The sequence below is a fragment of the Gossypium hirsutum genome, chromosome D06 (assembly GCF_007990345.1).
Source record: "Gossypium hirsutum isolate 1008001.06 chromosome D06, Gossypium_hirsutum_v2.1, whole genome shotgun sequence".
Lineage (NCBI taxonomy): Eukaryota > Viridiplantae > Streptophyta > Magnoliopsida > Malvales > Malvaceae > Gossypium > Gossypium hirsutum.
Window position 1 is genome coordinate 58,531,033 of NC_053442.1, and position 71,162 is coordinate 58,602,194.

The 71,162-nt window shown below is 33.5% G+C and overlaps 5 protein-coding genes and 1 long non-coding RNA gene across 15 annotated transcripts; 5 read left to right on the forward strand and 1 right to left on the reverse strand.

Moving 5' to 3' along the window:
* The first annotated feature begins 851 nt into the window (after positions 1–851).
* On the forward strand, positions 852–6,896 carry LOC107900557 (C2 and GRAM domain-containing protein At1g03370). 3 transcript variants are annotated; one of them, XR_001684965.2, is made up of 10 exons: positions 852–1,892; positions 2,146–3,387; positions 3,499–3,681; positions 3,884–4,167; positions 4,268–4,384; positions 4,502–4,764; positions 5,408–5,576; positions 5,807–6,079; positions 6,179–6,544; positions 6,642–6,896. XR_001684965.2 is itself a non-coding variant. In XM_016826185.2 (9 exons), exons 1-9 carry the CDS (start codon positions 1,544–1,546, stop codon positions 6,368–6,370), a joined length of 3,072 nt encoding a protein of 1,023 aa, XP_016681674.2. In that variant the 5' UTR covers positions 852–1,543; the 3' UTR covers positions 6,371–6,896. The 3 variants fall into 3 exon arrangements, 1 of the variants encoding a protein (XP_016681674.2); XR_001684966.2 differs by having other exon boundaries at positions 6,179–6,450; XM_016826185.2 differs by having other exon boundaries at positions 6,179–6,896.
* An 11,880-nt stretch (positions 6,897–18,776) lies between these two features.
* On the forward strand, positions 18,777–20,120 carry LOC107900223 (uncharacterized). Of its 2 annotated transcripts, none has more exons than XR_001684835.2 (4): positions 18,777–19,142; positions 19,268–19,510; positions 19,587–19,680; positions 19,767–20,120. It is a non-coding gene; the product is annotated as an uncharacterized lncRNA (long non-coding RNA). The 2 variants fall into 2 exon arrangements; XR_001684836.2 differs by having other exon boundaries at positions 18,790–19,142; positions 19,268–19,357.
* Positions 20,121–20,217: 97 nt separating this feature from the next.
* Positions 20,218–23,147, forward strand: LOC107899845 (protein MAIN-LIKE 2-like). The gene is made up of 5 exons (XM_016825591.2): positions 20,218–20,341; positions 21,821–21,882; positions 22,030–22,703; positions 22,790–22,871; positions 23,091–23,147. The coding sequence occupies exons 1-5, from the start codon at positions 20,218–20,220 to the stop codon at positions 23,145–23,147; spliced, it is 999 nt and encodes a 332-aa protein (XP_016681080.2).
* Positions 23,148–31,614: 8,467 nt separating this feature from the next.
* On the forward strand, positions 31,615–34,848 carry LOC107900558 (DNA-directed RNA polymerases IV and V subunit 4). 4 transcript variants are annotated; one of them, XM_016826189.2, is made up of 11 exons: positions 31,615–31,801; positions 31,919–32,016; positions 32,386–32,445; positions 32,555–32,620; positions 32,733–32,816; positions 33,669–33,780; positions 33,856–33,933; positions 34,060–34,093; positions 34,167–34,235; positions 34,350–34,444; positions 34,528–34,848. In XM_016826189.2, exons 2-10 carry the CDS (start codon positions 31,941–31,943, stop codon positions 34,422–34,424), a joined length of 654 nt encoding a protein of 217 aa, XP_016681678.1. In that variant the 5' UTR covers positions 31,615–31,801; positions 31,919–31,940; the 3' UTR covers positions 34,425–34,444; positions 34,528–34,848. The 4 variants fall into 4 exon arrangements, with proteins under 4 accessions (XP_016681678.1, XP_016681677.1, XP_016681679.1 ...); XM_016826188.2 differs by having other exon boundaries at positions 34,537–34,848; XM_016826190.2 differs by having other exon boundaries at positions 34,559–34,848.
* Positions 34,849–36,633: 1,785 nt separating this feature from the next.
* On the forward strand, positions 36,634–41,152 carry LOC107900559 (probable galacturonosyltransferase 4). 2 transcript variants are annotated; one of them, XM_016826192.2, is made up of 9 exons: positions 36,634–36,993; positions 37,086–37,120; positions 37,206–37,247; positions 37,349–37,406; positions 37,503–37,657; positions 38,310–38,569; positions 38,720–39,077; positions 39,342–39,917; positions 40,647–41,152. In XM_016826192.2, exons 1-9 carry the CDS (start codon positions 36,891–36,893, stop codon positions 40,920–40,922), a joined length of 1,863 nt encoding a protein of 620 aa, XP_016681681.1. In that variant the 5' UTR covers positions 36,634–36,890; the 3' UTR covers positions 40,923–41,152. The 2 variants fall into 2 exon arrangements, with proteins under 2 accessions (XP_016681681.1, XP_040951903.1); XM_041095969.1 differs by having other exon boundaries at positions 36,638–36,993; positions 38,361–38,569.
* A 99-nt stretch (positions 41,153–41,251) lies between these two features.
* Positions 41,252–45,233, reverse strand: LOC107900560 (ent-kaurenoic acid oxidase 1). 3 transcript variants are annotated; one of them, XM_016826196.2, is made up of 9 exons: positions 45,086–45,233; positions 44,622–44,879; positions 42,730–43,207; positions 42,370–42,633; positions 42,208–42,297; positions 42,040–42,118; positions 41,852–41,958; positions 41,611–41,732; positions 41,252–41,521 (listed from the first exon to the last, which is right to left on the reverse strand). In XM_016826196.2, the coding sequence occupies exons 2-9, from the start codon at positions 44,873–44,875 to the stop codon at positions 41,416–41,418; spliced, it is 1,500 nt and encodes a 499-aa protein (XP_016681685.2). In that variant the 5' UTR covers positions 44,876–44,879; positions 45,086–45,233; the 3' UTR covers positions 41,252–41,415. The 3 variants fall into 3 exon arrangements, with proteins under 3 accessions (XP_016681685.2, XP_016681683.2, XP_016681682.2); XM_016826194.2 differs by having other exon boundaries at positions 45,077–45,233; XM_016826193.2 differs by having other exon boundaries at positions 44,622–45,233.
* Between the last annotated feature and the right edge of the window lie 25,929 nt (positions 45,234–71,162).

The following is a 71,162-nucleotide window of genomic DNA, read 5'->3' on the forward strand; positions in this document are numbered from 1 at the left end:
GTTTACGAAAAAAAAAAGTGCGACATTGAGTTTGTAGTCAGCAAAAAAAAAACCAACAACAAGGGCGGCCAAAACCATAATAGTAAAACAGTCTTTTCAATTAAATTATTTAAATTACATAAATGTAATAATCTGAATAAATTAATATTTATTTAGTTTCGATTGGGTGGTGAGATCCTAACCTATTACAATTATAATATTTATTAGGTTATCATTGCTATTTGACAATTTACTTATTTTTTATGGGTAAATTACACTAATATCACTAAACTATTAATAAATTTATATTTTAGTCACTTAATTTAAAACTAAACTATTCCGAAGTTTTCATTTAAGTTATTGGGCTATTAAAATCGTTGATGTATAGCCTTCTTTGCTCACACTACCTACACCAATCAAAATCTCGCGTTCTCATTCTCTTCTACAATTAGATTTGTTCATGAAATAGTTTTAAAAATCACGAATCTACGTACCAAAAGTCAAATAATTTTCTTTTTCGATCTCAAACACTGACTATCTGATCAACTTGGATATAAGGAATGTTCTTCTAATCGTCGATAAGTATTGATCAACTTGGAGCTCGCTAGCCGGACTTTGAAAAAAATTCGAATAGTTCAATGACTTAAATGAAAACTTTCAAATAGTTCATGACCGATTTGTAGCTTTTTAAAGTTGAGTGACCAAAATGTAAACTTTCTACTAGTTTAGCAACTTGAGAGTAACTTACCCTTTTATTTATTTGTGTTCGCCGCAACGAGTGGATCGTACATAGAAAAATAATTTTGTTGGGATGGATGATAATTGCAGTTTGTCCTTAAACAAAATTGGTCAAGGAAAAACAGTGGAAACAGAAACGCGGACTTGAAAAAACAAACAATAGTTGCCAACGTTGAAATAAAAGTAGGCTTTCGTTCTATTTACTCAACTCCCCTCCTACCTTCTAAAAATCAAGCATCACCTCTCTCTTCTTTTCCCTTTTCAACTTTGTTAGCTGCAAATCCTGCGAAATTAATTTTTTCCCCAAATTTTGGATAACTTTTTCCAAATTTTGGATACTTTACATATTATATAATATATAAAAACAAAAACAAAAAACTGAGTAATTTGTTTTTCTTGTAAAATTATTAGTCTGGGTGAGTTCGGGAGGTGTATTGTATTTGTATTTATACAATTATAGCCAACTAAAGAATAGGCTGCAGTATTTGTTCTTTATCTTTGGTAAATAGTTGAGTTTGATTGATTTTTGCTTCTTCTTTTTTAGGAAAAAAAAAAGATTTTTGCTTGGGAAGTTTGAGTTTATATTTCTGTGTTTCTCCTAGAAATTTAAGAAATAGATATATATACTTGGAATGGAAGGAAAGAAATACTACTGAACATTTTTTTTCCCTTGAGGTCTTCTTGATTATAGCATTGAAAAAGACAATATTGACTGCGTGTCGGTGGGTGGGTTCTGCATAAAATTGAACATTATCAATCAAGGCCAAAATTTGGACCCTTTTTGTTAGGTTAAGATTGGATTGAGGGAATCTAGAGAAATAGAAAAATGAAGCTCATTGTGGGCGTAATTGAAGCAAGGAACATACCAGCCATGGATGTAAACGGCTTCAGTGATCCCTACGTCAAGCTTCAGCTTGGGAAACAGAGGCACAAAACCAAAGTGGTGAAGAAGACGTTGAACCCAAGTTGGGGAGAGGAATTTAGTTTCAAGGTCGAGGATTTGAATGAGGAGCTTCTTATCACCGTCTTGGATGAGGATAAGTATTTCAATGATGACTTTGTGGGTCAGCTTAAAGTCTCCGTTTCCCAGGTTTTCGATGCTCATAATAAATCTCTTGGCACTGTTTGGTATTCCCTTCACCCTAGGAATAAGAAGTTGAAGAACAAGGAGTGTGGTATGTTCTGTTTTTAGCTTTCTATTATTTGCATCTTTCATTTCTCAATCTCTGCATATTTGGAGTTGCCTGATCATTACTCATGTGCTGTTTGCATCTCCTTTTTACTTGGAATATTCAACTAGGATTTTTGTGCCTTTTAGGCCTCAAAAAGGAGCTTATTTAAGTAGTTTGGATCTAGGATTCAAAGATTCCAGCCTTTGACTACATGCTTCTAAATATCTATCTGCTTTTCTTTCAACCTTGGCTACAGGTGAAATACTTCTAAATATCTATTTTTCCCAAAACAATTCATACTTGGACACGACTTATAATGGTGATCATGCATCAGCATTGAGGAAGCATGAAGACATGGATGTTAAGGATATTTCTAGGTCTTTTAGTGGTTCATCAAGCTCCTCTTCTCCGCCGAGACAAGATGATAATGTGTGTTCCAAGGAAGAGAAATCAAGTGCACAAAAATCCCTAGCAGGTCGAATCACTCAAATGTTTAATAGAAATTTTGACATTGGTCCTACTACATCCACTAGGGGCACTGATTTGATGGAGATACCTGAAATTTCAAGAGCTGATGTTTTTGATAACAAGTCTGATGATCAGTCATCTTCTTTTGAGGAAGCGATGGAAGCATTGTGTTCCCGAGATCAGGGAAGTGAAATTCCGAGTAACTTACCTGGAGGAGTGCTTCTAGATCAATTATATGTGATTGCGCCAAAAGAACTAAACTTTCTACTTTTTTCACCTGATTCAAGTTTTCCTAGGTCATTAGCAGAGGTGCAGGGATCTACAGACCCACAAATTGGGCCTTGGAAATTTGAGAATGGTGGTGAGAGTTTGAAAAGAATTTATTCTTACATCAGGGCTCCAACCAAATTAATTAGGGCTGTGAAAGCCACTGAGGAGCAGACATATATAAAAGCTGATGGGAAGACTTTTGCCGTTTTAGCGTCTGTGAGCACTCCGGATGTTATGTATGGGAGCACTTTCAAAGTCGAAGTGCTGTACTGCATTAGTCCTGGACCTGAGCTCCCATCTGGAGAAGAATCTTCCCATTTGGTGATTTCATGGCGGATGAACTTCTTGCAGAGCACAATGATGAAAAGTATGATAGAAAATGGAGCCCGGCAGGGTCTGAAGGAAAGCTTTGAGCAATTCACTACTCTACTAGAGCAGACTATTAAGCCAGTTGATTCAAAGGATTTTGGGTTGAACAAAGAACAGATTTTGGGATCATTGCAGGCTGAACCCCAGTCAGATTGGAAGTTGGCAGTCCAGTACTTTGCTAATTTTACTATGGTTTCTACAGTTTTTATGAGCTTATATGTAATAGTCCATATCTGCCTAGCTGCACCCAGTACAATTCAAGGACTAGAGTTTTTAGGGCTTGATTTGCCTGATTCAATTGGTGAATTTATTGTGTGTGGTATTTTGGTTCTTCAAGGTGAAAGGGTGTTGCAGTTAATCTCCCGCTTCATGCGTGCCAGAGTGCAGAAAGGTAATATTTATATTTAATAACAATTCTGCTCGGCTAGTGAGAAGAATTGCCATGTCTTGTTTCTTGTGTCTCAGCCTTTGATTTCCTTTTCTTATGTCTCTCTAACAATAGGGAGTGATCATGGAGTGAAAGCACAAGGGGATGGATGGTTACTAACAGTTGCCTTGATTGAGGGAAGTAATTTAGCTGCTGTAGATTCAAGTGGTTACTGTGATCCATATGTTGTGTTCACTTGCAACGGGAAAACTAGAACCAGCTCAATCAAGTACCAGAAATCTGCTCCCCAGTGGAATGGTGAATTCAACATTATGCTTTGTCTATGTCTGGATTCATTGTACATGTTTGGTGTTGCACTAGCATCGTCTTGAATAATGAATCTTACTTAGAATCGTATAGCTTTTCTAGTTCAGAAAAGGAATCCTATAATTTGTCAACTTTTTTGAAAAAAAATTCTAAACTTTAATAAATTCTTCCAAAAACTGTGTTCTTTTTGCAGAAATATTTGAATTTGATGCAATGAAAGAGCCTCCTTCCGTACTGGATTTAGAAGTTTTTGATTTTGATGGGCCTTTTGATGAAGCTACATCTTTGGGACATGCTGAGGTTAATTTTGTAAGATCTAATATATCAGATCTAGCTGATGTGTGGGTTCCTCTGCACGGTAAGTTGGCTCAGGCATGCCAGTCTAAGCTGCACTTGAGAATTTTTGTGGAAAATACAAGAGGTGGAAATGTGGTTACAGAGTACTTAAGAAAGATGGAGAAAGAAGTGGGGAAGAAGGTAAATATATAGTTAATTTTATTTTAGTTCCAATTGGCCAGGAATAAAATAATGTTGCCCATTCTTGTTATTTACTTATGACCTAATGATCTATTTGCAGATAAATGTGAGGTCCCCTCAAACGAATTCAGCCTTTCAAAAACTCTTTGGGCTTCCACCAGAGGAATTTCTCATAAATGACTTTACCTGTCACTTGAAACGGAAAATGCCTCTGCAGGTTCTGATTGTCTGGTCATATAATATTATGTAAAGCTCACTTTTGTGATGTTTTACTCCGAGTAATTAATATGCACTATTTTCCCCTTTTTGTTAATTTGATGTTGCATCTATGCAGGGTCGCCTGTTTTTATCACCAAGAATAATTGGGTTTCATGCCAATTTATTTGGCCACAAGACAAAATTCTTCTTCCTTTGGGAAGACATTGAAGATATTCAAGTTCTTCCACCTACTTTGGCATCAATGGGCAGTCCAGTTATTGTTGTGACTCTCCGTCCAGGAAGAGGGATGGATGCTAGACATGGTGCAAAGACTCGAGATGAGGAAGGCAGGCTGAAGTTCCATTATCAGTCTTTTGTATCTTTCAATGTAGCTTATCGGTAAAAGAGCAATCTATCTTCTGTGACTTCTGTTTTTTATTTTATTTATACTTTTTTTTATCTTTTGATATGTTCATTACTTTTGTTTAATGTTGAAAGCATGTCTAACCCAGCTCTTTTTTGGAATATTTAAAAATGAATGCTAGCATTATGACTTCCGTTATGTTTTTCCATATGACCATTAAAAGTGTGATGATGTTCTTTAAGTGGCAAATGCACTTGCTTTTAAAATACATTAAATAACTTATATGCTTAGATCACTTTTGCATTTGCACCTGTAATCTGACATACTATTGTTTTTCTAATTATCGAAAGATCTTGCTTTAGTTATACTTTAATTTTGAGATATACCTGAAAATCATAGATTTTACGATTACTGGTATCACGACTCTTTTTACTTTTGTTCAAATTTTTTCTGCTGTCTAAACTCTATCGTTTAAGCTTCATGCTTGTTTGTATGTATCAACTGTTGCTCTTTGGCAATCAAATGATGAAACTAGTCCTATGTATTAAGAATCTGTGATGATAGAAATGAGGGTAGATAAATCCTTGGTGTGTATGTTCCTGAAAGTAAGAATGTCCTGAAAGGAGCAATAATGGTAAAATGTCATATCTTGATCTTCATTTTTTTTTTTTTGACTAGAACAATCATGGCTCTGTGGAAAGCCAGAGCCTTGAGCCCAGAACAGAAAGTGCAAATAGTTGAAGAAGAGTCCGAGGCAAAAAGCCTCCAAAGTGACGAGAGTGGATCTTTCTTAGGCCTTGAGGATGTCAGTATGTCTGAGGTTTATTCCTGTGCTCTTCCTGTTCCCGTAAGTCATCTATCTCCCTTTCTGTGAGCCTATGGAACGAGTATGCTGCAGCATGCATCCTGTTATGAACATTTATACTTTCCATGTTGTATTGAGGTATTGCCGGTCCTTATGTTAAAGTGTATTAATGGAGTCTTTGCACGTAAATTTAGTACGACTATTCTTATGGGTGTATTGTAGATATATTTTCTTTGTATCAGATGGTGGTAATTGTTTTATTGGTGATTCAGACTGGTTTCTGCATGGAGTTATTTAGTGGTGGTGAATTGGAGTATAAAGCTATGAAGAAAGCTGGCGGTCTTGACTATTCTTGCACTCCATGGGAACCAGAAAATGTTGATGCATACGAGAGGCAAATATGTTACAAATTCGATAAGCGTGTATCCCGCTATAGAGGAGAGATGACTAGTACTCAGCAGAAATCCCAACTTCCCAATAAGAATGGTTGGCATATTGAAGAAGTTATGACTCTCCAAGGTGTTCCACTCGGGGACTATTTCAATGTATGAATGCCACAAAGAACATTTTATTCATTGCATCTTCTTGGATACCACATCTTCCTCATTGTTGACCACTGAGTTTAAACTTTCAATGTTTTGCAGATTCACCTTAGATACCAAATCGAGGACTTGCACTCAAAAGCAGAGGGATGTCAGGTGCGAGTATTTTTTGGAATTGCGTGGTTGAAAAGCACATGGCATCAAAAAAGGATTACCAAAAACATCATTTCAAATCTACAACAACGCTTGAAGGTGATTTTTGGTGTCGTTGAGAAGGAATTTAGTAGAAGATAGTGCACGACTGGCATTGCTGATATATGAACCAGATTGGCAGATGAACTTAAATCATCTTCGGAAAGTTATCACATTCTTTGGTTGGTATTCTTTAGTGCTTTTTATGTTTATGGAATTGAGATCTATCCACATTCCCATATAGCTGTGAGCTGCACGCGAGTATCTCACTCAAAAGTAAAATTCCAAAACCGAACCTGAAAATTGTTGGCTGGCAAGCAGATTACTCGGCTTTAACTTATTTTTCAAATGTAGCTGAATTTGATGCTTGTAGGGACCGAAGCCCCTCATTGAAGCAGGCTGCCAAAGTTACAGTCGTTGGGAAATATAGGCGTTTTGTGGCTGCTTTAACCATGTTGGGCCGAAGATATGATCTTTGTTGTTCGTTTGATTATTTACTATCGTTGTATTCTTGAAAATTAGAATAGAGTTGCGAAGTGCAACTGTTGTTTCTTGACTAACTGCTGTGATCATAATTTAAATGCAAAAAGAAAAAAAGGAAGAATAAATGAAATTTTTACACTGTAAATTGGTCAAAAGAAACTTGTGTTGAGTTAACCCAACTCAACACATATAGTAGCAGTCATAGTAATAGAACAGATTACAGTACTTGGGTATGGTTAACATCCATTTGCAAGGTATTATTTGTTTTAGTCTGTTAAAAGATGACATGGATACTTGTATCTTAAAGGGTTTTTGGATCCATGGTTTCCAGTTGCACATCACTTGCTCCGATTTCAAATGTAACTTGTAGGGATGGAACGGGTAAGATATCTACAAATTTTGGATTATCCAAATTCGGATATGCAAATTTGTCTTAAAATTCGAATCCGAATTAAATAGCAATATCAGTTGGTATAAATTTGCAAAAATTTGAATTTAGCATTTTAACTTTAGGTCAGATATCTAAATTTGTAAAAATCCGAATTTGAATCCGCAAAAATTAACATTTATAAAGTAATGTAAAATTAAATAAAAATTTATTTATTTAAAGAAAATTAATAAAAAATTTTATTTTCATTAAAAATTGTATAAATTATAATATTTTTAATATTATTTAAATTTTCATAGAATAGGATTTCAAATTTCAAATTTTAAAATAAGTTTTATTTATTATATTATTGTTAATGGGTCTATTATGTACTATCTTATATTAAACTCTAGACTAAGTTGATGCTGAATAAACTGAGCACCAACTTAGTTGGAAAATTATTAAACTACCATTATTTTACATACTAACAAATATTAATGTAAAGATGTTTTTGTCTTTTCATGTTTTTTTAGTAAAAAAAATACTATAACAAGATTTGAACTTAAGGTTTAAGATCATTAATATAACAATGTGCATTGTAATAACTTAGTTGTATAGGGTTACATATCATTACTAATCTACCTTAATTATATTATAATTATTGATACACAATATCAATGGAAGTGGAGGAGGAGAGGGGGCGGTGTTAAAGAAAGCCGATTCACCCATTCCAGGACCGAGAGTTAAAGAGGACTTCCCCTACTATGTTGATCCTTGGGGTATTTATAGGTAAGTGAGAGTTCCTACCTAATTATGTCACTTAATGGGCTCTAGGTGAGCCCAATGAAGGGTCCAATTGGGTCCAAGTTGAGGTAGGGAGATAAGTATAACAATAATATACCATAAGGTTAGCTATACGTTTAGGGTTTAAGATTATGTATCATTAATATAAAAATGTACATTATAATAACATAGTTGTATATACTATATTAGGTTACACATCATTACTAATCTACCTTAATTATATAATGTTAATTGTATATCCTATGTTGGAACATTCTCAAATACTTATAGTGTTCCAATAATTATAAATGAATGGGTGTAATTAATCAAAAGTTAAATCTTTTGGTCATTCGTCAAGAGTTATATCACTTGATTTTTGAAAAAGAATTATAACTATTCAAACTATATTACTTGAATAGTTATAATATTAGATGAATAATTATATGTCTTTGTAAAGATGTTATTATTCAGAAAAGACACCTATTAAAAGATGTCTCTATGAAGAGACATGAAAATTTCTATAAATATGAATGAGATTTCATTTGGAAATCACACTATAAAAAAAATTATTTTTTATCCTTCCTCAATTTTCTAATATTATTAGATTGTTCTATAAAGACTTCTTGCAGAATTTCTTTGTAGAAATTGAGTTTCTTGTTATACATTACTTAGTGCTTAGTGGATTATTATCGTTAGTGCAAAACGTAAATAGTCATCGGCTTCATTGTATCCTCAAGGGTAATTTGCTTGAAACTCGTTTGCACACCGAATATAAGTAGGGGCAAATATAACATTAAAGATAGTGGCTTCATACACGCATTGGAGTCTTGTCATATTTCTTCATTTTCTGCTCGAGTTCCATTCATGTGTTCGAGATTTTCCTCGCTGGAGATTTGTACTAACAGTTTTAAGGTTATATTTCATGATGACTACTACAACACATGAAAGTGGAACACTAAGGGAGTTGGCTTCCAACTTTGTCAAACTTGATTGGTTTGATGGTGACAATTTCTAACAATGGCAGAAAAAGATGCACTTCTTATTTTCAGCTTTAAATATTGTCTATGTTTTGGATACTTCAAGACCGAAAGAGAATGAGAACAAACCTATCGCTGCAACCTGAGAAAGGCAAAAATGGGACAATGTTGATTACATGTGCATAGGCCACATATTGGATGATTTATTCGATGGTTTATTTGACACCTACCAAAATGAGGTCACCGTTAAGGAATTATGAGACAAATTGAAGACAAGATACATGACTGAAGATGCTACAAGCAAGAAATTTCTTATTAGTCATTTCAATAATTATCAAATGGTTGATGGTCGTTCTGTTATGGAACAATTTCGTGATTTTGAAAAAATGTTGAATCAATTTAAGCAATATGAAATGAAAATGGATGAAATGATTGTTGTATCCTCCATTATAGACAAACTTCCTCCATCTTGGAAAGACTTTAAAAGAAGTCTAAAACATAAGAAAGAGGAAATATCTTTTGAAGCTTTGGCAAATCATCTTCGTATTGAAGAAGAATATCGAAAGCAAGATCAGAACCTAGATTCTAAAAATGCCAAAGTGCATGTTATGGAGGAAGTGCAGACTAATAAACCATCCAAGAGAAAGTTCAAACATACTGATAAAGTATCTAAGTTCAAAAAGAAACAAAAGGGCTCATGCTATTATTGTGGTAAGTTGGGACATTTCAAGGATGAATGTCGATTTATAAAGAAGAAATCATCTTCTAAGGCTGATAATAACAAAAAATTTGTTGCAATGATATCTGAAACTAATATATCACAAGATGACAATGCATGGTGGATTGATACTGGAGCAACCAAACATGTGTGCAAAGACAAAAGTATGTTCAAAAAGTTCACACAATGTGAAAATGAGAATATCTTGTACATGGGAAATTCTTCCACCACAGCAATCAAAGGCAAAGGGTCTATTGAACTACAATTCACTTCCGGAAAAGGTTTTAACCTTGAATGACGTATATTAGGTTTTAACCTTGAATGATGCATATTATGTATCAGAAGTTAAGAAGAATTTAGTGTCTGGAAGTCTATTTTGATTGGGTGATATCAGTTTATTTTGATTGGGTTTTTAGGGCTTTTTGAAGCGCCCATCATAATTCGATTTAGCTCTATTTGCTTCTTGATTTTTCAATGTTAATTTTTGGTTTTGAATTTTTTAACTTTTTTCAAGAACTTTTAAATTATTTTCATGGTTTTAAATATAAAAATTAAAACTATTTATTTATGAAAAGAAATAGAATTCAGTTTAGTTTCGAGTAACCATAGTTTTTAAACTTGCATTCCATAAAACTGTCCAAATACATTTATTCAAATAATTGGGTTGATTAGATAACAAAAAGAATAATCACAAATCTAGAATTTATGTTTTTTTTATAAATAAAATATAAAGAAGATATATTTTTAAATAAGGTTTAGGGATACGTTTTTATGATGAAAAAAATTAAACATATTTAAAATTATTATATTTATTATTAATTATTATTTTAATTTCAAAAAATATCTATATTATTTTTATACATTATTTAGTAGTTTGTGTATATTATAATCAAAATTAGATATTAGTTTTGGTGGCTAGAGTTCAAGCCATGCTAAAAGCAAAATAATAAATATTTCGTAACATTTATTTGAATTCGAAGTCAGATTTCAAGGTCTAAAACCGAACATTCTCCCCAATGGCTACCCCAAAGTTGGTTCAGTATTATGGGTCCACAAAAGGCATCTCAAAAGGTAAAAGTGGTGTGAACATAAAATATTGAAAGAAGTTAGCATTATATAAGTGGATTTATCAAGTTTTTTTTTTATTGATAAATATGGATAGTACCATTTCGAGTTTATGGATAATATTTACATACAAATATAAAATTGTTAATTAAATTTAATAACGTAATAAAATAATTATATTTTAACTATTAAAATATACAAAAATTTAATATGAAAAATATTAAAATTTTATACCTACCTGTACAAGTCGACAGGCACCGATGCCTAACTTGTAAGCGCTGTGGATTGATTGCTTCGTTGTCGATGTGAAGAGTCACTGTTGTAAGGCAATGCACGGCGGCATGGGTTAACCGGGAAAGATACCAAGGATGTGTTTAGTATTGTTTTCTGAGAAGTATTTTTAAGATAAAAAGTACTTTTGAGACAAAAGCATTACTAAACAAGCTATTTTTTGAGAAAAAATTTTTGTTCTCTCAAACCAAAAATGGGCCCAAAAATATTTTTTTGAGAAGATGAAAATTTTAACTTAAATAGGCTAAACCTCACTACTTAGGGCCTGTTTAATAGTGCTTAAAAAAAACACTTTTTGCTCCAAAAATATTTTTAAAGAAAACTGTACTAAACAAGATGCTTTTAGCTGAAATTTTTGGCTTTTCAGAAATGCTTTAAGTACTTCTGTAAAAGAGAAATTAAAACTTTTAGCTTTTCCTCCTCCAAAAGCACTTTTGGTGCTTAATTATTTTTTCACCCCTCCAATAACATAGTACTTTCCTTTTTTTTCTTGGTACTTAATTAGAAATATGTTAAAATCATTAATTAAAAAATATTTTTAAAATACTAATTACAAATATTTAATGGTTATATTTAAATATTTAAAATATAGTTTATATATTCTAATTAAATTTTATAAATAATTAATATTTATTGCTTAAAAATATTTAAAATTTATATTTCATATATTAAAATATTAACAACAATTTATAATAATTTTTTTATATTCTTACTAAAATATAATAATATTAACTAATTTAAATATTATTTAAATGTATATTTATTACTTAATATTAATAATAACATGTGTAAAATGGACATTTTATTTCTCAAAAGTACTTTAAATACTCAAATTTTAAACCAAAATTTTTAAAAGCACTTTTCAAAAGTATTGTCAAACTAGCCCTTAGATCATTAGGATGTAAATGAATCAACATCTATTCATATTATTTTATTTATTTGTGTTGGATGAAAATTTTTAAATTTTATTTATTTATTTATTTAAAAAAATATATTTTTGTATTCATTCTTTTAAATTAAATGAATATGTTCTCTAATATTAAACAAATATGCTTGAAACATGCTTATAAACATAAAATAGAATATGTTTGTAAACAATTAAAAATATGTACATGAATAATAAACAAATAAAGCATAAATAAACATATTTAATATAAAATAATTAAATATTAATATTAATAATATAGTATAAATAAGAAAACTAAATATAAAAATAATATTATTAATGATATAATATTGTAAAATAAATGAAATTAAAAAAAATTATTAAACAAACTTTAAGCAAATATAAACAAACTCACTCATGAACATAAGCGAATAGAAATTAAATAATTCATGAACTCTAACCCCCACCTCAACCCTGGAATGATTTCTCAATTTGTCATGAAATTTTACCTAATGTTAATATTATTTTAATTTTTACAAAATTATAAAAATATTATAAAATTTTATAAAGTTAAAGAAATCATTATAAAAATATAAAAGTATTTGTAAAATTAAATTATATGTATAAAATCAATAAATTATAAATAAAAGGGTAAAAGTAATTATAATATTAAAAAAGTTAATATCTATAGTATTTATTAAGTCCTTGAATGAGTTGGTGTCACCCTCAATCATGTCACCAATTCGGTTAGGAAATTATAAAAATATCTTTCCATAATTAAAAAAATTATATTATTTGATGATATTTTAATCTTTTCATTTTTAACAAAAATCAATTAAAATATGCATGTAGTGGAATTTAAACTCGCGCCAATTGGACTCCTAAAACCTTAAATTTACAACTCAACTAAAACTTCATTCTAATATATATTATACATTTTTGTTTTAATATACAAAATTTATTATCCCTATCAGTTCTATATATTGATAATGTTATTTGTTGAGTTGATATCACAAGTCAACTCAATACTAATTCATAATTGATAAAAAATCATAATAAATAATTATATTGCATTTAGTATTTTTATCTTATTTATTTATGTGTTTAAATTTCGTTTTACTTATAATTTAATTTATTTTTATTTTAATAGCTTACATTTTTTTAGGTTATTATAATTAATTAATTATTTTCAAATCATACATTTTATTATTTATTGTATGTTACTTTTAAATAGACAAATACGAGATAAAATTTCTAGTTTTAATAAATATATTGTGATGAACCAATGAATTTCATTTAAACCTATCCACCTCCAATTGTAGGGTTGAGTGATCGATCAAATCGAATGAAATTTTTTTTAATTAATCGAGTTGACGAATCTTATTTTATCATCCCAACTCGATTTGAAATTTTCTCGAATTGAGTCAAGTGAGATGGAATTCGAATAGAATCAAATCGAATATATTTGTTTGAGTTAAATTAAAAAAATGATTTTGGGTCCTTGTAGTCATTGCCACCCACCGTAATCAAATTTGTTATTAATTTTCATTCCCTCATAATTTATTTATTAATCTTTTATATACAAGTTAAATCCTTTGATTGCTTAGTTGCTTCAATTATCTTCTTATCCTTGTCATCATGTATTTTGAAATTAAAAAATATATTAAATGTAAAAAAATGATTTTTTTAATAAAATTTATTTTAAAGATAAAATGTAAAATTGATACCAACAGAAAATCTTAACATGAATATTTTATGATATCATCAATAATTTAATTTTAACAAAAATTGATAAAGATTTAACATGATTAAACAATTCAATAATATAAATAGTACAAAATGTGAAATTTAATTTAATAATATAAATAGAAGACATAAATTTGAAAAAAAAATTGGGGGTTTGGAGGGAAGTAAAGTTTTGGGAGAAAGCAAAAGGAAAAAAAAGGGGTTTAAAGGAAGTAACATTTTTTGGGAGAAAGTAAAAGGAAAAAACTTTTGAGGGTTTGGGGGGGAAGAAATTTTTTTAGGGGAAGTAAAAATTTTAAGGGGAAAATAAAACGAAAAAAGGTATTGGACTTTGGGGGGAAAGTAAAAGGGTTTGAATGGGGTGGGGAAGGGGGAAGGTAAGTAAAATGGTTTGATATTTGGTTTATTTGAATTAGTCGAGTTATTCGAATTTGAAAATTTAACTCGATTCGAACTCAAAATTTGAAAAAGTTTCGAGTTGATTCAATTAACTTGATTAATTCAATTCAAATAATTCAAATTTTGAAAAAAATTCAAAATTTTTAAGACGAATCAAATTTTGCTCACCCCTACCCAATTGATTGGGAAAATTTTTATATTGAGAAAACTTAATTGTCGTGTTGCAAAAAACAATTTAAAATAAAATAAAACAAAATTAATTTTATTAAGATGAGGAGTGTTATGATACTTACTATTACCGACCCATAATCCAAATGGGTCCAAGTTGGGTTGTTTGTTTGTTTGCTGCGCAGGTACGACGTACGGAGGCCAGCTGTGACATGGAGGGGACGTGTGGCTGATATGGAAGGTACGGAGGGGCACGTGAGAGTAGGGGTGTGCATAATTCGGGTAAAACCGAAAAAATTCGGTTAACCGATCGAATTCGGTTAATCTGTCGGTTAACCGAATTTTTTCGGTCGGGGATCGGTTAATTTTTTTATGATTTTTTGGTTAACGGTTAATTCGGTTCGAAACCGGTCGGTTAACCGAAAAAATTAATAAATAAAATTATCCAACCCAACCCAAACTCAATTACCCAACCCAATAAAACTAAAACTAAAGTTTACCCAATTACCCAATCCAATAAAACTAAAACTAAAAGACAACCCAATTTACTAAAGTCTAAAACCCAATTTACTTTAATAATTTATAAATTTTTTAAATTTTAAAAATAAAAAATAAAAAAATTCGGGTAATTCGGGTATTTTTCGGTAATTCGGTTAATTCGGGTAATTCGGGTAATTTTTAACCAAAAATAAAAAATACATAATTTTCGGTTAATTCGGTTAACCGACCTTATTAACCGAAAAAATTTCGGTTCGGTTAATTTTTTTAAAAAAATCGGTTCGGTTAACGGTTAAAATTTTTGGAAGGTCGGTTAATTCGGTTATAGTAATTTCGGGTCGGTTAACCGGCCGGTTAACCGAATGAACACCCCTACGTGAGAGCAAAGGCGCGCGCGGGGAGCGGCTCGAAGGTGTGGTTCGTGCGAGGGCAGAGCCTGGTTGCGGCGCTGGGGGTTTGCTACTAGGGTTTCCGCAATCTCTTTGGTGTTGGGCCATCGGGTTTAGTATTCTGGGCATATGCATTTGGGCCTACTTGGATTTAGGCCTGCTGATGTAAAGAACTGGACTATGTTATTGGTTTTTTTTTTGACTTTTAATTTTGGTTTTGGTTTATTATTATTTTTTATATTTTTTGTTTATTTATTTCTGATTTGGGCCGGGCAAATTGTGCCTGTTACACATGTGTTAAGTTTAGAGTAGGGCATGTGTTGGCATGCATGGAACCTACCTAGGATATCACATCAATGAATAATAACCATATCATATAAATATACAACATTACCATATGGCTGAGCATTCGGTCGAGTCGAGTCGAATCGAGTCAAAAAATTTCAAGTTAGTTGAGTTGACGAATCATATTTTAGCAACCGAACTCAATTTGAATTTTTTTCCAAATCAAATCGAATCGAGTAAAAAATTTTCGAGTCAAGTCAAGTCGAGTTAACAAATCCTATTATTTACACTCAATGTTGCTTTTACATGGACGGATTATTTAACTAGTAGATAAAGTGCAAGATTATTTAACTACTAGATGAAGTGTAAGATTATTTAACTACATAAACAATACAATAATTTTGCCTTTTAACTTAATGGGTAAATATTTATCAAAATGACGTAATTTTACCTTTTTCTTATTAGATTTTTGAATAACTCAAATTGTGTAATTCATATTTGAGTTAAATCAAAAAAATTGATTTTTTATTCGAGTTGATTCGAATAACTCGATTAACTCGAACTATTTAATTCAAAATTTGAATTTTTATCGAGTTTTTCAAATCGAATTGAATTTTGCTCACACCTACCTTACCATCTAAAGAAGATAGAGAAACACTCAACAATTTGGTACGGTGAGCGTAGACAGACTTCCGACTTCTAGATTTTCAATCTACAAAAAACCAAAATGGCTCAACCCAATAAAAATTTCCCCACAAAAGTTTTGGCAGGACAAGTTGGAGGTTCTGGCACCGGCAATCAACCTAGTGAGATGGATCCATTTACTAGTTGGTTTGTGGATTGACCGAAAATTTTGGGTAATTTGACCCATGCAGAGGCCTCAAATTCTTTTGATCTGAATGTTCCTTTTGGTCAGGGATTATCGTTTCCCTCTGATTAAGAGGCATCCCAACAACAACTATTCACCCTTCAAGGGCAATTGAGGTTGATGAGGGAGCAGATGACTTTATAAAGTAGTAGGTTCGAGCAACAACAAACGTTTCAACAAGAATTGTTAAGACAGAATGAAGAGTTGAAGATATGATAATTCTGATATTCAAGATGACGCAATGCTCGCCTAAAAAGAGGATGTTGGGGCACATACAAAACCGTGGCAGATCGAGATGCACATTTTACGTAAAGATGTACTGGTTTTGCATCCTGATACTTAGGATATGGATTGGTTGTTTTGCTCTAACAATCCACTGGCTCCTAAAGTGACAACTATGAGCTTACCAGTCGAATTTATAGTTCCGAAAGAAATGTTCGAAGGAAGAAGGGATCCTTAAGCACATCTCATGTAGTACAATGATTATATGAATGTGCTAGGAGCCTTTGACGCTACAAAGTGGAAAGCCTTCTCAACGAACCTTAAGGGAAGTGCAAAAGATTGATGTTTGTCTCTCCCGCAGGGTTCCATCCAAGGTTTCTTGTAGTTGGGTCAAATGTTATTGGGAAGATTTCGGGCTCATAGAACCATTATGAATACTTCTATGGGTTTAATATCTGTAAAGCAGAGGGAGGGAGAAACCTTGCAGGTTATGTTAAACATTTTCATACAACGACATTAAATATAAAGAATTTGGAGGATCATTGAGTCATTGATGTTTTTATCATTGGTGTTCAGAATGAGCACGTGCAGTATTCTTTTATTGATAATAGGCCACAGAGTTTGGAAGATTTATATGTGAGGACCCTCAAATTTGCTAAAGCAGAAGAGATTAAAAAAGCTACTCACAATACGTTTCAAAGAGATGACAGGCAGTTTAGGAACCGAAAAGGAGTTCGAGGTCGCCAAAGCCCGCCTTCTCAAACTTTACGAGTACAAGGCGAGGGATAGCAAAAAGGTCATTCGCAGAATGAATCATCGAGAGTATTCACTCTTTCCAACACATTCCATCCATTCCTCCATTCGCCCACCTATACTTTGATGCTTGAACACCGCAGTGTCCCCTTCGTAAGGCCTAGAGCTTCGCACATCATGGTTTGCACTCAGCAAAACCCTAAGATAGTATCTATCAGAACCATCTTTTTTTCCCATTCCTAACTTTGCCTAACCTATAGTTGGTCATCCCTACTGTAATATGCATGTGTCATTCATACATACTATGCAAAAAATAGTAAACAATGCACTACACCAGTTAATCATTCATCAATCACCTAATATTATGTTCAAAAAGAACATTGACAATTTCTCAAAATTGCATATAGCTCTAGAGAAAAAAGTGCAGATACTCACCTTGTTTTCCTCATCCTGGACAACTTAGCTAATCCAAACGCTAGAGCCTCCTTTGTCCTGGCGGCTAAGCATGACAACCATACTGTGGTTAAACCAATGGTGATGAATTCTTAGAAACCCAAAATCTTAAATTATACTGAAGCTTTGAGAGTTTTAGCCTACTTCTCTCCTTAGTTCCTAAACACAGAGAAAGATAAAGAAACTTAGCAATTCCTCAATTTCTCTATCACCAGGCCTAGATTCATGCATTTGATACAACATGCAGAGCTTCCTTCATCTGCATTCCCTTTTTCTTCAGAACAACCGAAGAAGAAAATGCTTGATGGAGGTGATGATTTACAAACAAAATTAAGATAATTCGGTCTTCACTCTCACCCATATATATACTCATTGGGCACAATTTTCATTGACCCTTTCCACCATCCATTTTTAATCATTTTGTCTACCACTCTGAAACCAGTCGATTCCTGTCTAACTGAATTGGAATTAGATCTAACTATTACAATTTAGTCACTTTGATTCCCCTAACTTCCCAACGAAGTCCGGCAGTTTACTGGTATTTTCAATTTAATCCTAACTTTCCAAATTCCCAAGCCAATTAGGGTAATCTAGTGTTACATCATACACCAATTTTCTAAGTTTTCTACCGTAGTTATCTATCAAAGACTCAACAATTAATAATTCTAGTACTTGGGCTATATTTTTCTACTATTTCAAGCTAAAGGTTTAAGAAAAAAGTGATGGAAGAAGTTCACGTACCTTTCTAATTGAGCTACATGTATGGAGAGAAACTATAAAGAAAGCTCTCATTTTTTTTCCCTTTCTCTCATCATCGAATGGAATGAATAAAAAAAATAGAGAATAAGCTTTCCACTATCCCATATATATTACACCACTTAATTATTTTCCTTTAATAATAACAAAAATAATATCTAATGGTCATCTTTTTATCTCAAATAAGTTAATGGAAATCAATAGAAATTATTATGGTCATCCACTAACTTAACTTAATTTTGGTTTAATTGCTAACATGGTTTGGCCTAATTATAGCTCAAGGACTTCTTTATTTGATTAATCTTTCATGAGAATGGCCATTACCTTTTTTTTTTTTTGAAATTATAAATTGGATTGAAAAATAAAAGAGACCCAAGTTAAGGCCTTTGGGCTACCCAATACATCAAATCCAATAACTTAAAGAACATAATTAAATCTAGCTTTAAAAACTCTAGAATGCTCCATAAAAGCGAAAAAAATAATAACTTCTAGAAGCAACGATTAAATGATTGTACCTGAAACAACAAACGAAGGGAACCTTTCAGTTTCTAATCAAACTGCATCAGACGACTCGATCACCATCTCCCCTTCTTACACCAACCATAAATTTTCAATCCGTTGCCTCAACCCAGTGGCGATCTTGTTCAACCAACTCTTCTGTAAAATCTGAAACACCATTCAACCCAAAGAACCCCAAATTCAATCTTAGTCTTTCACTTGCTAACTGGTATATTACTGTATTTGCTGATCTTTGAACATGCATGAAGGTACAACTCAGAAATTCACTGCTCATCTTTTTAATGTCTTTAATATATGTTGAAATTTCAAATGTATCGACTTCGTTAAGCTTCACTTTTTTAATCACTGTGAATGAATCCCCTTCAACAACCAGTCTCCACAAACCCAAGTCATGGCATAATCTCATAGCCACTGTGCAAGCCATTGTTTCTGCTGAAAAGGCGATGGAGTCCTCGAATGACAGGTAATTTTTGAAACAAGAACCTCCCCTTTTTCATCTCTAATTACAATACCCGAACAAGAAATTGCTTCTATTTGCCAAAAATAGCATCAAAATTAACTTTTAAGTAGCCAACTTTTGGGACCTTCCAGCAATCTTCACGTCAACCACCCAAAGGTAAGATTATTTCCAAATCATCCAATTCCTTAATGTAATTCTTGACAAATCTGATAGTAGCCAACCCATCTTGTAGGCACCTTTCATGCACCCATTTGTTCCTGTTTATCTATATTGCCCAAAGGACACACAAACAAACGACATTAATTTTGCCAATACTGAGCAAAAATGTAAGAAATACATTCTATGTGACTCCAATCATTCAAATATTGTCGCCAATTGAATTCTAAATTATCTCACACCTTTTTTTTTGCAGTCACGCACTAAATGAATGATAGTTTCTGCATCTTCATCACATTGTGGGCATTTGGCAATGTTCATCAGTCTCCTAAAATGTAAATTATAGAATGTAGGAATAAAAGGCCCTATATTGTAATTTTAATTTTTTGTGGCATTTTGAGCATCCATAATTTCTTGTAAAGGCTGCGATCTGTAATAGAAATATCATCCACATTAGAAGCTTCGCCTCTCCATGCCAAATAATCCTCTCGCGGGCACCGCAATAAAGAAACTTTTAAGATCCCCTCTGCATCCCTTTCAGAAAAAGAAGTGGTAATTATATCTCGGGTTTTTTACAAAAATAATATAAAAAAATAAAAAATTACCAAAATTCTATAAAATTTTTTTATTTACCAAAATATATATAAATTTTTTTTATTTATCAAAATATACCAAAAAAAACTAAAAAACAAAAAAAATAAAAAAAAATGGACCGATTTGACAATTCCCTTGGTGGAGGGAAGCAGGTTGGCGGCACCAAACAAGGGGACCAGGTTGGCGGCACCAAACAATGTACCCTTGTTGGCGGCACCACCCTTGAATTTAAGGGTGGTCGGTTGGTGGGGGGAAGAAGGAGAGGGGAAGAAGAAGAAAGGAAGGAAGAAAGAAAAAGAAGGAAAAGGAAAGAAGAGGAAAGAAAGAAAAAGAAGGAAAGAAAAGGAAAGGGGAGGAAAGAAAGAAAAATAAGGAAAGAAAAAGAAAGGAGAAGAGAAAAAAAAAAGAAAGAAGAAGAAGAGGGAAGGAAGGAAAAAAAAGAAAAAAAAGTAATTTTTATTATTTATTTAAGATTTTTGTAATATTTGTGTGTTAAAAAATAATATTATGTACATTTTACGTATTTTAATATTTTATTTAGGATATATAATTTTTGAGATATATTTAGCATGAAAAAATACATGGTATGTACATTATATGTTGATTAGAAATTTTTTTTATGAAATTGACTTAGGATGTTGAAATTAGTTTTGTTAGAAAAATAACATTAAAAGTAAAATGATAAATAAATGTATTTAAGAAAACATAAAATACGAAAAGAAAAAACGAAAATTATATATTCACTGAAAGTAAGAAAATGGGAAAAAAATTATATCTTTAATAAATTTTAAACATAATGCACTGAAAAAGTATAAAATTATAAAATTTAAAATGATGATATTTTTTAAAATAATAAAATGCGGAGAAAAAAATACGAACAAATGACCAAAGTAATAGTGTATTACTAATTTTTTAAAAGATTGAGAAATAGCTAATACAAATATTTTAAAAAAATGTAATGAAATAATATAAAGTAATAAAATAAAAAATAAAAATATTTTTATTGAAAGTAATAAAAATCGGGAAAAAAATACGAGCAAATGGCAGGGATAAGGATTTTTTTCTTACAGCAAATAAAAAACCCGTTTTTAGTATTTTTTATTTTGGTAAATAAAAAATATATATAATATTTTGGTATTTTTTAATATTTTATTATTTTTGTAATGTTTTATTATGGGTTTTATACAAAAATAATATAAAAAATAAAAAATTACCAAAATATTATAAATTTTTTTTATTTACCGAAATATATATTTTTTATTTACCAAAATATTATAAAATTTTTTTATTTACCGAAATATATATATTTTTTATTTACCAAAATATTATAATTTTTTTTATTTACCGAAATATATATTTTTTTATTTACCAAAATATATATAATTTTGTTTATTTACCAAAATATATATAGTTTTGTTTATTTACCAAAATATATCAAAAAAAACTAAAAAAAATAAAAAACAGAAAAACACACACTAAATTAATAAATTAATTTTGCACTAAATACACTAAATAATACTAGTAAATGGCAGGGATAATGGTTTTTTTAGACTAAATTAATTTTAAAAACACAGTATATTAATAAATTTAAAACATTATGTCAAATTATAAAATTAGAAATGAATATATATTTTTAAAGTAATAAAATGCGGAGAAAAAAATACGAACAAATTGCCGAAGTTAGAGTTTTTTACTAACTTTTTTTTCAACTTGCAGGCATCGCAATGGCTTCATTGATTAGCACCAAAAGCCACATATCTGATGCGGTTAATAACACGGTATGATTTATTATTTATTAATCACGTGTTCTATTTATTTAAAAAGGATAGACGTACAAAGAAATAATGTTATCGTAAAATTTTTCTGTAATTTAACACTATCAGGAATCGTACTGAGTTTTAAGGGGCCGTGTGAGTGTTTTGAAGAATACTCTAGATGCACGGCTGATGCCGTACTTAGAGCTAGCCGGATTTGGGTCCGTAGTACAGATCCAGTACCCCGTATTGCGCTTTGATTTATTATCTGCGCTTGTGGAGCGCTGGCGCCCGGAGACCCACACTTTTCATTTTCCGTGTGGGGAGTGCACGGTGACCTTGGAGGATGTAGCGTTGCAGCTTGGGCTCCCCATTGACGGGAGTCCCGTAACGGGATTATCTGCATTTACCGATCCGAATGCACTTTGCTATCAGCTTCTAGGAGACTCGCCAGGGGACGGTGAGTCATATTTTTCGGGCTTACAATTTACATGGCTGAAAGCCAAGTATGGAGAATTATCAGCGACAGCCACTGAAGGCGAGTTGATGTGCGCTGCTCGAGCGTACATCATGCATATCATAGGGGGAGAAATCATGCCTGATGCAAACAACGACAAGGTGCATTTGATGTACTTGCCCCTGTTAGCTGACTTGTCCAGTGTTAGCTCCTATAGCTGGGGCTCAGCCGTGCTAGCAGTCTTGTATCGAGAGCTTTGTCGGGCGACAGATCTGAAAGTTCGCGACATGGGCGGATGCCTCGCACTGCTGCAGTCCTGGGCGCTGTATCGGATGCCATTTTTGGCATCGGTTAGACACCAACCGTATGTTTATCCACTGCTGAACAGGTGATAAAATATAACTTCTCATTATTTGTAGTCATAATATATTGACTAATGTTACCAACTCTAAACCCTATATTTGTTTTTTGTAGGTGGTGTGCTCGTCCGGGTATCGGGAAGTCGTACAATGTCCCGCTATACCGCCTCATGATTGAACAGCACGCCCGGGATGGGGTAAGATACTATTCTAATATTCATGACATCTTACTTTCTATATCGTACGCACACGTTATGGCTAATTATAACCATGTTATTAATCATGCAGTTTATATGGACGCCGTACCGATCGCCAGAAATTACAGCCGTGGTACCCTCGTCTACGTACGTGCATTTGTACATATGGTGCACTAACGCACCAATTATAAATTTCAACATGGTTGAGTGGTATCACAGGGATCGGGTGCTAAGGCAATTTGGCTGCATCCAACCTATCCTGGATCCGCCGTGTGAGGTGGGAGAAGTTCACGACAAGAATAAGAGAGGAAAATTGATGGTGGATTGGGGAATTAGGCACCGGAAATTTGTGGTGCTGTGGAACGATCGTTTTCGTCGAATACCTCAGATGGTTATGGCTACCGATTCGCAACCGTCATTAGAATATATTCAATGGTACTATAGTTGCGGGAAGCCATATTTATTCGGAGGCCAGTCGATTGTAATCCCCCAGCACATGCAGCGACATGGGGGATCGGCCACAGCGGCCCAGCATGATCCGAATCCCATGGCATATTATTCCCAGGATTATTGTGTATCAAAATATGCTGCATCTGCTCCCCGATCGAAGAAGCGTTAATGTCTTCATCGTCGATATCGTCAGGTACATCGTCTACATCAGGATCACCGTCACTATCGACCTCTTCATCCCAATGATTGCCACCACCTTCTTCTTCGCAACCACATTCTTCTTCACCACCAACCATATCAACATCGGGTGTAATATTCAGGTCGATACCCATCCCACCCATAGTCGATTCACTATCAACGTATGATATTGGAGCCACCATACACGGTTCTTGAGCTCCGTGTTCTTCATCAGATGCATTGACATCTTCATTTTGCTCCATACCGGCTAACTCAGCAAATAAGTGAATCGGTGCATTCTTGTCACTCCCATTCCCACAATAGAGATCGACCATTGTCTCAACGTCTTCGTCGTCTGCAAGTTCCATTTCGACGAATTTGACTAGATTTGTCGAAACTGAAAACTTGTAGAAAATTTTTACTATCCTTCTGCTACAACGTCTTAAAATTTTTGCATTAATCCTTGCCTTCATTTCATCAAACGACACATTTCTATTAAATCTCATTGCTATTTGTTGCTGACATTCAAATACACATCCAACACTTGTTGTCAAGATGACTCCGTCGAAATAAACGCATACAAAAAACTTAGCATCCATCTTCAATATTTAATCTGTCAAAAAATAAACAAAATCTCGTAAAACATCTCGCACGGATAATAAATAACTTAAATAAAAAAATTAATGTTTCGATATTCAATTTTGTACATGAAAGCCATTTAACCACTAATCCTAATAACTAACACAATAATAATATATTTTATATACAAAATAATACTAACTAAAATTATTACTAACTAACTATAAAAATAATACTAGTTTTTTACTAACAATAATACTAAGTAACATCTTAATACCTTAATAATAATAATAATAATAATACTATAAAATTTTTATTTTTTTGTAATATTTTGGTAAAAAAACCCTAACTAAAACTATAAATTTGAGTTTTATTGATTTTAATCTTAATAACTAAACTAAAACAAAAATAAATACCAATTATACAAAACAATAACAATAACATAATCAATTATTTTTTAAAAAATACCTTATTTTTCTCTTCTCTTTCTCTCTTTTTCTCCTTTTTTCCGCAGCACCTCTTCTTTCTTTTCTTTTTCTTCTGATTTTTCTTGTTTCAGCTGGACAGAGTTCGTGTTTATAACACGAGTAGTGCCGCCAACCTGGTTTCCTCCACTGGTGCCGCCAACAGGGATTCCTCAACTGGTGCCGCCAACCTGGTCCCCTTGTTTGGTGCCGCCAACCTGCTTCCCTCCACCCAAGGAGTTGTCAAATCGGTCCAGTTTTTTTTCTATTTTTTTGTTTTTTATTTTTTTGGTATATTTTGGTAAATAAAAAAATTTATATATATTTTGGCAAATAAAAAAAATTTATAGCATTTTGGTAATTTTTTATTTTTTATATTATTTTTGTAAAAAAACCCTTATATCTCACTTCCAACTCCTAATATTAAGATCAATTAGGTCCGCCATTGTTTGTATAATTGGATTTCTCACACCATCTTGAATTCTGTAGGTAGGATTGCCTAGGACTCAAGAATCATCTAAAATAGAAATAGAAGTCCCATTACCCACTCTCCAACAAAGACCCTCTTGAAGAAGCCGTTTCATAAACCTGCATGAATAAAGTTTGTTAATGGGTAGTATTTTGCTTTTAGCGTTTTAGCTAATAACGAAATCGGGTAAAAAAATTAATCTCTACCCTTGCTTAGCTAATAACGCTAAATTAAATATTGATAAACTGCAAACCAAGACCACTACTTTCCTTTAGATCACATAAAGTATCCCAATTACACCAATGCATGCCTTGTTTACCCGGACCTTTCTTGGTAAAAGAAAGCAAGACATAGAATGCACTGGAATAGATTGCAAAATCGATTAATAAAGACTTTTTTCCCCATTGCGAAAGGAATCTTGTACTCCAACTATCGATTTTTTGTTTAATTTGATCTTTGAGTTTTGAAAAGTTGTCCTTTTTTCATGTCCCACCATATTTGGAAATCCCAAATAAAATTCTAGATTTTTTGAGCTATTAACTCCCAAAATGCTTTAAACCGCCTGCCTATCCCGAACATTAGCATTCGTGCTAAAAAAACGGGTAGATTTTTCAAAATTGATGCATTGACCTGTACAATTTTCGTACTCCCTTAGAATATTCTTAAGGATATTTGCACCATCAGTACTAAGTACTAACGTCACCAAATAACATACAGTTATCTGCAAACAGAAGGTGGGTAATTTGTAGGCTTCTTCTACAAACCATTGCTCATTTAATTAAGCCATCATCTTAAGCTAAACGCATAAGAGCTGATAGACCTTCAACACAAAACATAAACAAATACGAGCTTAATGGATCTCCCTATTGCAACCCCCTAGAAAGGTAAAAAATCTCCTATTCATCACCATTCATGCAAACTTTATAAGAAGTGGTTGAGATACACCTCATAACAAGATCAACTAGCTTAAATTCAAAGCCCATTTTTAACATTATGCTCTGTAAAAAATTTCATTCCACACGATCGTATGCCTTACTCATATCCAATTTCAGTGCCAAATAACCTTTTTTTTTCCCATCCTCTTATTCTTAAAAGTATGCAGAATTTCATAGGCAAGTATCATATTGTCAGTAATCAACCTACTCAGTACGAACGCACTCTATGCCTCATCAATGCATAATTCTAAAACTTTTTGAAGCCTATAAGCAATATTATTAGAAATAATTTTATACAAGACAATACAAAGGCTTATAGGGCGAAAGCTCTTAATATTTGTTGGATAGAATGTTTTTGGAATTAAAACAATATTGGTGACATTAATCGATTCCAGCGACATACCTTGATTAAGAATTTCCAAGTAGTAGGCACTGACATCTCGTCCTACAATGTGCTGGAACTTCTCTAAAAATAATGTTGGAAAACCATTTGTTCCCGACACCTTCATAGGACCCATACCCCTTAAGGCCGAATAGAGCTCCTCTTCCTTGTAGGCCGCAACTAAACTTCTATTTAAATCTTCCGAAATGCAATTTTCCACACCACTAAAGATATGATCAAGATTTCTAACCTCTCCAGAAGTAAATAAATTTTCAAAAAAGTTACGGGCAATCCTCTTCATTAAATCCGAATCTCTCTTTTTTTGTCTATACTCATCATTTAGGCAATGAGTCTTATTCCTCCTCCTTCTTTGAGCAGCAAATTTGTGGAAGAAAGCAGTATTTCTTTCACCATGTTTTAACCAATTGGCACGTGCTCACTGTTCCCAAAAAGCTTTATTTTTTTCAATCTCCATGTTGAGGTGTAGTTTCATTTCCATCAACTTTATCAAATTATCCTCATCCCTCTCCTGAGCATTTAAATCCTCTAACTCCTTTGTGAGAATATCAACAAGTTTTCTATTCTTCCGTCGAATCTTACATTCCTATCTTTTCATGCCCTCTTGCAGTATGATCAACTGTTCCCATACATTTCTAGAACTCGCCTTCCAAAGCTTTCTAACCTCGCCCTCACACCAATCTTCCATTATCCACCATGATTCAAAATGAAACCAGTTCTTCGATCGACTACAATCATCACTACTTATTTTGATAAATAAAGGACAGTGGTCAGAAAATGAATAAGGTAGATGTCTTACCGAAGAATCCGAAAATAAGTTCAGCCATTCTGTATTTGGCATACACCTATGAAGTCCTTCTCAAATATTTGTATCAGGAAACTTCCCTATTTCCTAAGTAAACCATGCTCCTAAAAAGCCCAAATCGATAAGAGAGCAATCCGCAAGAGTACTACGGAAATCCTCCATTCTTCTTTCATTTCATAGAATCCCTCCCTTTTTTTTCATGTATATGTATGTACGTGATTTCATTGAAATCCCCACAGGCCATCCACAGGAATTTTTGGTCTCTCCCCAAACGTTTCAATAAATCCCAAGTCGCTTCCTTCTCTGGAATGTCAGGGGAACCATAAAAACCCGTCAGCCTCCATTCTGAACTATAAGCTTCCTCTTTGGAAATCACATCCACATAGTTTTTTGAGTAACTTCTCAACACAATCGAAATTCCTTCATTCCATGCTAAACATAAATCACTTCGAGTTTCTTCAGTTGGAAACACAATACCATGTTGAAAACTACACTGACAATAACATCTTTCCATTCTTTGACAATTCAATTTAGTCTCCATAAAAAAGAAAATATGGGGACAGTATTTCTTCAACACATGAAGTCTTCGAATAGATCGTGGATTTCCCAAGCCACGAATATTCCAACTTAATAGATTCATTGCTTCTGACTTACTTGTCTATTGGCAGCCGTCAATATTTGTTAAATTGGATCATTTCCTTGTTCCAAAAAAAGATTCGTCGAATCTAACAGTTTAGAAACATCTGAGTCCCTTATGACAACTTTGGTTTTTTTATTATCATTCTCATCAATATTGGACTTATCAATATCCTCCATATGCTCCAGACAATTATTTTGCTTCCCAAGAACCTTATCAATCATACACGAATCAAACATATTAGTTTTCTCAAGTCTGCACCAGTTATTATCATTATTATTTTTTGCAATCTTGAGATTTGACAGCTGGTGACCGACCCATCCCATTTGAATGACCTCCCCTATTCAAATTATCCACATTAACATATGAGCTTAATTCCTCTTGAATCGTAGACTTTAATTCAAAAATATGTGCCAAACTGTCAAAAGTTTTATTTATGGCAACATCATTATCAGGATAGCTTTGATCAGGGAAAATATCACTAATTGACTGACAAGGATCTTTAATTTGCATGGAAAGAGAATCCTCCTGATTCCCAAATTTTTGTTGTTCATCAGCAGTTACCAAAACTTCAACTCCCTTCTCTGAACCGATCTGCTCTCCTTCCTAATGCTCAGATTCTGGTAAATTGTTGGGCATAGCTTCTTCCCTATCAATTGCCGCAATTCCCGTATAGAAACACTACTTAATTATTCTTTTTTTAGAAAAACCAAATTGAAAATTTTCTTTACCAATCAGATTGGATTCAGCCTTTAACACCAATGAATAAGAGTATTCATCGTCTGCTTTCTCACGTTTTGCAATCGAGATACTAGTACATTCCTTGACTCCATTCCCCATACAACCACAACCAAAGCAAAAAATTGGCAATTTTTCATACTTAAAAGGAAACCATATTTTTTTTAGAATTTTCCATCAAAATAAAAATCCCTCTCCGAAGCGGTTTTTGAGCATCCAAGTGAACCCTCAATCTACAGAATTCCCCTTTAATTTCAGATCTGATCAACCCCCCAAATGTAGTTCCAATGGCATGCATAAAATCTTTCTTATCACGTTCTGGTAGACATAGACCAACCTTTAGCCAAAAGGGAAAAACAATCAGTTTGATTTTACTCCTTTCAACAGGACAAACAAGGCTATAAAAAATAATTAATTGTTGATGGAAAAACCATGGATACCCTTCCATATTCATCTTGAGATCTTCCTCACCCTCAAAAGAAATCAAAAATAAGTTTTGTCCTACTGCTTGAATTTCAAACTTCTTTTTCAATTTCCAAATACTCTTCATTTAAGCTCTAAAACTATCCAGATTATAAGATTTTCTCGTCCAAATAGAACATAGTAACGACGGATTCTCCTTCAGAACAACTAAAGAGCTTTTCACTGACAATTGAACCAATTCTTCTTTAAGGAGGAAAATCTCATCCTTCTCCATTCTAAAAGGTCACCACTCACCTCCACCCAACCACAGTAGCTACTGTCTATCTGGAAAACTTTGAGAGAGAGCACTCTTGAATTTTTTTTTCATTTATTGTAGTATTATTATTACGACCACCATCATCTTCATGACTAAAATCCCTTATATCCACCAACTTCAATAATGTGACGATTTAAGTACTATCAAGGGATTTGATTAATTCCCATCTAATCTCTAGTTTAGTTACCTTCCAATTTAATCTTTTTACTATAATTAATAACCTACCTAATTAATTACTTAATATTTTTATTTTCTGTTTCGTATTCACCTCATAAACTCCTCAATTAATTGGTTAAATTGCTACTTAAGGCTTTACAAAATTCTACATCAATTTCCATTTGTTTTGGTGACTATGTAATTCAATCCTTGCATTAATTTTACTATTTTATTCAATTAATTACTAAATAATATTATTTCTAATTTAATTATTAATATTTCTGTTTTCTAATTCTGTACTCAGTTTGTAAATGCTAGATTAAAATTTAATAAGTTTAGTCCCTAAATAAATTTTTTCGATATCGACGAAAATCGGATTATTACGCTCCTCTAACAAAGTAACATACCAAACTAGAGCTTTTCCCTTAATCTTTCAACTTTATGGTTTATTTTCCTTGAAATAGCATGAAACTTTGTCGATTTAAACTTAAAGCCTTACTGTAAATGCTCTCGATCTCCGTCCACTGTTGTCGGATGGTTACTTGAATTCGATATGTTTCTCTTCTTAGCGAGACTTTCATCTTAACCTTTTGGATTGAATATTTGTCACCTTTGATTAACTCTTAACTAAATTCAGTACGTTCTAGTTTTATTTTTTGATATTTTATTCTCTTTTCTTTGATTTATTTTTGTCTCTTTGCTTCTATTAGTCTTGCCTAGGGCTTTTTGAAGTAGGAAACTTTCATCCTATTTTTATTGTTTTTGTTTATATTTTTGTTTGATTTGATTGTGGTTGTGGAGATATTTGATTGTTGATTCTAGGTAAGGCTATGTGAATAGTTTGATTGTGAATTTTCTTGAATTATAATTTTGGCTGAGAGGGAAATGGTGAGTAGGTTAAAGATGAAGGGTTGTTGAGTTGGTTGGGTTAGAGGTGAGACATACGAAAAAAACAATGTTTTAAAAATTAAATTAGCTTGAGTTGTTGATATTTTTTGGATTAATGGACTAGGGAGAAATGATGAAAAAATTGAGTGATCAAAGTCTAAAATTGAAAACTTACTAATAGTTAAGTAAAATCGGGTATAATTTATCTTTATTTTTATTATGTTTTAAATTGGCGTAATAACTTTTTTAGCCCTCCATTTAATTTTGTCTCTTTTATCCCTTAAACTTGCATTGTTTATCAAATCACTCCAAAATGGATGAAAAATTAACCACTGTTAACTTTGCTGATGTGGCATACACATGGATGCCACACCAGTAATTAATTAATTTTTTAAAATTTAAAAAATTTTAAAAAATATTTTTTAAGAATATAAATTTATTTTAAAAATTATTATAAAAATTACAAAAATATTTTAAATTTTTTAAAAATTAATTAATTGCTAATGTTAACATATACTTGGATTGCCATGTGGATGTTGTGTTAGCTAAGTTAACAAATGTTAATTTTTCCATCCATTTTGGGTGATTTAACAAACAATTCAAGTCAAAAGGTTAAAAGAGACGAAAAATCAAATGGAGGGCCAAATAAATCATCATGCCTTTTAAATTTCTAAATTTCGTTGTCGAGCCTAGACCTGCTCATGGGTTTGGCTACCGTCCAGGCTCGAAAGCTTGCCCAAAAAATGGGAGGGTTTGAACAAAAATACGAGGCTTAAAAAATGAGCTTGGATAAAATTTAATGCCTATATTCTATGTAGGCTGAAATTAGGCCGAAAAATCTTGTCCAAGGCCCCATCCGAATATATTATGTTATAAAAAATAATTATATATATTTATATCAAATCACTACCACAATAAAAATTAAACTCATTACCCAAAACCTAAAAAAAAAATTACCCAACTAAATAACCGAACCCAAAATATAGAATTTTAAAAATTATATTTAATATAATAAAACATTTATTATATTTATTTGTGTTTTTGAATATGATGAAACATTTATTATATTTATGGAAATATTTTTAATATAAATAATTTTTAATGTGTTAGAAAATTTTTATTTTAATATTTTTAATGTATTTACTGTATTATATTTAAAAAAATATTTTTAAATAAAAATTTAATTTAGGAGAACCAGATTGGGCTTGGATTGATCTTTGAGTAAAAAAATAAACTCTTTTTTAGACCAGACTGGACTAAACTTGAAAAGTTGATATAAATACTTTGCCTGACCCAACCCCTCCTCAAGTGAAGCCTCAAAACAGGAAAAAGACTTCACTAACACAATTCATTCATAACCCCCGCCAGTCAAAACAGTTCTAAAGGTTTTTAAGAAGGCAGGCTGGCAGCATTATAATCTTAAAGATTCTCAAGTCCACAATTTTTTCTCTCTCGTTTCTACCTCTCCAGTTCTACCCACTCTGCTCCGTTTGGTATTTCTTTTACTATATTTGCATTGGCTTTGCAAGTGCATGCTTTTTATTATTTATTGAATTTTATTGATGATTTACGCCCTAAAAATTGGTGTGTTTTGAATGAACAATTCATAGATTTTAAACGTTGGTGGTGAAAATGTCGGAGAAGGGTGGCAGAATGTTCTCCTTGCCCACCAAAACAACACCCAAATCTTCTCTCAAATCCACCGCTGGTTTGACTCTCTTCCCTTTGATTCATGATTCGTTATTTTTTTGCGCTTCTTACTATATTGTGTTCAATTCCCTTGCCTCTTCTATCTTCATTTTTTTTATTTAGTTGTTAATTTCTCTCATGGTGTAAAACCCTCTACTTGTATAACTATTTAATAATAATTAGCCATGGCCATAACAAAGACAAAATTTGCTAAATACCCCTTCTTCCTTTTAGTTATTTATTTATCCATATCAGCATTCAGTTCATTCAACATACATTAGAACAAATTTGATATCACTTAACGCATTAAACATGCATGCACTCTTTGCTCTGTAAATATTTTGTTATTCTTTAACACCCTTTTCCGTGGCTTCATTAACATTGAAAGGAAAAGATGATAATTCAGCAAAATCAAAGAGGGGAAGGAAAGTTCAGTTTGGAACTGAAGGTCAATTGTTTTTCTTCCTTTTCCTTTTGTTCTCTGCCTTTTGATTTTTATATTTCTGTGAATATCATCCTTACAGATCCTACTCTGTCTGTATTTTTCCTTCTTTTAGGTTCACCTGATGTTAATTTCTCATCGCCAAAATCTGATGGCAAGTTTGCAACCCCTTTTGGTAAAGGTACTATCCCCTCCTCACTTCTTGGTGCTTTCAGTAAAGGGATTATCTTTACTTTTTTTTCCCTAAGGTATTGCCTGTTTTCATTGATACTGCGTAAAATATAATGTACAAGGTGGAAAAGGAGAAAAGGCAGCGAATGGTGGAAAGACTCATGTGGCCAAAGAATCACAGTCATTGGAGCTCAGAGTTGAACAGGGTTTTTACTTGCCTTAACTACCATACATGTTTGTTTCAATGATTTGTTACTCTTTGTTTACCAAGTTAGTTCTTTGTCAAGCCTGCATTTAGGTTGTATTTATACTTTTTTTCTTTATTTGAATGATTAACAGTATTTCACTTGTAGGACGTGAAAACAATACAAGATGGCATCTTTGCTAAGAATTTTAATTAGATTGCTTATTGTAATGAGTGTGCACACCCTGGCATCAATTTATAAATAGTAATATTTTTCTTTCAAAGAAGTAGAAATAATTTGTTTTCAAGGGAGTATCACTTTTTATCGTAAGCATTTATGCTGTTAAACTGCCAAAGGAACATAAATTTCCTTTCTAGGTATCTTATTGTGCACTTCCGTTTCCCAATTTTGTTTTTGGTGAATTACAATAACAGGGCAAAGCCCGAACAACCAACGCGACTAGCGCGACTCGAACCCAGGCCACACTTGGGGCGGTCCATCAGGCCTTCTCATGGGGTTCTCCTTTTCCCAATTTTTGATATTCTTATTAGATCAATTACTTTCCTTGGTCTAATATGGCATTAATGTATGTTACATACTGGTTTTCATTTGGCACCTGGATTTTACTTTTATTTATTTATTTTCTGATTGGTTGTATAACTCTGTTGTCGTTCCTCTTCTGTTGGCCTCGTTACTTCTTTTATTTTCTTTTATCATGTACTTTATGGATAGAGTGTCTTGGGTTTTTAGATTCTTCTCTCTTTTTTCAAATAGTCTTGGTTTTAAAGTCATCTTTTCTAAAATTAGTTTTGGTTTTAAGATCTGTGTCTGAAGCTTTGCTTAAGCTGGAAAGGTCATTGCCATTATTTGCAGAACTTCCAGAAAATGTTAAATGCCTTATGGACTGTGAGGCTGCCGGTATCTTAGAAGGCATTCAGGATCAAATGGTTATACTCTCCAGCGATCCAACTATTAAGCTCCCTGAGTAAGAACTTGCTTAGAATCTTTGATCTTGTGTGGAAGGGTTCATCAAATTTCTCTAACCCATCATCCTTTTCAGATCATTTGGTTCAGGACTGCAGTATGCCAAGACTGGTAGCTATTATACCAATCCCCAGTCTGTTAGAAAAGTTCTTCAGTATCCTTGATTTTCTGTTTTCCATGGCACTTATATAATGGATAATTTTCTTGTCATTCTTTGCTTTATGCGACATCCAATCTTTTTGTGGTTCATCTCCTGTTGAACCATTAACTCAAATCTCAGATCTCTTACAAAATATGGTGTCTCTAACAGTGAGGTATCATGTCTTAACCTGAGTGCTTAATTTGAAACAATCAAGCTACTGTCTCAGTTCCAAAATGTTGTTGCAGATTTGTGTGATTGCCAATACTTGTCCAGAAACTGTTGATGAAGTTTTTGCTCTTGTCCGATCCTTGGAGGTATGACCCATATGGGTATTTTCTTAAATCTGATATATGAAGAATAGGAGAGTAGGAGCTTTATTGTAAAATGAAGCAAAGATACTAGTTTGACATTTTTATTGTGTGATTTAGGCTAAGAGAAGCAAACTCACTGGACCACTTAAAGATGTATTGGAAGAGCTAGCTAAACTTAAAACATCAACCTAATGGCATGTGGGGATGCTCTGGTAAGATGGCTTTTACTAGGATGTTACTGCTGTAGGTTCTAGCCTTCTAGGTTGTGATTATTGTTTGGATTCGATAAACCAAGTGTGTGTAGGTTACTTGACTGTTGGAGGCAGGTTACTTGACTGTTAAGAGGCAGGAGATGTGCTTTTTTTTTTTGTGGGGAAGCCTTGTTGGAACTGGTTTGAAAGAAATTTCCTCCTCTCTTAATTGGTGGTTGTACCCTTTCCATTTTAATAACCAGAGATTAACTAGACCTTGTGCAGCAGGAATTGTTAACTGTTGGAATATAATTATCTTATGATGTGAATTTGTAGTCGAATATAGATATTGTATCTGTAGCAGCATTGTTTGATGGGACTGCAGGATTTTATAATTTTTGGAATATTATATCTTATTATGTGAATTCGTGGTCGAATATTGGTATTGTATTTGGAGCAGCATTGTTTGATGGTGATTATTGTTGCATGACTGGTATGCTACTATTAAGAACTGAATCTCTCAGCAATCTCTTTCGATATGGAAAAATACGGTTGGATGAGTTGCTTTGCTTGCTAGTTGTGTAAGTAGGATCTAAATACTTGATGAACTCATCTTGGGGGTCTCTCTATGTCCATCCCACCATTTCTTAGGCTTAGGTGGTAATCATAGGGAGCCTTAAGAAGCTTGCTCTTTGATGTGCTTAATTGAAATAGTATGGTTAAGAAGAACATGGAGAGATGATTTAGTTTTGTGTTGTATTGATATGTAAAAATAAGTGGCATTAAAGAACATAGAAAGTTGATAATAACATCCTTATGAACAGGTGAATGTTGAAGATGTGTCGGTATAGGAATATGGTTGTGATGTAGCGGAGAAATTGGTGGAGTTTGTTTGTGTTGCAGCTTGCAAGATGGAAAATGGTAATATGCTTATGGTGTATGTCTGTTAGATAGAGATGTTTTGAGATAGAGATATATGTTTATGGAAAGAAAAAAAAAGAGTAATAAAAGTTCCATAATTAATGTATCAAGGACCAAAAAAGAAAGAAGGAAAATTTAGAGATAGATACAGTTACTGCTAGATAGATGGTCCCTCCACAATTGTAAGTAAGATAGACGTGGTCGGTCAGGATTATTTGTATTTGGACTCCTTAGCGTAATGGTTCTAATTTCTGAAGACATTGTGGTTCTAATTTTTAAGAGATGTTTGGTATAGTTATATTCTAATTTCTCATGTTATTTTTATAGGCCATAAAATGAACATTAAAAATATAAAAGAAGTCATAAGGATAAAGACTAGTTATCTGCAGCATTCTTTTCCCAAATTCTAACTCTTACAAGAATTAAAACGAGTAATTTGAACCTTCAATTATATTTAATTTAGTGATGGTGTTTCAAACATGTTTTTTTAATTATACTTAGATTCATTAATTATAATTATTATAAATGTCACATGTCTAATTACAATTAATTATCAAATCCATTGAGTTTTCTAAATATACCTTTTTAACTTATTTGAAATTAACTTTTTAATTTTTTTTTACAATTATAAAGGGTGTGGCCTTAGTTTAAATTGTATTAGTTGCGTTAGTTATTTAGGTTTTGCTCTAATTCCGATTGATTTGTGAATTAATATAAATAAATTGAAAATTAATTAAATTGATAATATTTCTTTAATTCGACCAAATTAGTTGGATGACTTCAAGTGATGGGACTGCATGACCGGTTTCACTACGATGTAGCTCTGAAAATATTGGGCGTAACTCATTAGATTCGGTCCATAAACTCTACCGCAAGAGCAAACTTGGAAGGCGAAGGGATGGAAGACTCATAAATATCACATTCTGCCGACACTTCTTCCATTATGATTTCCAATATATCTAATAAAAATATGATAAATACCATATGTTTCTCTACTTAATACGGTGACCGGTGGTTTAACCAATTATTCGTTTTGTGTTTTAATTACTAATATCTTATTATAATTATATTCTGGCATCATCTTAAAATAATAAATAAATCCAAGACGAATTAAACCGAATTTGTATCTCTTTTTTTTTATAAATAAATGCCATATGGCTAATAATTTATTATAACATTATGGAAATTTAATTTGGTTTACCCTCATGAAAAAAAAAAAGCAACAGCAACGGGACATAGTAATGATTGGCCATTGACAAATTAAAATAATTACGGCCTTCCTGTAATGAAAAAACTCGTTAAATAAATTAAAAAAGAAAAAGAAAAAAGAGAGAGCATCATATCATCTAGATCTAGAAGGATACAACTGAAAACTAGAAATAGCATCCATTCTCATTCTCTCATACTCGTCTCTCTGTTGTTCTCCCCTGCAAACAAGTTTTACAGAAAAGAGTGTGTGTGTGTGTGTGTGTTTTTTTTCCTATTCTTGGTTGTGGTGGTAAAGAAATATGAGCAAATTGTTCTAAAAATAGAAGGAAAAAGAATAATGAAGGTGAGGCATATAGTATTGGGTTTACTCTCGATTTCCGTCATTGCTCCCATCTTTCTTTACACTGATAGGGTCGGCTCCTTCGTCAATCCCTCTTCTTGTACGTCTATTTCTCCTTTTTTTTTCTTCTTCTTAATTTCCTGTTTCCATTCTTTCATGCTGATCTCTTCTTCCTCACGGTAATTTCTGCAGCAAGACGCGATTTTCTTGATGATGTTTCAGCTTTTGTAAGTTTCTTTCTTCTTTCTTTCCTGGGTTTAAACAATTATAATGATAGACAAAAAAAATTAATTTTTATTATTTCTTGTGCAGACGGTGTCTGGCGATACTAGACATCTCAATGTTCTTCACCAGGTAGTAACATAGTAGAATGTGTTCCATTTCTTGTTCAGAGTATGCATTTCTATTGATTGGTTTCAGATCTAACGCCTACAATTTCCAATTCTTTGCCGTAGGAAACTTCCGCCGCCTTGAAAGAACCCATTGGAGTCGTATATTCTGACAACTCTACAGGTTCCTTTCCCAACGGTTATTTATTTATTGTTGTGTTTATTGAAGAATTAGGCAATGCAAATGTGAATTGATGGGTGTTTGATTTACCAATGACAGTGACGAGGGAACATAAATCAGCACGAGTGCTTTCTGCTACCGATGAAGAACGTCAACAACAGCAATTATCTAACCCCATTAGGCAGGTCATCGATCGAGCACCCCCCGGTCTCACCACTGCCCTGGATTCCCATCCTAATGCCTCTGACATCTCGGTAATTGCTTCCCCTATCTTTTTTAGTATTTCATTTCATTTTCTAAATCTTCCCCCATTCTGTGTATGCCTATTACCTTTCTTTTTTTTTTTGAATTACATATGCCTATTACCTTTCACATGCTATAAACAGGCCTATTTTATCTTCTCATATTGCCATAGCAGCGTTTTACTAGTAATTCCCGGTTTTCTCGTTGATTTTATTACTTGCCTCTTATTTGAGACTGTTGTACTACTTTGGAAACTTGAATCGTCCCCTTTCTGTATGTACTAAACATTTGCTTTATGTGGTGCTTCAGTTGTCACCAAAACGGAAATGTGACTATACCCCTAATCCTCTTATTTTTACCTTATCATTTCTTTTTCCATGTCTTTGTGTTGAGCTGTTTCCTTCAATTTTGAATTGCATATCAAACGAAAAATTCTCTTTAATAAGGTTCAATGTAAACTTTAACCTTGAAGTTATTTTATTCTGTGACCCTTTTGAGCTTGTTGGCACTTTTTGCTGGTTTTGTCTACCCATAATTGTTTCTCTACGGCTAAAAATAGTTTCTTGATGCTGCCACATTTCCAGGATTCACAATAAGAGTAAGTGTTAAACCTAATTGTGAGCTTAGTTGACAGTTATTTTACCTTGTTTGCTTTACCAATAGGCTATTGAGCTTGAGCAGCAACCAACTCAGCCCTCTGGCAAAATTGTTCAGGAGCATTCAGATAACAAACATGACAGATTGACTGAACCAGCAGATGCTCAGGTCCGTCACCTCAAAGATCAGCTCATCCGTGCAAAACTATACCTGTCCCTTCCTGCTATCAAAAACAACCCACATGTTACAAGGGAGCTTCGACTGCGGGTTAAGGAAGTTACACGTGCTCTTGGTGATGCAACCAAGGATTCAGATCTGCCAAAAAAGTATCTTATTTCTGAACATAGGGCTGCTGATCTCTATTTTAAGCTTTCTTTGCTTTCAGTTTGTTAAATTCCCACATCTGTTCCTTATTTCTTCAGGGTCAGCCACCACAGTTTCTACATCACTCTAATTTGTGTGTGTTTTTTGTTCAGTGCTGTTGATAAGTTGAAAGCGATGGATCAATCGTTAGAAAAAGGGAAGCAGATTCAAGATGACTGCGCTGCTGTGGTAAAGAAGCTACGGGCTATGCTTCACTCATCTGAAGAGCAACTACGAGTGCACAAAAAGCAGACCATGTTTTTGACACAATTAACTGCAAAAACGCTTCCCAAGGGTCTTCATTGCCTGCCTTTGCGTCTTACTACTGAGTATTATACCTTGAATTCTTCTCAACAAAACTTTCCAAATCAGCAGAAATTAGAAGACCCCCGCCTGTATCATTATGCTCTTTTCTCAGATAACATATTAGCAGCAGCAGTTGTCGTAAACTCAACTATCTCACATGCTAAGGTAATACTCTTCTATGGAGACTTAACTCGTACTTCCTTTGGCTGCCGGTGGAAAAGGAAACTGTTCATCACCTTAAATCTTAAGTTTGCCATTTCCATTTCATTTTAATCTTTTACACTCTTGAGAGAAGTAAAGGTTGGGGTATATGCGTGTGCATGCATGTGTGTGTGTTTTTGCATGAAACTTGATAGGTACATAATTACAATTGAGCTCCTTGCTTTTGTTGACTTGTTGAACTCGTGAAATTTTCTTGATTCTTTGCAGCACCCTTCGGATCATGTTTTCCACATTGTTACTGATAGGCTTAATTATGCGGCAATGAGAATGTGGTTCCTAAGTAATCCACCAGGGAAAGCCACTATACAGGTCCAGAACATTGAAGAATTTACATGGTTAAACTCAAGCTACAGTCCAGTTCTTAAGCAGTTAGGTTCTCCTTCCATGATTGATTATTACTTCAGGGCACATCGGGCTAGTTCTGATTCAAATCTGAAGTTCCGGAACCCAAAGTATTTGTCCATACTGAACCATCTTCGGTTTTATCTACCAGAGATCTTCCCAAAACTAAATAAAGTGCTGTTCCTAGATGATGATATAGTAGTCCAGAAGGACCTTACTGGCCTTTGGTCCCTTGATTTGAAGGGAAACGTCAATGGTGCTGTTGAAACTTGTGGGGAAAGCTTCCATCGGTTTGATCGGTATCTCAACTTCTCAAATCCCCTGATCTCAAAGAACTTTGACCCACATGCTTGTGGATGGGCATATGGAATGAATATTTTTGATTTGGCGGAATGGAGGCGGCAAAGCATCACGGAGGTATACCACAGATGGCAGAGGCTGGTAAGTGATGGAAGTTCCTTGCAAACCATGTTAGATTTGGTTCACATTGCTAGTCTTAATTAGTGATCACCTGACTTACTAAGTTTGTTTGATCTGTCTTACCCGGTAATAGTATGCCAATCGTACTTAAAGTACAAATGAAAGGGGTAAAACCAAGTCTCGCTTCAGAAAACATGGGTATTGGAAATCTTTGAAACCTAGAGGTTCCTAATTTTAAAGGAGGTGCTTGTTGGGATAACAGCTATTTATTGGAAGTAGCTACTTAAAAAAAGAAATACTTACTAGATTTTTAAACCCAGGTTTCCTCTTTTCCTTCAAGTGGGGTAACGGGAACTGCTGCCGAACAACTCTTTACTATTCTGTAACATATAATAGCTGTCCCTCCTCAAATGGCTGTTTAGCATGGCTTGCTAAACCCCTTAGGTGCTTAAGCCTCCTGATCACACTTGTACACGTAGAGAGATGTACGATTAAGTGATTGGATCATACCCCACTTCTAGAATGGAGAAAAAAAAGCTACATTTTATTTCAGTGATACTTTCCATAAAGATTTAGAGTTTGGTTGTTGACCTTTACCCTCTATTTTGAGTGCCATTGTAAATGCTAAAAAGGGTAGCTTGGAAGGTTCAATTCAGTATTTCTTCATTGTGGGCATATCCTATACTTTGTACATGGTGTCATACCGGTGTATTACCTTGTTTCTAATTTCAAAGTCAATTTTATATGCAGAATCGTGACAGGCAATTGTGGAAGTTGGGAACCCTGCCTCCTGGTCTCATAACATTTTGGAAACGCACATACTCCCTTGACAAATCTTGGCATGTGCTGGGGCTTGGCTACAATCCTAATGTAAACCAGAGGGAGATCAACCGGGCTGCTGTTATACACTATAATGGCAACTTGAAACCATGGCTGGAGATAGGTATACCCAAGTATAAAATCTATTGGGCCAAGTATGTAGATTATGAGACAGTGTATTTGCGAGAGTGCAACATCAATCCGTAGAAAGCCTTGATGGGATATTAAAGTGTGGTGGTGAGCCATGGTTTACCCGTGCATTTTGACATCAATTTGTAGTTATTTCGTTAAGAGGTGGCGGGTTGAAATTCATCATGCCTTGTATACATTGTCAATTTTGTTTTTGATTTTTTGGCTCGTACCGCAATGTGTGGAATTGACGTTGATGCGACTATTTTTTAGCTATTTAAGCAGAAGTGCAGCCGTATTTGTTTGTATATCATCCGTAATCTTTGTATCCCTATGCATGCAGCTAAGTTATATTCTTTGTAGCGTATTACTTTTTATGCATAACATAATAAACAGAAGCGAAGGAGTTTACTGAAAGAGGAGCCAGTAGTAACGCATTGGTTTCATTCAAATTCTACTTTTAAGAATCCCTTACAGGAGATGCTAATATTATGATATTATCAATATTGTTTATTTTAATTAATGAAATGGGATTGTTGTTGAACCCCATCTAAAAATTCCAATATCCTTGCTAGGGTGGTGAAGGCAGGTTTTTCTTGATCACTGCCAAGCAATTATCATGAGGCCTTGTATGAGGCAGATACCTAATTTTACTCTCAGGATTAAGCCGTTCCAACCTGCATTGTAACATCACTCAACATCAACATCAACAATTTCAAGCTTGAATTGATCATGAAAAGAAACCCAACATTGCGAAATAACTTACTGATAGTTGAGGAGGAAATGGTGAAGAAAAATAGAAATTTCAAGCTTGGCAAGATCATTTCCAGGGCACAACCTGCTTCCTGCTCCAAAGGGAAGGAAAGTTCCTGCTTTGGCGTTATAGTCCTGCATATAGTTAAGAGACCATTATAATTTAACTAATAGGTTACGCTTTATGGTTCTTGAACATACATACGTATAAAGAAAAAGATTGAAGGAAAGGTGAAAAGCGTTGTGAAACTTACATCCCATCGAGAAGGATCAAATTCTTTTGGATTTGGATAAATCTCAGGATCCAAGTGAATGCTTCTGAACCAAGCTAACACTTTCCATCCCTTTGGAATAGTATAACCTGAAAAACCAATAGCTTTGAGTGTGAATGATGTAGCAATATCACTATATATATTAATATAATCATATCATTAAAACTGACCGCTTATTTTGACGTCTGTTTTTGCCTCACGGAAGACCATCAGTGAGAATGTTATCAACCGAAGCGTTTCATCAATCACCTTCATATACATATAAATCAAAATATAAGCAGTGAAATGAAGGGTATGTTGAAGCCTTACAATTAACTGATATAACAGATGTGATGTACCTTGGATAGGTATTCAATTTCTCGAATATCCTTAAGGGTTAAACCTTTTTGGGTAGGTGGCCTTTTCTTCACAATCCTCTCTTGCTCTGCCTGTATACAATAAAATAATACTGTCAAGTAATGAAAAAGAAGCACATTAATGCTTTGAGACTGCTTCAAAACCTTTGCTTTTTCTAGAAATTCAGGGTGTTGTTGCAGGAAAATAGTCGCCCACATCGTAGTATGGCCAGAAGATTCATGGCCTGCATTCAGGTACATCAACATGATATCAATGATTTCCTCATCATCTAGTGTTTCACCTTTCTCATCTTTAACATCCATCAGGGCATCCAACATGTCTTTCTTCTTTGTGGACTTGTTCGTCTTCCTCTGACTTCTCCGCTCATTCACCACTGATTGAAAAGCTGCCACCAGGTTTTTCCTAGCCTGAAAAGAAGAAAATGCATTTATCTATTATGAATTATCCCTTCTTAGAGTAAGATAAGTAACTTGAGTCGCAAGAAAGATGTAAGAAAATCTCACCTTCAGGGCTTTATAGTAGGCAAATCCTGGGACATTGATTGCCATGGCTCTAACTCCATAGTTGAGAGTTGTGTATTCCCTCTCCAGAGCTTCCATTACTTCTTCGCTTTCCGAGCTTAGAAAAATATACATTATTATCCGAAAAGTGAGCTTCCGGAGCTGTGTCAAGAACTCGATTTTTCCCATCTTGGACCATTTGTCCAGGGTAGATATGACAATGTCCTCGATGTATGGGATGTAAATGGACAGTGCTTCATGGCCATTGACAGGAGCTGAAGTTAAACGGCGGAGACGCTTATGTTCTTCATAAGGGATACCAATGAATGATTTTTTTCCAATGAGCTCCACCGTGGATGTAGGCCATCCAGGCTTAAATGCATCATCATCATTTAATACCCTTTTACATGTTTCAGGCATTGTCACGATTACACTTGGGTTCCCAAACATGAAAGCCTTGTAGATTCCAGTACGTCCAAATCTGCATTAAATACATTGGTCATGAATGATGGTCAAGGATTTGATGATGTTTGATAATTTCTAAACTTGTTATCTAAGTAACATGTCGACTATTATCAGATTGGCAATAAAAACAAGTATTCAAAGAAAAACAAATGGTATCAAAATTGTAGATTGTAGTAAAATGGAATATCTTAGCAAGTAGTACAACACAAAAAGACATTATAGAAGGCGACAAGAGAGGCAACTGCCCCATTCTCTAGACATAAGGTGGTGGGTCTGGATCAAAAACATGTAATTCTGTTTTTTTTTTTTTGAATGAAAAAGTTGGCATAGGTCTCTAAGGTCCTCTCTTCCCCTGACAGGCTACGGCTCTAGCTGCTATGCTCCTCTTGTGTCATCACACCACCATTCTTTTTTTTAAACAATGACACCACCATACTTATTTCTGCTAATATTTTTTATACCTTGTCTGCAACTATACATAATCACATCTCTTTTAACCCTTGAATAAAAAAATAAGACTCGCTTATACACGTTTGAATCTAAATTTTTTTGCATTGACAATAATGCTGCAACCTAAACAAGCTATAGCGTTACATACTCTAAAAACTTACAACTAGGGTTCATAAAAAAAAACCTCTAAATTCGTGGGTTGAGATGAGTTCAGATCAATTCCATTAATCCCAATATACTTAATAAAATTGCTCCCTTTTCTTTTATAGTTATTTTTTATATATTTTAACTATAAATTTTAAAAATAATTAATATAATACAAAACATTATGTAAATTTTTAGAGGAAATGTGATAGGGTCGATGAAATTATAAATCAGGGTGACAAGAAGCAATCTAATCTCCCCAATCAAAGAAGTTAATTTTCTATCGATACCGATGGTACTGACCAGAACATCTCATTCTATTAATAAACCAAAACATTCAATTTTACTTTCTGTTTCAGCGTAAATTTTATTAGTATAGATCTATTTTGATAATTTTTTTCCATACCAATTAATATATTTATGTTGATTTTATGATCTATATTTAGGGTTTGTGACTGTACTTCTCGTAGTAATATTATATCCAAGAGTATTTTCTAATATTTATAAATATTTTTATATAAAATGAAAGATAAAATTGGAAACTATAGCTATACGTATAAATATGAATAGAAAAAATAATAGGTCTACCGCTACTAACTTGAGACCCCAAGCCATTTCTACTTAAGAGACAGCAATAAGAGGCCACCCTCTTCAATCAAATCAAGGTATGGAATGAAGTGGAATACAATGACGTCTCTCACTTCCCTTTCCACTCCATACTCCATTTCTATTTACCTTTTCCTTCTTTTTCCACCATTTCTTTTTTATCTGCTGGTGGTGGTGCCCTTTAAAGCATATAGGAAAAAAGAGCGGTGATGGGTGGCAAAGCAAAGTACCTGGAAACAAAAGAAGCGATGAAGGAATCGGGATCGTCGGACCTAAAGGCTCGGAGAAAGGACCACATGTTGCCGATGAAAGGCCACCCCAAATCCCCTGGCGGCAGAGAGTACCGCTCATCGCCCAATCGGGTTTCATACACCCACGGATTCACTCTCTCCAACACCCATTTTAGAAAGGCGAAAGCAGCCAGAATTGCTAAGAAGGCGACCGTCCACATCGAGCCCGTGATTTCCATTACAACAGCAACCATCACTCTGTTACGGTGTAACCTAAGTTGTCAACATTTAGATATGTGCTAGTACAGGAAGGAGGCATTTATGGAGAGTGGCACAAACATGGTAGTGACAACGCACAGGCAAATAGGGAAGTATATATGGTAGTACTAGAAATGTTAATTATATAAGATAAAGATAAAGGAAAAAGACAGGGAATACTGGGGAAGTGAGCTTGCCTCGCTTACCACCTCTATCTCTATGCATCCGCTTTCTAACTTTGCTCTTGTCGTTTCCCAGTTTGGATTATCTCTCTCCACTCCCACTCTCTATATCCTGCTTATATTTTGTAATCATCCCTATTTTTCTTTTCCTCTTTAAGCTTTAAAGGGTTGCACGCGAAGCATATAATATATATATATATATATAAAGGATTATAAAAATTATTATGTAATGTGATCCGTTTCTTTTTTTTTCTTTAATTTATAAAAAACACGTAAAAATAAAATTTATAATCTACAAAATTTATTACACGTAAACATGTAAAAATTACATACTTAAACATAATGGGCAGTAAATGATGAATAATAAAAACACATATCCAAAATTAAATTAAAAAGATTCAATCATGTACATTATCGAGTGTAAATGAAATAATTTGTATAATAAAATTAAATGCAAGGTAAACAGGGGAGATATATTTAAAAAATAAAAATATTGTGTATGTAATTATTTTAATAGTTTCCTTGATGTTGAATTGACTTAGAATTACAACTGCAATAAAAGGAATGGCATTTATTAATTAAAAGAATAGTATTTTTAGAAAATTATACAAAATGAGTAATGAGAACTCTAAGAAGACGATGCGAACGAATTTATTTTAAAAAAATCGACTTTTAAATTCTTTCCTTTTTATCTTTTATTTTATTTTATTTTCATTTTCTTTCTTCTTCTATACGTGATACGTCTCTTTCCCTTCTTTTCCTTTCCTTTCTCATTCTTTGGTTCCAGCCAAAACCTAGTCGGGTCACCTCCTTAATGCCAAAACGTTGCGTTTTGCAACTACTCCAGTTTTAAGTGTTTTACTATATATTAATTTAATTTAATTTAACTATTTCTTAAAACTTTTCATAAAATCTTAATTTAATTTTAAAAATATGATATTGAGTTTAGATAAAGAATATTTTGAAATTATTTTTAAAATATAATAGATTGTGTGAAATTTTATTTTTATATATAATTACTAACTTAATTTTAATTATTAATTAGAAAATGTAGATTGTTCATTAAATTTAAATATTACGACTTTGAATAATTTATTGTAACCTTATTTATATTTCTAAATATATGTTTCGATCTTAATATTGTATTTAATTTGTAAAAATAGTGATAAGATTAAAAATACTTTTTTTTAAAAACGGATTTGAAATTTACAATGCATTATTATGCAAAATTGTAAGTTGAATTATTGAATATAAATAATTTAAAAGTACTTTATGAAATTATAAGTTGCATAACACAATTAAAATTTGTATAAAAAGGCGCATGGGTTTATGTTGCAATTTTCCCTCTATAAATACTTTCATTTAAATAAGTGAATACAATACTTGTGATTAAAATAAATAATTTATATATAACCATTAATTGAATAAAATAGTGTTAATTAACCATTTTGTTATTGATAAAAAGGTGAAGGGGTTTACGTAGCCATTTTCCCCTCCACAAATATTTTCTTTCTTTCAAGTCAAATTTTTATAAAGAAACTTAACAACATTGTTGCCACTTCATCGGATCGGGTCACGTATAATCTGTATCTCTTTTTAATAGTTTATTGTCACACCAATATTTTTATTATGAAAAAATCAAATTCAAATGAAATCTTAAAATTCAATATGAAAATGCTGATGTGGCATTAAACTAATATCCTTGTTTCATACAATCTTTTCTCGTAATATAATATATATACATATATTTATGAATGATAAAATATGATCGAACAACAATGAAAACAATTAATCAAACTTTTTTTTTCATCTAATTCAATCTTTCAAATTTTATCTTAGCTCTTTGACCCACATTTGTTTTTTTAAAGGCAAAATACCTTTATTAAACAGAACAAATCAACAAAGAAATAAGGGTTAAGGACAAACTAACCCGACCCACACTACACCAAAAGAGGCCTTTAGCGGCGTTTTAAAGCAAAACGCCACAAAAAATCGAGCAATAGCGGCGAGTGTTAAAAAACGCCGGAAATTACAAGCAACAGCGGCGATTACCCAAAAGCGCCGCAAATGAGTTAGGGAAACGGTACCGTTTTCATGGTCAGATTCAAAGACATTAGTGGCGCTTTAAAGAAAACGCCGCAAAAGAGAAACATTAGCGGCGCTTGCTACAAAAGCGCCGCAAAAGTGATTAACAGACGATGCCGTATTGATTTACGTTTGATGACATTAGTGGCGTTTATAAGTAAACGCCGCAAAAGATCATGTATTCGCGGCGCGTTCACAAAAGCGCCACAAAGTTTTTCACCGAACGACGCCGTTTTCTTGTTAAATTTTAGACAGAAATAGTGGCGTTTTAAATGAAGCGCCGCTGAAGCCAATCATTAGCGGCGCAAAAACAGAAGCGCCGAAAAATGTTTCAAGTATACGCCGTCTTAGGGACAATAGTAGCGGCGCTTTACTGGAACACCACAAAAGATTTTAGGTAACGACGTCGTTTTCGTGATGAGTTTTATACACTATGTTGGTGCTTTAAAGAAATCGCTGCTGAAGTAAATCATTAGCGGCGCTTCTAATTAAGCGCCGCAATAAGTTTTAAGCATACGCCGTCGTTTTCTGTTGTGCTTAGGAACATTAGTGGCGGTTTGCTAAAAATGCCGCAAATTTCAAGCATTAGCGGTAATAGTTTTAGCCAAACGACAATGATTTTTTTTCAGATTTTAGAGATATTAGTGGCGCTTAGCTCCAAACGCCGCAATGTTCAATAATTTTAATTAAAACGACATCGTTTTGTTGTATAGGTTTAGGTACATTAGCGGCGCAACTTTTAAAAACGCCGCATAAGTTAAGCATTAGCGGCGCTTTGTTGTAAGCGCCGCAAAAAGATTTAAGCAAACGACGTCGTTTTGTGGTGGAGGTTTAGAGACATTAGTGGCACGTTTTGGGGAAGCGCTGCAAATTGTTAAGCAAAACAATATTTTTTTTTGTTGAGCTTTCAATGCATTGGCAGTTTAAGGATTATGGATTTAGGCCTTACGGTTTATTGTTTATTGTTTAAGGGTTGAAGTTTAAGATTTAAGGTTTATAGTTTATATATGTTTTATGATTTAGGGTTTTGGATTTAGGGTTTATATGTTCTATGATTTAGGGTTTAAGGAATATGGCTGAGTAGGGGTTTATGGATTATGGTGCAATGGTTGGGGTCTAATGTTTAAGTGTTTAGGGTTAAAGGTTAGGGGTTAGGGGTTTATAGTTAATGTTTTATGATTGAAGGTTTAGGGGATATGGTTAAGGGTTATGTATTATGGTTTGTGGTTTATCATTTGAGGTTGCGGCTTAGGGTGTAGGTGTTAAGGGGTTAAGGGTCATGGTTTATGATTTATAGGTTTAAGATTTAGGGTTGAAGGGATAAGAGGGTCTATGTCAATTTAGGATTAAGGGTTAAGGGTTTAGTGTTTAGGGTTAAGGGTTTAAAGTACTCTAAACTGGTTTAGGGTTTAAGGTCTAAGGAATAGAGTTTACAGTTTATGGTTTAAGGGATAGAGGTTGTGGTTTAGGGTCTAGGTTATTTAGTATTTTGAAAATTACAACTTGACTTCACCGAATTTAATTTTTAAATTGATGTTTTAGAAAAATACAAACACTATCTACGGATTAAGTTCCTACCTTAAATTTTAATAAAAAAACCATCACTAAAAATCAAATTTCCCATTTAATAGAATTAAAAATAATATTGTCATATTGTTGTATGATATTTTAATTTTTTAAATTATTAAATATTTGGAAATTATTTACGCTAGTGGCGTTTCGGCCAGAAACGCCGTAAAAATGTGTTTAAAATTATGTAAAATGGCTCCGTTTGGCTAAAAGAATTTGAATTTTAGTGGCGTCGTTTTCTTAAATGATTTGAACTCCTTACTGGCGTTTTTGTTTAAAACGCCACAAACTGTGATCTTTAGCGGCGTTTGGTATGGAAACGCCACAAATGTGCATTACAAAATGTTCAGAATGTCACCGTTTCGTTACATGAATTTGAATTTTAGTGGCGTTTGTATGAAAAACGCCACAGAAGGTATACACTAGTGGCGTTTTTATAGAAACGCCGCAAATCCATATATGTTTTTGTGAACGAAAACGACGTCGTTTTCTTAAATGATTTGAACTCGTTAGTGGCGTTTGTATTTAAAATGCCGCAACTGTAAGCTTTAGCGGCGTTTAATATGAAAACGCCACAAATGTGTATTACAAAATGTTTAGAACGTCGCCGTTTCGGTTGAGGAACAGTTCTGTTATTCAGAACGTCATCGTTCTGCTTGGCGTCACATATTTTTCCCCAGCCCCTAAATTCAGCTTCCTTCCCCTTCCTCTTCCAAATCCCTAATTTCCTTTCGAAATCTCCTCCACTCCCCTAATTCGAGACATTGACGGAGTCATTTAGTCTATTCGGTTCTTCATTTCGTCGGTATAGTTCGTTCAATTCTTCACAGCATTTAGAGGAAGACGAACAGTGGAATAGTTTTTGGGGTAAGCACGAACCGGTTTGATTTCCCTCTTTTTTTTCGTGTTTAGGGTTCAATATCGTTAACAATCCATTTCGTCCATGGATTTAGGGTTGCCGAACACATAAAACAGTGTCATTTTTTAGTATGGTGGAATCACATCCGGCCCGATTTACTTTCCCTTCGTCTTCGTTTAGGTATGAAATTCGGATCTCTTAAATCTAGCTTTACGGATTTTTTTTGTTTAGGGTTTTAAGCAGTAACTGTCTTACATTTGACAGAGGAATGGTATGCTTTCGAATGCCTAAGTAATTTTTGTATGTATATATTTTTTTAATTTGTTTGTGGTTAAAGTTAATTGATTAATTAAAAACGATTTTGCAGTATATTGTAAACCTTGTTTTGTATTTGTAATTGTTTTTGTTTAAAGGAGTCAGGACGTTTGTGAAGTCTTTCTATTTAGGTTTAATCAATATAAAATTTAAGAAAATTTTATATATAAAATACGCTATTATAATATTTTGATTTAGATAATTTGACAGTTGATTTTTCACTTAAGTTCATGTAAATTTGTTTTAGTTATGAAGTTGAACAAGTTTAGTTTTTCCTTAGTTAATTTTTTCTTTCCTTTGGTTGCAGCATTTTAGTTTTGGCAATCTAGTCTGCAAATTCGGTACCTCTCACTGGTTTGAAGCAATACATAGAAAGGGTAGATAACCAGAAGGTAAGTTGATCCTTTATTTTATTTGGTTTTTCGTTTTATAAATTGACATGTGATTTTGGACTGCTTTTATAATTGGTATATTTGTATTTGGGACTGTTATAATTTGGTATTTGGTTAATGTGGCTGCAAGTTCTTTTTTGCTGGAAGTTCTGCTTAATGTTGCTGATTAATGTTAGGGATTAAAATCAATTCAGTTCTTTTTTTGCTGCACGTTGTGGTTAATGTTGCTGCTTATTGTATTTATTTCTGGTTATTGTTCTGGTCTTGAAGATGTTTTTTGCTCCATCTTTCTACTAAGTGTTTGAATTAATTTCTGTTATGGAATATAATTGCAACTATTATACAGTATTCCCATGGTTTGTAAAGATCCAAATTGAAATCAAATATAATTGCAATTGTGAACTGAATTGATTTAAAGTTTTTAGTTCATGTAAATTTGTTTCAGGTTCAGATTTGATTTGGGTTCGTTGTAATTATATATTTCAAATGATTAAATAATGCATAAGTTTAGAAAACATTATTTAGGTTTTGTAATTTAAATGGTTTTGGATTTAGGATATAAAGGATTTTAATTGGCTTTTGCAGCTAATTAGATTGTACCTTCTCATCTGTTTCTGCTGCTAAGATGATACATTTTATTGTTTTTTGCTGCTAAATCAACCATCTACGGATACCGAATTTAGACTTTGCTTAAATCTGAAATTGTACTACTTGTTCAGGTTCGGTTTTCTTTGCTGAAAATATTTTCCTTTACTTGAATTTGAACCAGGTACGCAACCTTTCGTGCAAAAAACGCAATCAATTTGGGACACAAATATTACTCATATATTATAAGACAAAAATATTTTTAATATATAACATATATTAATATGGACATATAACCTATTCCAATTTTATTAATAATAAATTTTATAATTTATCGAATAAATGTAACTTTGATATATAACCTATATTTCAAATTTATTAGTAAACAATTTTTAAATTATATAACTTACATAAATTATATAACTTACATAACTTATAAATATTTATATACATTTTTAATATATATTTTTAAAATCTATATTTTTTTCAAAATTTATCAATCATAGCATAACTTACATAACTCAAATTTATCAATCATATCATAACTTATATATAAACATACATAATACATAACTTAAATAACATACAATACATAAACTTACATATAAACTTGCATAACTTATATAAATTACATAACTTACATAAATTATATAACTTACATAACTTATAAATATTTATATACATTTTTAATATATATTTTTAAAATCTATATTTTTTTCAAAATTTATCAATCATAGCATAACTTACATAACTCAAATTTATCAATCATATCATAACTTATATATAAACTTACATAAATTAAATAACTTAAATAACTTACATAACTTAAATAACTTACATAATACATAACCTTCCTAACTTAAATTATTTACATAATACATAACTTAGTACATAACTTACATAATTTTTTCTAAATTGCTTACATAAATTATATAACTTACATAACTTACATAAATTAAATAACTTACATAACTTACATAACTTAAATAGCTTACATAACTTACATAACTTACATAACTTACATAATACATAACCTTCCTTACTTACATTATTGTTTAATACATAACTTAGTACATAACTTACATTCCTAACTTAAGTTATAACTGGCATTTTGACTAACCCGTGCAAATTATTGTCAACGTCAGACTTCAAGAATTAAGAAATGAACCGGTCTTGGATTAATTTGTCAAGGGTTAGCAACGGTTATCGAAATGGGGTGCAGAGTTTTATAAATTTTGCATTTCAATATGCAAGCCAAGAGAACATGATTCTTTGCCCATGTAAGAAGTGTGTCAACATAAACTGACATTATCGTGAGGTTGTATACGAGCATCTAATTGTTGATGGGTTTGTTCGGGGTTATAAGCAATGGCTTTTTCATGGAGAATGCCCGCCTAGTTTTTACTACTATATTGTAGGAATGGTCGTCCGGTCAAAAAGTTGGACGCCTTCAACTTTTTGAAATTACACATAAGAAGAAAGATGGATCTGCTATGACTCCTGAAGCTGGTGAAATTATGGTGCGTTTACTTAATACGATTTGACTTGTTTTAGTTATTTATAGTGTTTATTTTCTAATGGTTTAATTTATTGCTTGTAATGCGACTATTGTTATTTTGCATTTCTTTTTTTTTTAATATATATTGCGTTCCTAACTATGTGATTTATTTATTAGGAAAAACTAAAGGATAAAAAGATGGAGTACGAAGCGATTGCTTCTAGTGATAGTTCTGTTCATCTTGAAGACATTGATAACCGGATTATTATTGAAGTTTTGGGTCCTGAAAGGTATGGTCGGGTTCGATTTCAAGGATCTTTTATCAGCCTAACCCAATATTTTGGATCCAGCTCGCACCAATACATGGCTTCGGGGAGTCAATCTCAAGCTGAAGTTCAAAGGTTAAAAGACCAGATGACTCAGATGCAAGCGACCACATTTGAGGTTCAAAGGAAATATGAAGAACTTCAGCAACAACTTAAAACAGAGGCAGCAGCGAGGGAAGCAGAGGCTGCAGCGAGAGAAGCAGAGACCACAGCGAGAGAAGCAGCGAGAGAAGCAGAGGTTCAAAAGAAATATGAACAACTACAGCTACGACTTCAAGCAGATGCGGCATCGAGAGAAGCAGAGCAGAGCAAAAAGTACGACGAACTTCAACAGCAGCTTCAGATTATGATAAAGATGTTTCAGCAGTCGCAACTTCCGCCGTCATAGTGTATATTGCATAAATATTTTTATCATTTTAACTTTTAACGTTTTTGTAAAGAAAAGTACGAATTCACTTTTATTTATTGATATTAATATTATTTTAGTCATTTAATTTGAAATATTATATAAATTTATTGTTTTTGGTTGGTTTAGATCTGGTTGCTTTTGATTTGTTGTTGCAGGAGGGCTGAAAAAAACATAAAATTTTATTTTAAAAAATCCCAAAATTAGTGGCGTTTTTTAAAAAAGCGTCGCTAAAAGTCATATCATATAGTGGCGTTTGTGAAATAAGCGCCGCGAAAGAACACTACTTTTAGCGGTATTTGTAGATGAAGCGCCGCTAAAGAACATTACTTTTAGCGGCGTTTTCTCCCAAGCGCCGCTAAAGAACATGATCATTAGCGGTGTTTTTTTCCTAAGCGCCGCTAAAGAACATGATCATTAGCGGCATTTTTTTCTAAGCGCCGCTAAAGAACATGATTATTAGCGGCGTTTTTTTCTTAAGCACCACTAAAGAACATGACCTTTAGCGGCGTTTTTTTATGTAAGCGCCGCAAAAGTTAGCGACGTTATCCTTAGCGGCGTTTTTTGTGGCGTTTTTTGTGGCGTTGCAAATGCATTTAGTGGCGTTAAAAAGCTAAAGGCCTAAAAAAACGCCGCTAAAAACCTGTTTTGGTGTAGTGCCAACAGGTTCTCCCCATACACTCTTGTATAATCCTACATTTTTTTATCAAAGCATCAACAGAAAGAACATCAGATAAGAAGGCTGAGTAAAGTTCCCAACTATGCAAACGAGTATAAGATAATGCTACCCTTGCTAAAGCACGAGTCGCTTTATTAGCTTTCCTGTGTACTCAAAAAAACGACACATTGTTGAGTTAATTTATAATCGAAACACAATATCTAATAATATTTTCAAACTCAGTTTGATGTGAAAATAGCACGGTTAACTTCAAGGCAATCCATCTCAATAATCACTATGTCAAGATGCAAACTTTCAACCAAGAAAGCACTTCTCGAATAGCCAAGGCTTCTACCATAACAACAACATCAGTTCCATGAACGTGGCCAGTGAGCCCTTTGATGAAGTCACCTTTCTCGTTTCGAATAATAATGCCATATCCCTACTCGAGCCTTGCACAACTAGCTACAGCATCAATGTTGCATTTTAACCAATAAGCAACCGATGGCATCTATCATTTAATTACATTCTAGTATGCTATAACATGTGCTTAAACTCTACTCAACCTCCATTTCAAAACCTTCTAGTCCTGCAAGTAAGACAACACAAATTGGACCATGTGAGTAGCAGAAAAATCTTTTTCTGCCATACAAATAAGTTTCTAAAGAACCCTAAACTCCACACTAGAAGTTTTCGAACTTTGTCATAATCCGCAATATTCAGTAGATAAATAATCAACTCAGTCTCATTAACATTGGATAAATCAATATTACTTCACTACAAAACTTGGACTGCAAGAAGGCATTCAAATAAAACATGGTTGAGAGATTCGATTTGACGACACTGAAGAGAAAAAGGGACCGACATGCACTCCTTTCTAGACCTTTACATCAATTTTACGGTCCACTAATAAAATTTTTATTTATATAATTTATCGGCTAGATTGAGTTTTTGGGAGTCTACGGTGAAGTCAAAACGCTAGAAATTTTGGTAGTTTTGTTTGTTTGCCCAAGAGAGGCCAGGCGAGGCCATCATTTTAGGCTCTCACGTCGACAGCTGATTCCTGCGAACACCAATTGTCCATTGCGGATGTAACCTAATTCGTCTTCTAGCTAGCTATTTCGCTTTATCTTTGATTACTTTTTGCGCCATCGCAAATTAGAAGTAACTAATTACGTACAAGTGGTTTTGTCTTTGACTAATGTAAAGTGAGGGTTAATTAAGAGCTGGATTCATGAATCTTTTTTAGCCATGCCCATTTAGGTTTGGTATAGTTTGAACTTTGAATGGGTGTCCGTCAAGTCCACAAACAAATCTCTCTATTCAGCTTTCACGTCCCATCATCCGACATTGCCTACTTAGGCTTTTTAGGAGTTTTTTACACAAATAGTATAGAAAAAAAATATTAAAATAGGATGTAGAAAAAAAAGTTTATCAAAATAGGTTACTTTTTCATTGGAGATAGGCACTAATGAATAAAATAATAATAAATTTTTTTAATAAAATATAATTTTATATTTTTTTAATATATATTTTTAAAAAATACGAGTTAAAATATGGTCGGGTCGGGTCGGGTGGCGCCTGTCAAGTAGGCGCCAATGAAGGAGCCTGATGGAAAGGCGCCAATGGTGCCCTCTGCCCACCGTTGCAGCCCCTGCATGCTGCTGCTAATGAATTGTCCCTTCATGCTTTTTTTATTTTGGCTATAAGTAATAGCAAATGGTCCCAAATGCCACACGGTAGAGAAAAAAAAAGAGAGAAAGGAGAAGGAAAAGAAGAAGAAGAGAAGAAGAAGAAGAAAGAAAAAAAAAGGTTATGTATTTTTTTAATAAATAATTTTGTTTATAATTCAAAAGGTTTATAGTTTGTGAATTTTTTAGGATATATTTTAGAAAATATTGTGAATTTTTTGTTATTAATTATAAATTATCTATATTTAGTGTTTATAGCTTAGATTAGAATTTTGTATGAATATTTTAACTTTTTTGTATGAATATTATAATTTTTTATGAATATTGTAATGTTGTATGAATACTGTAATTATTTTATAATTAAATTTGTATTTATAGTTTTGGATTAGTAATTTTTTGTATGAATATTATAATTTTGTATGAATATTATAAATTTTTTGTATGAATATTGTAATATTATAGTTTTGTATGAATATTGCAATTTTTTTGTATGAATATTGTAATTTTGTAATTTTGTATGAATATTATATTTTTTTGTATGAATATTGTAATATTATAATTTTGCATGAATATTGCAATTTTTTTGTATGAATATTGTAATATTGTAATTTTTTGTATGAATATTGTAATTATTTTATAATTAATTTGTTAGCAATTTGGGATTATGTTATAAATTTTTGTGTTTGTAATTATTTAAAATTTAATTTATTAGTAATTTAGGATTAAGCTATAAGTTGTTGTGTTTAGTTTAGTATTTGGTGAGTTTAACATATAAAGTTTATAAAAAAATTAAAAATCATTTCATTAAAAGTTTAATTATAAAAAAATTAAAAATCATTTTATTAAAAGTTTAATTATAACTGACTTTTTTAATCATATAGTTGTTGTTAAATCATTTAATTTTTATATAATGTAACTTTTATATAATTAAATTTTATTTGATTTTGTATTTATTTAACAATAATTATTGATTTTTTGAAACAAATTAATTGAATTCATTTTTTTATTGCAGATTTGTAGGAAATGGGTTCTCTAATTAATAATAATAATCACATATCAAGTACTATTAATGAGATGGTAATAAAATTTATTTTTGACATTCATGTTATTTGTTGAATTAAATTATATTGTATTAACTATTTTGCTAATTTAATAATGTCAGGGTCCGTACCGCGCATTGAGGGGCCGTGTTAATAGTGTAGGGTTTCAGCCAGATGAACGCCTAATACCATACTTAGAGTTAGCCGGGTTCGGATCAGCGGCATTGATTCAGACTTTTGATCTGCGATACGACTTGATTTCCGCTTTAGTCGAGCGATGGCGTCCGGAGACCCACACATTTCATCTGCCGTGCGGAGAGTGTACCGTCACTCTAGAGGATGTTGCAGTACAGCTCGGGCTTCCCATAGACGGGAATGCAGTCACGGGCGTAAGTTCAATCTCTAGGCCGGCTACCCTTTGCAATGAATTACTTGGGCGCTCGCCAAGTCAGGGGAAATTTACCAGTTTGAGATTTTCATGGCTACATGCCAATTTTGAGCTTTTGCCAAGTACTGCTAATGAATGGGAGGTGATGCAGGCTGTTCGAGCTTACATTATGCACCTTATAGGGGGTGTACTCATGCCGGATGCAAACGGCAGTAAGGTCCACTTGATGTACTTACCCTTATTATCCAATTTGCATAACACTCTTTCATACAGTTGGGGGTCCGCAGTTTTAGCCATGCTGTATCGCGAACTTTGTCGGACAACAGCTCCTTCTGCGGTTGACATAGGCAGATGCCTCATACTGCTGCAGTCGTGGGCACTTTACCGGATGCCATTCTTGGCATCCATTAGTCATCAATCATATGTATTTCCACTCGTTAATAGGTGATGAATTTTTACTCATTATAATAATTAGTTGACTTTTTCTATATTATATTATTCTAACATTTTTGTTTTCGTAGGTGGAGTAGTAATCCGGGTATCGAAAAGTCACAGACGGTTCCGATATATCGTCTAATGATTGAGAATCATGCTGGAGAAGGAGTAAATTTTTTGAATATAAACTTAATTTTATTATTTTATCTCACTCGACCCGCGTTAATATAACAACGTTATTAACTATGTAGTTCATTTGGATGCCGTATTTTGCTCCGAAAATTATGGCAGTTATGCTATCATCTGCCCACGTCCACTCAAACCTATGGTGCATTAGCGCACCCATTATCAATTTTAACGTAGTGGAGTGGTATCATGGCAATCAAGTACTCCGGTAGTTCGGTTGCATACAGTATATCCCGACACTACCAGTACAATTGGGGGAGATCCATGGGATGAGCAAGAAGGGGAGGTATGGAGATAATTGGGAAGAAGTGCACGAAGAATATATTACGATATGGAACAACCGGAGCCAGAGCCAGACCCAGAACTACATTCTAGGGATAGTTCTTATCATCCAGAATTAGGGGGCGATGACTATTTCGTGGCCTCGTATCCACCTCAGTACTCCGCTCCTTCCGGCCAATATCCATCGTCGTACTCCTCTCCTCCCGGATCAAGTTCATCGATGGCATTTGAGATATATGATTATTCATCTATGTTTCACACACCCCAACATACTGTCAAGGAGAATGTTGATAATCGTAATCGCCCACAACATGAGCGTCGAGCTCCACAAAAATATACCCCTAGAACCACACCATCAAACCATCAATTTTAGGAGTTTTTGTAATAAACAACCTCATATTTATGTAATGATAGTTCTTATCTAAATAAAATTATAATGGTTTAAAAATGTCTCCATAACTGCAACAAATTGTAGACAATTTTGTGATTCAAACCATATTTATGTAATGAAGTACATATTAATTTCTACCCGATTGAGACGATTGTCCAACATGGTAGTTTCGGAGAGGGCATTTACTCCGATTATGACCGGGTAATCTGCATACGCCAGACAAATTCCCGTCAGATTTCTCCCTAATGTCCATTTCGTTATGGATTCTAGATGATTGCGGACGACCTTTCAGGTTTCTACGCAACCTTATGTCTGGGACTAGCTCGAAGGTCGTCGGAGGTACCTCCCAAGTAGATAGGTCAGGAAGCACGGGGAACTTGTTTTCCCATACACGCAACGTGCGTTTGATGGTGTACACTTCATCGATAAATTGTTCTACATTGAGCCCAAATTTAGCACAAGCTGCCACGACGTGTGCACATGGAAAATGAAGTGTTTGAAACCTTCTGCAATCGCACCGTCTATTTCGGAGATCAACTCCGTAGGACCTAAGTGGTATACTGGGTCGACAACCGATGGTCTCTGTAACTCAAAACGTTTCATTATGTCGTGAATATACTTCTACTATCATCGACCTCGCCATTCGACGGTTTACAACCATTGCATCCCTAATGCCTTCGACAAAGACATGTCCCGCCTCCATCTGGTTCACTTGCTGCTGACCCATTCTTGGTATCAAGGTAGCCAACCTGTAGAACATTGCTGAGAAGACAGATGAAATTGGAAGATGTCGTGTTTTTAATAACACAGCGTTGATCCCCTCCACTAAGTTTGTAGTCATTTGACTATAACGAAAGCCCTCGTCAAAACATTGAGACCATTGCCACGGCTCCATGGTACCCAGCCACTGCCGGAAAGATGTGTTGGTTTGACCCTCCATGTCACTCTCAAGCCGGGCCATTCTTTGGCGAAAAATGTGTGGCTCTAGTTCGTACGCTGCATATGTATTAAAAAAAATTTAAGTTACAGTATTGCTCTAAAACATTAAAACTTATATTTAAAAGATAAGGTAATTCTTTACCCATTCTCACAACTTGTCTCTTCCAGTCTACATTCTTATAATCTCGCTGGAAGTTAGCCGCGATGTGCCGGATGCAGTAAACTGATCTCCACGGTACACCAGAACGCCTAATGGCTGCAATTAATCCTTTCCTTCTATCGAAAATGATGCAAATATTATCATTGCTAATCACATACCTTCGCAAGTTGGTAAGAAAGAACTCTCATGATTCCATGTTCTCCTTATCGAAGATGGCAAATGCTATCGGGAGTACGTTCCTGTTGCCGTCTTGAGCAACCGCAAGAAGTAAGATCTGTGTGTATTTTCCATATAACCAGGTTCCATCTACTTGCACAAATGGTTTGCAATGGGGAAATGCACGCACACATTGATCAAAAGTCCAGAACATCCGATGGAAAATTCTTTTTCTCGATTGTAGTTGATCATTTTACCCGTAATAAGATCGTGTCTGCAACTCAATTACAGTCCCCGGCACGTGTTCCCTCATGGTGGCTATCCATCCCTGTAATTCATTGTACGATGCATCGAAATCTCCGTACAATTGCTCCATTGCCATCTGTTTAGCTATCTATGCCTTCCGGTATGATAGTCGATACTGGAATCGTGCTTGTATTTCAGCAATCAGTACCGAAACTTTAATGGTCGGCATGTCTTTCACCATTGGCATGATGCATGTACAGATAGTTTTGGATTCAAGTTTTCGATGATCTTCTATCATACGTGTTGAAGTGCATGTGTGGGGCCCAACAAATTTTCGTATCTCCCACATCTGCGACTTCTGCATAAATGCAACTCGTATACGCCAATTGCAGCCTTCTGCCGACCTCCAACACTCTCCAATATATAATGTTGGTTTAGACTCGATGACTTTGTAATCTACTGATATATTCATGCTATACTTCTTTATCGCAAACATGCATTCTTCCTTACTTTCAAATCTCTAGCCCACGCGTAACTCATCTGGATCAGAATATACGCCCATTCGTAAGCATGTGGTATTTCAGGGTACTCCGAAAACTCAGCTGCCTGTGCTGCATCGGGGTCTATCCGAGACATGTGTGCCTCAAGATTATTGTGTATCACAATACGACGAATCTGGTTTCCGACTGAAGACGCATTAACGTTTCCATACTCATTTATGCCTTCGTCGTCAATATCATCCGGGACCTCGTCTGCGTCGGGATCACTCTCACTATCCACTTCGTAATCAACAGGATCACTACTATAGTATACATCATCACCAACCACATCAGTCTCGGCTGCAGCATTAAGATCAATATTTATCCCATGTATAGGTGATTAACTTGAGGAATTTCTTTGAAAGAAGAGACAAGAGCAGTTACGCCTTTTTATAATCCCGGATAAGCAACTAAGAGCCTTTCAATAGCGTAGCGGATCTTGCTAACATACGATACCGGAACCACCATACACGGCGCTTCAACTCCATCTCCTTCACCTAATGGAATGGGATCTTCAGTTGCCTCTACACTGGCTAACTCAACAAATAACTGAATCGGTGCATTTTTGTTACTCGTAGTCCCACAATAAAGAGTGACCATTGTCTCCACGTCTTCATCGTCTACAAGTTCCATTTCGGTAAATTTTATTGGATCTGTTGAAACTGGAAACTTGTAGAAAACTTTTGATATCCTTCTCCCACAACGTCTATAAATTTTTTCACTAATTTTTTCCTTCATATCATCAAACGAGATATTTCTATCAAATCTCATTGCTACTTGTTTGAGACATTCAAATATACATCCCACAGTTGTTGTCAAAATTTCTCCATCAAAATAAACGTATACAAAAAACTGATTCTCCATTTTCAATACTAGATCTGTAAAAAAGAATTTCAAATTTCTTAAAACAGTTTCAAAATGTAAACAAATTACATAATAATTTTAATGCAAAATTTTTCATTCAGAAGCTAACAAAATTAATAACATGACAAAATAACTTTCAAATAATAAAATTACTAACAATACTCTACATTCTATTTTAAAAGAAAAACCAAAATACCTAATTTTTTTCTTCTTTTCCTTCCTTCTTTTCTTCTGCTTCCTTCCTTCTTATTTCTTTCGTTTCTGGAGTAAAATTTATGTCTGTGTTGGGGGTATTTATAGGGAAAAATAACAGCATTGGCGCCTCTCAGAATGGCACCACCATTGGCGCCTCCTAGGTAGGCACCACCATTGGCGCTTCCCAGATAGGCGCCAATACTATGTATTATACGGGTTATATACTAACCCGGAAAAATATAAAATTATATTTTATTAAAAAATTATTATTATTTTATTCATTGGCGCCTATCTAATAGGCTCCAATGAAAAAGTAACCTATTTTGGTAAAATTTTTTTCTGACATCCTATTTTAGTATTTTTTTTCTATACTATTTGGGTAAAAAACCCGGCTCTTTAGGCTACCTAATTAATTAATTAAAGAAAATTAATAATTAAGATGGATTGCTTAACATCTTGGTTGGCGAAGAAAAAAAAGGTGGAAGAGAGCACTATTAACGTTTTCCTCAAGTTTTACCGAGGAAAGGGCTTTCCTATTTGGTAAATCTTACAAGGTGATTTGAAGAAATGTTTAATTATATATATATTTTGTTAAGGTATAACGGAAATTATATATTTAAATATTTATAAAAATAATTAATTATTAAAAAATATAATCAAATTGATAATTGAAACATATATTTTTGAGGTAATTTATGAAGATTGTTAAGGGAGTTGACAAATTTTGATAACAAAATCTTTGAGTTATGATCTTTGCTGATGCTCTAAACATGTGCAAGTCCATTTATGATATTCAAACCATTTATAGCAACATATTTTTAAGATTGGTTTGGATTACATCAAGAAAATCAACTTTCCTGCTTTGAAAAGATTGGATCAAACATGTTAAACTTTGAAGCATATACTGAAGATTGAAGACTTATTGTAGTTATTATCAAAGCTTACAATCCTGCCGTTTTGATGGGAAGATTGATTGTAGTTGATCTTATATATTAACAAGTCTTAGTTGTTTATAATTGAGGAGACTTGTATAGTTGATGCATTGATTCATGAGCACTTATTTTGTTCATTGAGGAGCATTTCTTTGGAGTGCATTGTGCTTATAATTGAGGACACTTGTATAGTTGATGCACTGATCTTCGAACACTTATTTTATTCATCGAGGAACATTTTTTTGTATTGCATTGAATGTAAAATAAAGTGTTACTTGGTTTTTATCCTTAGTTTTTAGTGGTAAAACTTAGAGGAGAGTGATCTTGATCTTAGGTGCAAAAGTGATATTCTAATCTAGTGAGTGTTAGACCTTGTAATAATTTGTTGTACGAAGTGTTAAGATAGTTGATTATCTCTTTGGGCAATTTCCCACAGATATAGGAAAACCGAATTGTATAAACATATAGTTGTGTTCTCCAATGTTCTTTATCAATGCTTGAAGCAGTTGGTGCAACTCGTAGCTCTGCTTTTAGCATTGCTCAATTTTTTTGTTGTTACACCTCCTTCACGTGTCCCTCTACATGTCTTCAGTAGACAAGTAAATCGCTAACATGTCTACTTCGAGCAAACTTCTAGCTAGGTGAACCTGGTGAACCTCAGACTACAGTAGAATGACAAATCTTCATAAGATTATCCTCGCTAGATGTGTAGGGGACGCATATAGGGATTCAGACATATTCATTACCCAATTGTCTTAATGGGTCATATCCTAGAACGTCACATCACTGTCACTGTAAGGGAACAAGGTATAACTCCACTATCAGTGAGCTCATGGCATGCGGGCATCATGGTCCCGTAATATATACTCACCATAACACCTGAGAGATACCAAGAGACAAAAAAAAACCATTCTCATTCCATCCTCATTCTTCTTTTACCCGAGCCTACAACTAGAAATATCCTTACGTAGTTGAGTACCCGATGACTCTCTACCCCAACCAAAGGTGAACCACCATCAAATTAGCCTTCTTATTTTCTTTGTTAAACCAATCAATTAACAAATCGGTTAACAAGAATAAAGAGAATGTAAGATTATCTTAGTGAAAATTCATGGATTCTCTTATTCCTTTCCAACCACAATAAATAAGTAGAAGCATTCCAAGTCAATCTAATAATAATAGAGAGAAGTGTTTTCCCCTACCATAACTCTAAACCCATTCCAATATCTATTGGCAGGATTATAAATCAATTTAACACCTCAAGAAAGAATTCTAATTTTTGTTAACAAGTCTTGAATTGCTAACTAGAAAATAAAAAGAGGGCTTGAGATGAAGAGAGACCCTGATTATAAAAATATAAAAACAATATTTTTATGTGATATAAGAAGAATATCAAATGTCAAATGTAATTATAATGACAAATTTAATGATCGATTTGACAAAATAAAAATATGTCATACCCCCATCCGTGTTACAACACGTCGCAAGCTAAGAAAATGCCTGAAACAATAAGTCCGCCATCAGAGAGCCGAAATGTCGCCTGTGAGCTCATTCGTCTGACATAACTACCTATGCAACATATGGCCTAATATTTATTGAGAACATGAAGTTGTTGGTCACCAAATGCCATGAGGGCTCAATTGCTTTTGTTGTACACAATATCAAAAATTAGTGCGGTGAGCGTGGACAACATAACCTCACATTTTGAAAATGGAACCTTAGCTAAGTAAACCAACCAAAACAATAACCCAACTAACTAGCTTCGAATTTGAATACTTATCTCCAAGGGAAAAAGCTTGATTAGATAAATCACTTAGTTTGGCATATAATTTGCCAATTGTCTTATTCTTTTGTATTATTAAAGTTTCAAATTTAGTTGTAAGCATCTATTGTTTGAATTTTTTTCACTATATTTGTACCTTTATGAGTCATTTCAAGAATATCACATGCTTTCTTAGCAATTATGCATTTGAAGATTCTCTTGAACTCTTGAGGATCCATTCTATAAAAAATTACATACAGAGATTTAGAGTTGGTGGGACAAACTTTTCCCCTTCAATGGTCTAAGTCAACTCTGACTTTGGTGTTTTGACTTCATAAACTTCAGTGAATGGACATTCCCATCTAGTAATAATAGATCTCTAAGATTTTTCATTGAATGACTTGATAAAAGCCATCATCATTGCCTTTAAGTAGGCATAATTAACACCGTCGAGTATAAAGGGATGAATCACTAAAGAATATTCCATTTCAAGTAAATATCAACACTAGAAGGTCCACTAGATGTGTTTAGTGGGAGGCTCAGATACCAATTGAAAGTTCCAAATTGATATTTGCAAGCAAAACACGAGTAGTGCCAGAAGCAGTCCTAAAGACTGGTGCTAACTGCTTCAGACACTGAGTATAGACAGGGCAAAAGAACAATGAACACTCAATATGTTCCCACAGTTCGATTTCCTACATTTGCATGGCCTTGCTTAGAGAGATAGTCCTCTATCTTAGCAACTCATACAACAAGTGATTACAACCTCTAGCACTCACTACATTGGACTCCTCAATTTTGTGCCTAAGATCTAAACAACTTTTCTCTAAGTTTTCCCCTAAAAACTTTGGACATTAACCAAGTAACTCACTTGATTTTTCACTCAATGCACTCAAAAGAAACATTCCTCAATGAACAATATTAAGTGCTCTCAGTTCAATACATCACTTATACAAGTTTCCTCAATTTATTAGGAATTGAGACATGCTAACATACTATATCAATTACAATTAGTCTTCCTATGAAACAAGAAAGATAATAAGCATAAAGAATATCTTCAATCAACTTAAGGTCATTCTTGAATCTCTAGGATATACTTTCAAGTTTCACTCTATTCGATTTGGTCCACCAAACTTGGGAAGTCGATTGCCTTGATCTAAATCCAAACCAATCTCCAAGATATGTAGCCATGTGTAGTTTGGTTTTCAAAGATGGGCTGGTTGTCGTCCAAAGTATAACAAGTTTCTGAGCAGGAAGTGCCAAAACCAGTTGGCATTGGCCTTTACCACTAGTTAGAAATTGCCTCAACAAATTTGATAGGCCTTGAGCTTGCGATGTCTCTTGAGTTAATTTAGTAAAATTATATATAGAAGTAGAGGTGGAAGGTTGTAGCCAAGGTTTTCAGGTTTACGATGTCTCAAAAAATTATCTATGTTATTTTATATTAAATCAAATTAAGCTAGTTATTTAAAATAAATTTTATAACTTTATCCGTAAATTAATTGATTTATGATAAAAATAAGTAATAAATATTTAATTTTTAATCCTAGATAAAAATTTAATTTAATCAATCTCTCAAGATTACAAGTTTGTGAGTTATATTTTATTAAAAGTAAATTAAATTATAAATAAAACTATAAGATTTATTTTATGGATTAGTTTAATGTATAAATAAATATTTTTATGATATTTTAGTATTTGTCTATATGGTTTTACATTGATAAAACATAAAAATATACTTTAATTACTCCAAAAAAATATACTTCAACTAAAATAGGGTTAATTCTATCAACCCATCTCAAATTATGGTATATATTCTAAATTGTTCTTTAAATTTTTGACATGTTCTATTTGAGTCTTCAAATTATTAGTACTAGATCAATTAGGTCATTCCATTAACCTAGCCATTAACTTGAGTGTTAAAATTTCGGCTCAAATTTAACATAGAGCATATTTGAAATATGTGAATTAAATTGTAGACACGTTTGTACCTAGTGCATGAGTAGCTTGGATCCAGTGTGATAAAAGAAATAGCCTACCTAAATTTTGTTTATATTGTTTGTTCTTTTAACATTTTAGATCCAAATTATCCATGAGGTAGATACATACATATTTACAATTTGATTAGTGTCTTTTAAATATATTGTAAGTCAGATTTGAATTTCCATTTAATGATAAATTGATGGTTAAGCTGAAGAAAGGATTAGATAATGATGATACTTTAAAAACTCAATTAGAATGTTTTGAAGTTTAGAGATTAATTTAAAATCTAAACAATAGTTAGGTGAAATTAACTATAAAAGTCAAGAGTGCTCTCTCAAAGTTTCCCAGAGAGACAGTAGCTACTATGGTTGGGTTGGAGGTGAGTGGTGACTTTTTAGAGAATGACGAGGGATGAGATCTCCCTCATTGAAGAAGAATTTGTTCAATTGTCAGTGTAAAGTTTGTTAGTTGTTCCAAATGAAAATCCGGCGCTAATATGTTCTATCTGGACTAGGAAATCTTATAATCCTGACAGTTTTCATGCCCAACTAATGAGTATATAGAAGTTAAAAAAGGAGTTTGAGATTCAAGTGGTAGGACAAAACTTATTCTTGATCTCTTTTGAGGTCGAGGAATACTCGAAGATGATTATGAGAGGGGCAACGATGGTTTTTCCATTAGTAACTGATTATTTTTGTTCGACTTCTCTGTCCAGTTGATAGGAGTAAAATCCATCTTGTCTCTTCTCTATTTTGGCTAAAGATAGGTCCGTGTCCGTCAGAGCGTGATAAGAAGGATCTTATGCATGTAGTTGGTTTTACTTTTGGTGGCTTGATCAAATCAGAAGTTAAATGGGATTTTTGTCGATTAATGGTTCATTTGGATGCTTAGAAACCGTTACGGAGAGGGATATTTATTTTTCAAAAAATTGAGAAAAAGTGTAGCTTTCTTTTAATTATGAAAATCTACCGATTTTTTACTTTGGAATGAGGTTAAGGAATGTACTTGGATTTCGATTGCAAAACAGGAGAAATGAGATGATGAATATCCTTATTTGATGGTGTTAAAGGTCGAATCCAATTTGATTAAAAAAGAAAGTTTATAGTTCAGGTTTTCTGTAAAAAGAATAATGAAGCAATGTTTCTATATAGGTGCTAATGAGTTTGAAAGGGAAGATGTTTTGTCCAAAAAACCATCGAAATTTGATCATCAAAAGAAGGAACATATTGGATCGAATGTGACGAATTTGGCAACTGTTGAGGTGCAACAACATTTTGAGGATCATGTTGATTCTTTTCCTCTGCCAATTGAGGAATCGATTAATTCAATTAGGGATTTATTTCCTGATTGGGTTCCCCATGATAATGGCGTTGCCATAAAAAACATTATGGCATGGATTCCTTAATTAAAGTTGACGGGTCAAGCAGGGCAAAACTAATATGCTGTGGTGGATAAGTTGTATAGGGGAATATATTTAAATAGGTTGGGTCGACACTACTTGACAACTCCCATGATCGTAAGAAGAATAGTTGGTGCAGATTAGATAGAGCTAAGACTTTTGATTTGTGTATGAATGAAAAGGTAACTGGTAAACGCAAAAATTGTATGGAGAACATGGAGATTTTATATAAGCCCAATTATGATGAGAATGACAATAAAAGACCCAGAGTTGACATGAGGGACTTATATGTTTCTATTTTGCTACATTCGAAGGGCCCCAATTCGGACCAAACAAATGCTCCACTTCAACAAATATTGACTGCTGCCAATAGGCAAGCCGAGCGAGAATAACGAAACTGTTAAGTTGAAATGTCTGCAGACTGAGGAATCCGCTAGCTATTTGAAGACTTCAACATTTGTTGAAGAAATATTGTCCCAAATAGTTTTCTTTATGAAGACCAAATTAAATTGTCAAAGAATGGAAAGATGTTATTGTAGGTGCGACTTTGAAAATGGTGTTGTCTTCCCAGTTGAAGAAACTTGAGGGGGTTTATGCTTAGCATGGAAGGATGGAATTTTGGTTGTGTTGATAAGCTATTAAAAAAACCATGTGGATGCAATTGTTAAGAGGAAGCTGATAGTTTAGAATGGAAGATGACAGGATTTTGTGGAGCCCCTGATATTTGTGAGAAGAAAGAGACGTGGGATTGTTTAGACATTTGGGGAGAGATCAAACTCATTCGTGGATGGTCTGTAGGGATTTCAATAAGATTATGTATATGCATGAAAAAATGAGGGATCCCGATGGAGGAAAGAAGAATGGAGGATTTTCGTATCACTTTTAAAGATTATTCTTTTATCGATATGGGTTTCACGGGAGTCTGGTTTACATGGGAAAGATGAAATCTTCTTATACGAATATAAGAGAAAGGCTAGACATGGGTGTGGCGAATATAGAATGGTTGAATTTATTCTCGGACTCTTCGGTTAAACATTTAACTCACTCGTTCTCAGACCATTGTCCATTATTTATCCAAAAAAATAATGATGGTAGCAGAAAAGGTTTCAGCTTGAATCATGGTAAATACTGGAGGAATTGTGTGAGGGTGAAGTTGGAAAACTTTGGGAGGCTAGTTCCAAAAATATATTAGAATGGTTATTATTGTTGCTAGAGGGTATGATTAGTTGGGAGCGGAAGATCAGAAAAAAATGTAGGGGACTTGTTAATGGTCTTACAAAGGAATTGGAGGCACTAAATATGCAGGAAAAGGAGGAGGACAATATGATAAAGTTGATGGAGGTAAAATTACATCTCAACATGGAGATTGAAAAGGATGAAGCTTTTTGGGAGCAGAAAGTGCGAACCAATTGGTTGAAACATTGCGATAGGAATATCACTTTCTTCCATAAATTTTCAACCCAAAAGAGAGAGGAATAAGATTTATTGCCCGGATGATGAGTATGGATAGGAAAAAAGGGATTTGGAATCAATGAAAAGGATTGTCCGAAATTATTTTGAAAATTTATTCATTATTAGTGGGGTTGGAAATATGGATCACATTTTAAGAGGTGTGGGAAATTGCATATCAGAATATTTGAAGAGAAGGTTGATTGATGATTACAAGGAGGATGAGCTTTATTAGGCGTTAATGGGTATGGGTCCCACAAAAGTGTCGGGGATTGATGAATTCTTTGTTTTATTTTTTCAGAAATTTTGGCTTATTGTGGGACGAAATGTCAGTGCCTACTACTTGGAAATTCTTAATCGAGGTATGCCATTGGAACCTATTAATGTCACAAATATTATTTTGATTCCAAAGACATCCCACTCGACAAACCTTAAGAGTTTCCGACCTATAAGCCTTTGTATTGTCTTGTATAAAATTATATCTAAGACTATTGCTAATAGGCTTCAAAAAGTTTTAGAGCTCTGCATTGATGAGGCGCAAAATGCGTTTGTACCGGGGAGGTTGATTACTGACAATGTGATGCTTGCCTATGAACTTTTGCACACCTTTAAGAACAAGAGATTGGGAAAAAAAAGGGTTATTTGGCACTGAAGGTGGATATGAGTGTTGGAAAAATTACATTTTTATGGAAACTTGAGGCATATTCTTAACAAGTAAAGGGGGAGAGTTGAATCATAAAATTATGCTTTCATATTGTACTACATGAGACCTTTACAACAGTATATCATATGCTCAAAATGGTTGAGTGATGAATGAGAAATTGATACTCAAAGTAAGCTACTAGGAAATATTTGTTGAGAAAAAGTAAAAGACTTAGATCCCACATTGGTTAAATACCAAATGTGAAATGTGTTTATATATGGGAACTGTAACACCCCTTACCCGTATTCCTGATCGGAACAGAGTATGAGGTATTACTAAATTTTTAAAAAATTTCGACAGCATTTCTGCTTATTTTTGCTTAAACCTCCTGCAAGTTTTCAAACACAATTCAATATTCCAACCAAGTTCAGTTGTATAAACATACACAATTTAACCATTAATAAACACTACATTTTAAAATCGAACCATAACATATATTTACATGGTGAGTCCACATTTCATAAGTCGTCTATACATGCCATAATTTCCTGAATACTAGTAGTAAAATACCCAAAAGTGGATGATAGTGTAGATGATTGTCTGACTCCGTTCCAATTCCGAGTTGATGGGAATCACTATAATCAAGGGAAAAATAAAAACGAGTAAGCATATAGCTTAGTAAGTAAACATATGACAAATAAGTAATTTCTCACATGACTACACCATAATATAAATTTATTCACAAATAAATTTCATTGTTTGTGTAATTTCCAGCAAGCTGGTTTTCTGCGTCATGACCACTAATTTATTTTTATCTGGAGCTACAAGGCTCCAAATTGAATTACATCAATTTTACCTAAAACTAGATCCATATATCTTTCGATCATAAAATTTTAAGAATTTTTGGTTGAGCCAATTAGTACAGTTTATTCTTTAAATCTTCCCCTATTTCCCTGCCTGACAGTCCTGACCTCCCCTTACAAAAATTCACATAACTCACTGTACAGGTTTCAAAAAAATGTCCTCGTTTGTTTCTATTAAAAATAGACTCAAAAATGAATCCAGACATATAGATTTCAGGCCATAATTATTTTTGTAGAATTTTTGGTGATTTTCAAAAGTTGGAACAGGGGATTTCGAAATCAATCCAGCTCTGTCTCAGTAAAATTCAAATATCTCTAGAAATACAACTCTTTTGCTTACTATATTTCTTTCATATGAAAACAGACTCATTCAGATTCAATTTCATATATTATTCAACCTCCCATTCATTTCCCACCATTTATGGTGATTTTTCAAAGTTGCCCAACTGCTGTTGTTCAACATAGTTTTGTATTTAAATTGTTTCTTTTGCATTTTTTTTTATATTTCCTTCCATCTTATACATGGGTTGATTTAGTATCAAACCCAATATTCCTCCCATAAACTTGTCCACCACATACATGAATATTCACCTTCCCAATTTACTCGTTGAACACTCGGAATGTTAACCGTTATCGGTGGATTCCGCATTTAGCAACCACCAATGAATCGGGGAATCAGCACACAGCAACCCCTTGGGGGAATCAACACTTAGCAACCCCCTTTACATTTAGAAATACGGTGGGATCAGCAGTTAGCAACCATCAATAAGTAGGGGAATCAACACTTAGCAACCCCTCGGGGGAATCAGCACTTAGCAACCCCCTTTCACATTTAAAAATAGGGTGGAATCAGCACTTAGCAACC

Excerpts from the sequence above, each read along its gene's own strand:
- LOC107900557 (XM_016826185.2), top strand. The coding sequence starts at position 1,544 with ATGAAGCTCATTGTGGGCGTAATTGAAGCAAGGAACATACCAGCCATG. Across the intron at positions 3,682-3,883 it reads ATCTGCTCCCCAGTGGAATG|AAATATTTGAATTTGATGCA; the intron begins GTGAATTCAACA and ends TTCTTTTTGCAG. Across the intron at positions 5,577-5,806 it reads CCTGTGCTCTTCCTGTTCCC|ACTGGTTTCTGCATGGAGTT; the intron begins GTAAGTCATCTA and ends TTGGTGATTCAG.
- LOC107899845 (XM_016825591.2), top strand. The coding sequence starts at position 20,218 with ATGGACCGATTTGACAATTCCCTTGGTGGAGGGAAGCAGGTTGGCGGC. Across the intron at positions 21,883-22,029 it reads CTGATGCGGTTAATAACACG|AATACTCTAGATGCACGGCT; the intron begins GTATGATTTATT and ends AGTGTTTTGAAG. Across the intron at positions 22,704-22,789 it reads GTTTATCCACTGCTGAACAG|GTGGTGTGCTCGTCCGGGTA; the intron begins GTGATAAAATAT and ends TGTTTTTTGTAG.
- LOC107900558 (XM_016826187.2), top strand. The coding sequence starts at position 31,941 with ATGTCGGAGAAGGGTGGCAGAATGTTCTCCTTGCCCACCAAAACAACA. Across the intron at positions 32,621-32,732 it reads TGCAACCCCTTTTGGTAAAG|GTGGAAAAGGAGAAAAGGCA; the intron begins GTACTATCCCCT and ends ATAATGTACAAG. Across the intron at positions 32,817-33,668 it reads GGAGCTCAGAGTTGAACAGG|AACTTCCAGAAAATGTTAAA; the intron begins GTTTTTACTTGC and ends CATTATTTGCAG.
- LOC107900559 (XM_016826192.2), top strand. The coding sequence starts at position 36,891 with ATGAAGGTGAGGCATATAGTATTGGGTTTACTCTCGATTTCCGTCATT. Across the intron at positions 37,248-37,348 it reads ATCTCAATGTTCTTCACCAG|GAAACTTCCGCCGCCTTGAA; the intron begins GTAGTAACATAG and ends TCTTTGCCGTAG. Across the intron at positions 37,407-37,502 it reads ATATTCTGACAACTCTACAG|TGACGAGGGAACATAAATCA; the intron begins GTTCCTTTCCCA and ends TACCAATGACAG.
- LOC107900560 (XM_016826196.2), bottom strand. The coding sequence starts at position 44,875 with ATGGTTGCTGTTGTAATGGAAATCACGGGCTCGATGTGGACGGTCGCC. Across the intron at positions 43,208-44,621 it reads ATCGCTTCTTTTGTTTCCAG|ATTTGGACGTACTGGAATCT; the intron begins GTACTTTGCTTT and ends TATTTAATGCAG. Across the intron at positions 41,522-41,610 it reads CATTTCCTCCTCAACTATCA|GTTGGAACGGCTTAATCCTG; the intron begins GTAAGTTATTTC and ends GTTACAATGCAG.